Source organism: Lepidochelys olivacea (genome assembly GCF_965140295.1).
Source record: "Lepidochelys olivacea isolate rLepOli2 genome assembly, chromosome: 7".
NCBI lineage: Eukaryota > Metazoa > Chordata > Testudines > Cheloniidae > Lepidochelys > Lepidochelys olivacea.
In genome coordinates this window covers 54,236,773-54,289,490 of record NC_140417.1, presented here as the reverse complement: position 1 = coordinate 54,289,490, position 52,718 = coordinate 54,236,773, and the positions used below count along the sequence as shown (strand labels likewise).

The 52,718-nt window shown below is 48.9% G+C and overlaps 1 protein-coding gene across 2 annotated transcripts; it reads right to left on the bottom strand.

The window, feature by feature from the left end:
- Positions 1–19,303: 19,303 nt before the first annotated feature.
- Positions 19,304–51,340, bottom strand: LOC311523991 (neurotrypsin-like). 2 transcript variants are annotated; one of them, XM_084634650.1, is made up of 16 exons: positions 51,241–51,340; positions 49,148–49,470; positions 46,812–46,857; positions 45,157–45,393; positions 38,706–38,829; positions 36,749–36,924; positions 36,025–36,172; positions 34,919–35,097; positions 34,379–34,520; positions 33,187–33,389; positions 31,842–31,983; positions 31,092–31,297; positions 29,195–29,273; positions 24,605–24,727; positions 22,954–23,234; positions 19,304–22,324 (listed from the first exon to the last, which is right to left on the bottom strand). In XM_084634650.1, exons 2-16 carry the CDS (start codon positions 49,217–49,219, stop codon positions 22,017–22,019), a joined length of 2,466 nt encoding a protein of 821 aa, XP_084490776.1. In that variant the 5' UTR covers positions 49,220–49,470; positions 51,241–51,340; the 3' UTR covers positions 19,304–22,016. The 2 variants fall into 2 exon arrangements, with proteins under 2 accessions (XP_084490776.1, XP_084490777.1); XM_084634651.1 differs by lacking the exon at positions 51,241–51,340 and having other exon boundaries at positions 22,954–23,012; positions 49,148–49,576.
- Positions 51,341–52,718: the final 1,378 nt, after the last annotated feature.

Sequence of the window (52,718 nt, the reverse complement as noted above, 5' to 3'; positions counted from 1 at the left end):
AAGAAGTATGGGCTGGATGAATGCACTATAAGGTGGGTAGAAAGTTGGCTATATTGTCAGGCTCAGTGGGTAGTGATCAATGGCTCCATGTCTAGTTGGCAGCCGGTGTCAAGTGGAGTGCCCCAGGGGTCGGTCCTGGGGCCAGTTTTGTTCAATATCTTCATTAATGATCTGGAAGATGGTGTGGATGAGGTTCAAGAAGGATAAGTGCAGGGTCCTGCACTTAGGACGGAAGAACCCAATGCACAGCTACAGACTAGGGACCAAATGGCTAGGCAGCAGTTCTGCAGAAAAGGACCTAGGGGTGACAGTGGATGAGAAGCTGGATATGAGTCAGCAGTGTGCCCTTGTTGCCAAGAAGGCTAATGGCATTTTGGGATGTATAAGTAGGGGCATAGCGAGCAGATCGAGGGACGTGATCGTTCCCCTCTATTTGACATTGGTGAGGCCTCATCTGGAGTACTGTGTCCAGTTTTGGGCCCCACACTACAAGAAGGATGTGGATAAATTGGAGAGCGTCCAGCGAAGGGCAACAAAAATGATTAGGAGTCTGGAACACATGAGTTATGAGGAGAGGCTGAGGGAACTGGGATTGTTTAGTCTGCAGAAGAGAAGAATGAGGGGGGATTTGATAGCTGCTTTCAACTACCTGAGAGGTGGTTCCAGAGAGGATGGTTCTAGACTATTCTCAGTGGTAGAAGAGGACAGGACAAGGAGTAATGGTCTCAAGTTGCAGTGGGGGAGGTTTAGGTTGGATATTAGGAAAAACTTTTTCACTAAGAGGGCGGTGAAACACTGGAATGCGTTACCTAGGGAGGTGGTAGAATCTCCTTCCTTAGAAGTTTTTAAGGTCAGGCTTGACAAAGCCCTGGCTGGGATGATTTAATTGGGGATTGGTCCTGCTTTGAGCAGGGGGTTGGACTAGATGACCTCCTGAGGTCCCTTCCAACTCTGATATTCTATGATTCTATGATCTCTTTTCAGTGGATTATATGCCGAGATATTTGCATGTTTCCACAATTAGAGAAAAACATATTTTCTCTGTCTTAAGAAAGAAAAGGTGAATAACATTGTTGGTATTCCACATAGAGAATCTTTTGACAGGTTTCAGAGTAACAGCCGTGTTAGTCTGTATTCGCAAAAAGAAAAGGAGGACTTGTGGCACCTTAGAGACTAACCAATTTATTAGAGCATAAGCTTTCGTGAGCTACAGCTCACTTCCTCAGATGCATAAAGCTTATGCTCTAATAAATTGGTTAGTCTCTAAGGTGCCACAAGTCCTCCTTTTCTTTATAGAGAATCTTGATCACTGCAAAAGAGATGAGGTGAGGAAACGGCATTTTGTTTAATGTCTGTATAGAAATAATTTTGTTTAATGTCTGTATAGAAATAATTGTCTAAATAGACTCTTTGGTATAGTATTGCTTCCTAGTGTGCAATGCTGCTACTTAGAGTAACACCTTTTACAAGGAGACTGCATTATCAATCTGTTCCCAATGGAATAATTAAATGAAGTTTCTAAACTGCAGCAGTTTTCTCACACACAAGCTATATTACAATTGTAGAACCCAGTTACAATTAACAGGAAAAAAGATGAACTGAAGTGCTGCTTCAGGGGGCTCTTTAACATACCTTCATTATGGAACTGCTACTCATGCCTCCGTAACATCCTGCTGAGGGCAAAGCAAGCAGACTGGTTAATAAACAACCACTATTAAAGACACACCAAACATCCAGTCATTACAGTTACCACAAAACCAGTAGTAAACTCTTAGTGGTTCTTGGCTAATTAGCAGTGATGAAAAACTAGCAAGGTAGCAGATAGCCCTCTCTATGCCCTCATTATATGTCTAGGAGAGGGAGCTTTAAGTGCTATGAAATTTGCTTACTGTTTAAATAAAATCGGCCATAGCAAAATTTGCATTATGGCCTTGATTCAGCAAAGTACTTAAGCACTGAATTGGGCCCTATGTCATTCAAATGTTTTTAAACTGGACTGATGAGGAACCTGAGTTTACCCTATTTTAGCACTTAGTCAGCTGTAAGGACTTCAACAGAGGGATATCAGGACAGTACAGGAAAGGAAAGGCTACTGTGAATATTCAGGCATGGATCTATACAAAAATGATCAATAGTATTTTGAACAGGCTCTCCTAATTAGTACAGGCTATAGCTCATAAGTGTAGGCTGCTCTCAGTTAGAGACTTCAAAGTTTAGGGTCATTATACAAACACAGAAGATGTTATCTCCAACAATTAATGAAGCTCCATATAAGCCATGTGACTAATCATAAAGTAATTAGTGTTTACAAATAGTGTTATTTCAAACTCATGTGAGCATTCAATTTAACAATATGTGCCTTCCCACAGTTTTTCCTGCTTTTAAGATTCAGAGATTTCAGTTCTTAAATAAAAGTTTTTGTTTAAACATGGCAGGGCTGCTGGGTATATCTCGGACATCTTTCTTTCACTGTATAATGGGACAAAAACTAGTTCTCATTTTTGTTTGTTCCATGCCCGAGTAAGTAGGATCTCATTCATGGTAGTCTTGTAGCCTGTTTTTAAAATTATGTGGGTAATTGGAGATCAGTCTTGTTTGCTAAATTCTCTTTCACCTGTAAATCTAGTAGCTATGATCCATTCAAGAAAAAGGCTCATTGAATGGGAAGGAGAGGGTTCCTCTCCTTCAGGGAGATTCAGGGGTCCTAGATTTAAGTAATCAGTTTCTATTTTCAATATTTACATCTCTCTCTAAATAGGCGGACTGTCTTCAGGAATTGAAGACAGGTGTTTGTAATTTGAGCTGACTCAGTTGCTGCTAGCTGATTAGGAAATAAATCTCTCTTCTCAGTGAGTTGGGCTAAGAAGGAATGTAGTGACTTAAATTTCTGAGAACCTACCATCAATTACTATGGCTAAACTTAAAGTAACATCTTGCGTGCTTTTGGTAGGGTGAAGATCACTGGGTTCTGCAGAGAGAATGACTCCACCATTATCACAGTCTTCATGTTTTCCTCCCAGGTTTAGGTGGATGGGGGTGTGCTTTGGGGGAAGGGGTGGAATGGGGGCGGGGCCTGGGGCAGAGCTGGGAGTCGAGCACCAACCGGCATATTGGAAAGTCAGTGCCTGTGCCAGGAGGCGTCCCACAATGCCCATTGTGACCGCTCTGGTCAGCAGTTTGAACTCCACTGCCCTGCAGCCAGGTAAACAACCTCTCCCCCGAGAAGTCCCAGGAATTTTTGAAATTCCATTTCCTGTTTGCTCGGCATAGAGAGGTCTCATCACATCTTCCCAGGTGACCATAGCAGGTTATCGCACCAAATGCTCTCCTGCTTGGACCACGGTGGAGCTGCTGGATCTGCTCAGTATTTGGGGAGAGGAGGCTGTACAGTCATAGAATATCAGGGTTGGAAGGGACCTCAGGAGGTCATCTAGTCCAACCCCCTGCTCAAAGCAGGACCTAATCCCCAACTAAATCATCCCAGCCAGGGCTTTATCAAGCCTGACCTTAAAAACCTCTATGGAAGGAGATTCCACCACCTCCCTAGGTAACACATTCCAGTGCTTCACCACCTTCCTAGTGAAAAAGTTTTTCCTAATATCCAACCTAAACCTCCCCCACTGCAACTTGAGACCATTACTCCTTGTTCTATTATCTGGTACCACTGAGAACAGTCTAGATCCATCCTCTGTGGAACCCCTTTTGAGGTAGTTGAAAGCAACTATCAAATCCCCCCTCATTCTTCTCTTCTGCATACTAAATAATCTCAGTTCCCTCAGCCTCTCCTCATAGTCATGTGCTCCAGCCCCCTGATCATTTCTGTTGCCCTCCACTGGACTCTTTCCACTTTTTCCACATCCTTAGAATCATAGAATCATAGAATCATAGAATATCAGGGTTGGAAGGGACCCCAGAAGGTCATCTAGTCCAACCCCCTGCTCAAAGCAGGACCAATTCCCAGTTAAATCATCCCAGCCAGGGCTTTGTCAAGCCTGACCTTAAAAACCTCTAAGGAAGGAGATTCTACCACCTCCCTAGGTAACGCATTCCAGTGTTTCACCACCCTCTTAGTGAAAAAGTTTTTCCTAATATCCAATCTAAACCTCCCCCACTGCAACTTGAGACCATTACTCCTCGTTCTGTCATCTGCTACCATTGAGAACAGTCTAGAGCCATCCTCTTTGGAACCCCCTTTCAGGTAGTTGAAAGCAGCTATCAAATCCCCCCTCATTCTTCTCTTCTGCAGGATAAACAATCCCAGCTCCCTCAGCCTCTCCTCATAACTCATGTGTTCCAGTCCCCTAATCATTTTTGTTGCCCTTCGCTGGACTCTCTCCAATTTATCCACATCCTTCTTGTAGTGTGGGGCCCAAAACTGGACACAGTACTCCAGATGAGGCCTCACCAATGTCCTTCTTGTAGTGTGGGGCCCAAAACTGGACACAGTAATCCAGACACCCAATAGAGGGGAAGGATCACGTCCCTCGATCAGCTGGCAATGTTCCTACTTTTACAGCCCCAAATTCCATTAGCCTTCTTGGCAACAAGGGCACACTGTTGACTCATATCCAGCTTCTCGTCCACCGTAACCCCTAGGTCTTTTTCTGCAGAACTGCTGCCTAGCCACTCGGTCCCTAGTCTGTAACAGTGCATGGGATTCTTCCGTCCTAAGTTCAGGACTCTGCTCTTGTCCTTGTTGAACCTCATCAGATTTCTTTTGGCCCAATCCTCTAATTTGTCTAGGTCCCAATGTATCCTATCCCTACCCTCCAGTGTATCTACCACCCCTCCCAGTTTAGTGTCATCTGCAAACTTGCTGAGGGTGCAATCCACACCATCCTCCAGATCGTTAATGAAGATATTGAACAAAACCAGCCCCAGGACTGATCCTTGGGGCACTCCGCTTGATACAGGCTGCCAACTAGACATGGAGCCATTGACCCGTTAAGCCTGATGACCTAGCCAGATTTCTATCCACCTTATAGTCCATTCATCCAGCCCATACTTCTTTAACTTGCTGGCAAGAATACTGTGGGAGACCGTGTCAAAAGCTTTGCTAAAGTCAAGGAATAACACGTCCACTGCTTTCCCTTCATCCACAGAGCCAGTTATCTCATCATAGAAGGCAATTAGGTTAGTCAGGCATGACTTGCCCTTGATGAATCCATGCTGGCTGTTCCTGATCATTTTCCTCTCCTTTAAGTGCTTGAAAATTGATTCTTTGAGGACTTGCTCCATGATTTTTCCAGGGACTGAGGTGAGGTGGACTGGCCTGTAGTCGCTTGATCCTCCTTCTTCCCTTTTTTAAAGATGGGCACTACATTAGCCTTTTTCCAGTCATCCAGGACCTTGCCCGATCGCCATGTATTTTCAAAGATAATGGCCAATGGCTCTGCAATCACATTCGCCAACTCCTTTAGAACCCTCAGATGCAGCACATCTGGCTCCATGGACTTGGGCTCGTCCAGCTTTTCTAAATAGTCCTGAACCACTTCTTTCACCTCCTCCCCATACTGTGATGCCCAGTGCAGTAGTCTGGGAGCTGACCTTGTTCATGAAGACAGAGGCGAAAAAAGCATTGAGTACATTAGCTTTTTTCACATCCTCTGTCACTAGGTTGCCTCCCCCATTCTGTAAGGGGCCCACACTTTCCCTGACTACCTTCTTGTTGTTAACATACCTGTAGAAACCCTTCTTGTTACTCTTAACATCCCTTGCTAGCTGCAACTTCAGCTGTGATTTGACCTTCCTGATTTCACTCCTGCATGCCTGAGCAATATTTTTAGATTCCTCCCTGGTCATTTGTCCAATCTTCCACTTCTTATAAGCTTTTTTTTGTGTTTAAGATCACCAAGGATTTCACGGTTAAGCCAATCTGGTCGCCTGCCATATTTACTATTCTCAGTCCCAGCTGCGCTTGAGACGTAGGTAGATACCTACAAGCACATTTCTTGAGGCTTGTGCAAAAAGGGCTATGATCGGAACATGCTGCAGTGCAGAGCAAAGATAAAGGAGCTGAGGCAGGCGTACCATAAGGCGAGGCAGGCGAACCATCACTCTGGTGTTTCACCTAAGACCTGCCAGTTCTATAAGGAGCTAGACGCCATCCTTGTGGCGACCCCACCTCCTCCACCAAGAGCCCCGTGGATACTTCAGCAGGCCTGGAGGTGGTGGAAAGAGGACCTAACCCAGAGAATGAAAGAAAAGGAGTACTAGTGGCACCTTAGAGACTAACCAATTTATTTGAGCATAAGCTTTTGTGAGCTACAGCTCACTTCGTCTGATGCGTTCAGTGGAAAATACAGTGAGGAGATTTATATACACACAGAACATGAAAAAATGGGTGTTATCATACACACTGTAAGGAGAGTGATCACTTAAGATGAGCTATTACCAGCAGGAGAGCGGGGGGGGAGACAACCTTTCGTAGTGATAATCAAGGTCGGCCATTTCTAGCAGTTAACAGGAACGTCTGAGGAGCAGTGGGGGGTGGGGGAAATAAACATGGGGAAATAGTTTTACTTTGTGTAATGACACATCCACTCCCAGTCTCTATTCAAGCCTAAATTAATTGTATCCAGTTTGCAAATTAATTCCAATTCAGCAGTTTCTCGTTGGAGTCTGTTTGTTTTTGAAGTCTTTTTGTCTAATATTGTGACCTTTAGGTCTGAAATCGAGTGACCAGAGAGATTGAAGTGTTCTCCGACTGGTTTATGAATGTTATAATTCTTATTCCTTCACTCTCCCACTTCCCTGGTCCTTCTCGCATGAACAGAGAGCAAGAATACCCGAAGTCCGAAGGTGCAAACAATTCGATGTTTATTGGGGTGAACTTCCAGCAAGCTTAAATACAAGTTCCTTTTTCCTTATTTTCGAATCCCAACTTACTTCCTGTTTGCCTCTAATTTATATAGTAATATTCTTAGCTATACCTTAACCAATCATTCTACTGAAATTTAACTAACCAATCCTAACATATTGTAACATGATTAGCTAACCAATTATATCCCACCACAATAATTAAGATTACACCCAGCAAAATTAATTATACAGCAGACAGAAACAATCACAGAACCAGACAGAGATTATACAGACAAACAATAGCAAAGTGGGAACTATAATGACAAAACAATACAGAAGTGAAGATTTCACATCCCAGCTATTGATAAGTGAGTTCTTGCCAGACAGGATGCTATCAAACTAAGTTTCCTTTTACATTTTCTAGGCACTTCCCTTTCTCTGGAGGTGATAGGAATACAATCCTGTCCTGATAGTGCCTGACAGCCCAACAGCACCTTATTTCAATGTGACTAGTTTGGAATGTGAGGATGTGACTGTTCGCTTCCTAGCTTATGGCTGCCTCTGCTGCTTAGCGAAAGGCATTAGCCTAAGAACAGGGCCTCAGACTGTCACAGTAAGATAAGGACCTTACACTGGCAGACAGTGATTTTGATTCTTTCTTTTATACCTCTAACTAGCCAAGTGATAAGAATACACGTAAATTCTTAAAGTACAGGCCTTTACAGACAGGCCTGAATATCTATATCCTAACAATCTGATTTGTGTCCATTTATTCTTTTGTGTAGAGACTGTCCAGTTTGACCAATGTACATGGCAGAGGGGCATTGCTGGCACATGATGGCATATATCACATTGGTAGATGTGCAGGTGAACAAGCCTCTGATAGTGTGGCTGATGTGATTATACAACCGCATTTGCTCTAACCCCTCAGACAGAGACAAACACTTACAAGATCTCTATCAAGCATTCTTATAACTACAATACCCACCTGCTGAAGTGAAGAAACAAATTGACAGAGCCAGAAGAGTACCCAGAAGTCACCTACTACAGGACAGGCCCAACAAAGATAATAACAGAATGCCACTAGGCATCACCTTCAGCCCCCAACTAAAACCTCTCCAACGCATCATCAAGGATCTACAACCTATCCTGAAGGACGACCCATCACTCTCACAGATCTTGGGAGACAGGCCAGTCCTTGCGACACAGGCCAGTCCTTGCCTACAGACAGCCCCCCAACCTGAAGCAAATACTCACCAGTAACCACACACCACACAACAGAACCACTAACCCAGGAACCTATCCTTGCAACAAAGCCCGTTGCCAACTGTGCCCACATATCTATTCAGGGGACACCATCACAGGGCCTAATCACATCAGCCGCACTGTCAGAGGCTCGTTCACTTGGAGGTACTCGGCAACCCTCTTCCGAAGGTTCCATAGCAGAGCTGCTTTGTTCCTTTCCCGTGCCATTCAGCCATCACTTGTGCAGGGACCAAAGCGACACACAGGCGAGCAGCACAGGGAACAGGGCAGAAGCCACAAGCATGGAGTAGATGTACCCTCGCTTCCCTGCTTACCCTCAGCAGTGAGATGTCTGCTAGAATGAATTCCGCATGTGGAAAAGTGTGGGAGAATTTTAAAATTTTTTTCCCTAGTCTGCTGCAGCACGACCCTTGCAGAGTGTGCACTCTTTTTCCCCGTGTGGAGCACCCCCCCTATGCCCACCAACACTCACCATGCTTTGGGTGTTTGCAGAGATGTGTGCTTGCCACGGGTCAGTGAGAAAGTGATTGTTATGTTGCAAAAGGTGTATTTTACTGAAATGTTTCAATGCTGTGTGTGAATTTAATAATCCAACTTCTGTGCATTGTCCCCTGTACTTTGGCAGATGTGTCCTCCAGGAACACCCCACACACCTTGGCTGAGCGTTTCTGCCAGGTAAGAAAGAGCCCAAGATGCAGCAAAGAAGACATCTTCTGGGAGGTACTGCACTGCTCCAGTGCAGAGAAAAGGGAACACAAGGAGTGCTGGGAAGCCAAACGGCAGAACAGAAAAAAGAATCACGCGTTTGTTAAGGACGCAATTAAGCAGATGATTAAAGTAATGGAGAAGCAAATGCAGATGCTGAAGTCCTTAATAATGCTACAGACAGAATTCATGCCCGCCCTCCCCTAAAGTACATTCAAAACTCTTTTCCATGCCCCCGCAAACTCTGCCTGCACAGTCCTTTCCACTTTCCAGGACTTCTCGGTTTCCCCTTCACTCTACCCCCTCGGACAACTTTCACAATGATAGCTGGACCTACACACAGCTGTGAAAGTCTGCCCTTCCCTGGTTCCTCCTTTCCCACCAAGCATCTTTGTGTGCACTGTTTCTTGCGCAATAAAAGCGAAGTTTTCAAATGGTAACTCGTCTTTATTTGTTTCCTACAAATTGAGATAGCAGGCACTACCAATACATGCACAGGCATTTTAATCATTTGCTTACTAGAATGTAAGGCCCCAAATGTCACCATTGCTTTCTAGGAAAACTCTGTGTAATGTAACATTGCAGCACCAATCAAAGAGATATACATGACTGGTTCTCATTTTCAAAGTGAAAACGAGTACTTGTGGCACCTTAGAGACTAACCAATTTATTTGAGCATAAGCTTTCATGAGCTACAGCTCACTTCATCAGATGCATACTGTGGAAACTGCAGAAGACATTATATACACAGAGACCATGAAACAATACCTCCACCCACCCCACTCTCCTGCTGGTAATAGCTTATCTAAAGTGATCACTCTCTTTACAATGTGTATGATAATCAAGTTGGGCCATTTCCAGCACAAATCCCAGGTTTTCTCCCCCCTCCCCCCCCAAAACACACACAAACTCACTCTCCTGCTGGTAATAGCTTATCCAAAGTGACCACGCTCACTTTCCCAGAAGTCACCTACTACAGGACAGGCCTAACAAAGAAAATAACAGAACGCCACTAGCCATCACCTTCAGCCCCCAACTAAAACCCCTCCAACGCGTTATTAAGGATCTGAAACCTATCCTGAAGGATGACCCAACACTCTCACAAATCTTGGGAGACAGGCCAGTCCTTGCCTACAGACAGCCCCCCAACCTGAAGCAAATACTCACCAACAACCACATACCACACAATAGAACCACTAACCCAGGAACCTATCCTTGCAACAAAGCCTGTTGCCAATTGTGCCCACATATCTATTCAGGGGACACCATCACAGGGCCTAATAACATCAGCCACACTATCAGAGGCTCATTCACCTGCACATCCACCAATGTGATATATGCCATCATGTGCCAGGAATGCCCCTCTGCCATGTACATTGGTCAAACTGGACAGTCTCTACGAAAAAGAATAAATGGTCACAACTCAGATGTCAAGAATTATAACATTCATAAACCAGTCGGAGAACACTTCAATCTCTCTGGTCACGCAATTACAGACATGAAGGTCGCTATCTTACAACAAAAAAACTTCAAATCCAGACTCCAGCGAGAAACTGCTGAATTGGAATTCATTTGCAAATTGGATACTATTAATTTAGGCTTAAATAGAGACTGGGAGTGGCTAAGTCATTATGCAAGGTAGCCTATTTCCCCTTGTTTTTTCCTACCCCCCCCCCCGCAGACGTTCTGGTTAAACTTGGATTTATGCTGGAAATGGCCCACCTTGATTATCATACACATTGTAAGGAGTGTGGTCAGTTTGGATGAGCTATTACCAGCAGGAGAGTGAGTTTGTGTGTGTGTGGGGGGGGGGGGGGGGGGTTGGGTGATAAAACCTGGATTTGTGCTGGAAATGGCCCACCTTGATTATCATGCACATTGTAGGGAGAGTGGTCACTTTGGATGAGCTATTACCAGCAGGAGCGTGAGTTTGTGTGTGGGGGGGAGAGGGGATTTGGGTGAGAAAACCTGGATTTGTGCTGGAAATGGCCCACCTTGATTATCATGCACATTGTAGGGATAGTGGTCACTTTGGATAAGCTATTACCAGCAGGAGAGTGAGTTTGTGTGCGTGTGTTTGGTGGGGGGGGAGGGAGTGAGAAAACCTGGATTTGTTCTGGAAATGGTCCACCTTGATTTTCATACACATTGTAAGGAGAGTGGTCACTTTGGATAAGCTATTACCAGCAGGAGAATGAGTTTGTGTGTGTGGTTTTTGGAAAAAAAGGGGGGGGGGGTGAGAAAACCTTGATTTGTGCTGGAAATGGCCCAACTTGATTATCATACACATTGTAAAGAGGGTGGTCCCTTTGGATGGGCTATTACCAGCAGGAGAGTGAGTTTGTGGGGGGGGGGGGGGGGGGAGAAAACCTGGATTTGTTCTGGAAATGGCCCAACTTGATTATCATACACATTGTAAGGAGAGTGATCACTTTAGATAAGCTATTACCAGCAGGAGAGTGGGGTGGGAGGAGGTATTGTTTCATGGTCTCTGTGTATATAATGTCTTCTGCAGTTTCCACAGTATGCATCCGATGAAGTGAGCTGTAGCTCACGAAAGCTTATGCTCAAATAAATTGGTTAGTCTCTAAGGTGCCACAAGTACTCCTTTTCTTTTTGCGAATACAGACTAACACGGCTGTTACTCTGAAACCTGTCATTTTCAAACTGTTGCCTCAAATCCTCCCTCACTTGAGTTGGGCCCCTCTGGGCTCCCCCACTGTAATCTTCTGGTTTGGAAAGAAAGTCCCCACTTGTAACTTTCTATACAGGCCGGTGTACCTGAAGATGTGTGCGTCATGCACTTTCCTGGACCACACTGTGCTGATGTCAGTGAAACACCCACGGTGATCCACAAGTGCCTGCAACACCAGGGAGAAGTACCCCTTCCTGTTGATGTACTCCGTGGCAAGGTGGTCTAGTGCCAAAATAGGAATATGTGTGTGCCATCTATCGTCCCTCCACAGTTAGGGAATCCCATTTCTGCAAAGCCATCCACTATTTCATACACAATTCCAAGAGTCATGGTCCTTCATAGCCAAATGTGATTAATTGCCCTTAACACTTGCATTAACGCAGCCCCATTGGTCAACTTCCCCACTCCAAATTGCTGCCGACTGGTAGCAGTCTGGAGCCGCCAGCTTCCACACAGCAATTGCCACATGCTTCTCTATCGATAGGGCAGTTCTCATTCTGGGGTCTTTGTGCCGCACCTGGAGCACACTCTGCACACAGTTGCAGCAATGTGGCTTTCCACATCCGAAAATTCTGTAGCCACTGCTCATCATCCCACACCTGCATGTGGATATGATCCCACCATTCTGGGCTTGTTTTCTGAGCACAGAAGTGACCATCTACCCTTTGCAGCTGTTCTGTGAATGCCAAAAGCAATCTAAAGTTGCTCCTACCCAGATCACACAGAATGTCAGGCACCTGGGAGTCTTCTTCAGTCAGGAATTTCATGAATAACTGCACAGCCATCCGTGATGTCCTCATGAGAGATAACAGAGCACAGGAGAGCAGTGCAGGATCCATCCCTTCTCACAAAGATGCCAGAGTGCACAACAAACAAGGGCTGTTGCAAAAATGCCATGAAAGAAAGCCCATGGAATGCTGGGACAGAAAGCAATGCATCATGGGACCTTGAGCCTGGTCCCAAGGTCAGCCACGATCCGCTTCGCCTTCCCACAACACCTAGCGACAGAAGGTGTTGAACTGGACTGTGGGATAGGTACTGTGACAGGGTTGGGCCAGATGGCTATAGGAGAGTAATAGAAGGCAGATATATTAGCCCCAGGCTAAGTAGGTCCCTTTTCCCTTGGTAAGTAACAGGGAAGGTTCCAGAGCAATCAGGAACCTTCTGGAGATAATTAAGACAGGCTGATTAGAACACCTGCAGCCAATCAAGAAGCTGCTAGAATCAATTAAGGCAGGCTAATCAGGGCACCTGGGTTTTAAAAAGGAGCTCACTTCAGTTTGTGGTATGCATGTGAGGAGCCATGGGGAAGTAGCCCAGAGAGTTGTAGCTGTCACACAGCTGTTCCAGCAGGCACTCTAGACAGCTGCATTCCACAGGGGCCTGGGCTGGAACCCAGAGTAGAGGGTGGGCCCAGGTTCCCCCCAAATGCTCCCAACTCCTGGTCAGACACAGGAGGAGTTGACCTGGACTGTGGGTTCACAAAAACGGCCAAGCTGAGGGCTGCTGTGAAGCTCTAAGGTGAGCAAATCCGCCAATAAGTGCAAGACCCACCAAGGTAGAGCAGGAACTTTGTCACAGTACCCACTGTGCATTACTCACACTGTCGATGATAGTGCCCCCACTGTGGGCATGCTCTGCCAACAAAGGGAGTGAGTGTGAACATGACATTCTGATTTTTATTATGTCGATTTGAGTGTCAACATTACTTTTGTTGACAAAACTTTGTTATGTAGTCAAGGCCTTAGCAATCGGAAAAGGATCTTCAGAGTTTAGAAAACTATTTGTGGTTTAACTGCTTGGGAAGCTAAAGGGACTCAGCTGACAGCTCACAGAAACTATTCAATAGCTGGCAGCACACAAGACCTTCCCTTGTCTGGCTGGAGGAAATGGGAAGCTCTCAGCTATTGAAAGCATTGAGTCTTTAATTAGTCTCCATATAGATGTTAAGGTCAGAAAGGACCATCGTGATAATCTAGTCTGACCACCTGCGCATTGCAGGCCACAGAACCTCACCCATCCACTCCTGTCATAGACCCCTAACCTCTGGCTGAGTTACTGAAGTCCTCAAACCATGATTTAAAGACTTTAAGTTATAGAGAATCCACTATTTACAGTAGATGAGTTAAAGTAAGTTTGAATACACCCTGAGATCCATTTTTAAAGTCTCTGTGTGGAAATTGTGGCTCCTTTAGAATGTTTGGTAGTGGACACAAAGTGCTTCAGGGATTTTCTGAAAGGCTTAGTTCTATCGAGGTAGAATGCTAGTGCAGGTCTAACATCCAGGATATGTAATACTGAGGTCTGTGTACTCTTGAGAACTTTGGGAAAGAATACAGGAAGGTGTTGTCTGGACTGGTGATCCGCTAGGTCACTCCTATCCTTGACTCTGGGAGTCAGTCTTACCCTGCTCTGCGAGCCCCCACTTCTGGGCTGTTCACACACAGCCTCTGGCATGTAAGCTGCTCCCAACTACTTGCAACTGAATGACACTAGCCAATATCTCCAGTCCCAGACACAACCCTAGGAACCTCTGTCTTGCAGTGTTCAGTTACGCCCACTGGATGTTGCAAACTTGTACAAGTTCATCAGTTTAACAAAGAAATTGATATGTACCAGGCTTGTTATCCCAAGGGGAGTCTGACACATTTTAAACCAAACACACGGCTTCAGGTAGAACAAACAAATTTATTAACTGTAAAGATAGATTTTAAGTGAGTAAAAGTCATAACATAACAAGTCAGATTTGGTCAAATAAAATAAAAGCAAAATGCATTCTAAGCTGATCTTAACACTTTCAATGCCCTTACAAATTTAGATGCTTCTGACCACAGGCTGGCTGGCAGCTCTTCAGCCGGGCTCTCCCCTTTGATCAGCGCTTCAGTCACTTGGTGTGTTGGGGTCTGTAGATGTAGGTAGAAGAGAGAGGAAGAGCATGGAAAACATCTCTTCCTTTTATCATCTCTGTAATGCTGCGAGACTCACCCCTGTGGCGCCTCCTGCTTGTCTCTCAGGGAATTAGCTCTTCTAGCCTCCAGAGCACCCTCTGCAGGCCAGTGTCTCGCTGCCGCTGGCCCTTGTGTTCCTCCTGGACCCTGGTGCCCCTTTCCCTGGGGTGCTGCCCCCTGGCAGTGCCCCCACAGATCTGGGTCTGCCCCTCCCAGGGGAACCCCCAACCCCCTATCCCCACCTTGCCTCAGGAGATGGCTACTGCCCAGTCACCATCTAGTCCTGGGTCACTGGGGCAGACTGCAGTATATAAGACACTTATCACAGGCAAGGGGGGTTTGGACCTGCTGCCTCTGTCTACTCGTGGGCTGCCCCCTGCAACTCCAGTACCCTTTTTGGCCTTACTCTAGGCCTGCAGTCTGTGGGAGTTTCCAGGCTAGACCTCCCCAGCTCTTCTGGCCTTCCCCCAGCCCTGCTTCATCTGAGGTACACTCCCCAGCAGCCAGACCCTGCTCCCTCTAAAGGCAGAGAGAGAGTCTGTCTGCTCCTGGCCCACTGCCCTCTTTAAGGGCCAGCTGAGCCCTGATTGGGGCGTGGCTACAGCTGAGCCTGCTTCCCTCAATCAGCCTGGGAACTGCTTGATCCCAGCCACAGCCCTCTCCCAGGGCTGATTTCAAGCCCTTCAGGACAGGAGAGGGTGACCATCCTGCTACAATGTCCTTTCCTCCCTCTTGGCTTTGCCCCCCCCTTCAGAGTCAGGTGGATCAAACTGTGAGTGTCTGTCCAACACTGATATGGCATCTCAACATGCCATCAGCGCTTAAAGCCTGATGAACCAGGCATAACTGAAAAGACACCAGTTCACTCCAAGGATGATCTTAGCTAGTCTCTGAAAAAGAAAAGGTGTTTTGTTTTTTTGTAACTAGGAAAGAAAATGGGGAAAAGGGTAAGTAATCGAACTGATAAGTTAAAACTATGCTAAGTCAACTATTTTAATGCTAAACGAGCTAACTTCATGACACTCCTGGGAGCTCCATCTCAGGCAGAGGATGGTTGAGAAGGAACTGAGGGGATCAAGTCACAGGCGTGCTAGATGAGGCACCAACGGCTCCGTGAGACAGGGACTGTACACGTGTGACCTGGATGGGCACTGGTTTGGAAATTCTCTGATCAAATGCACAGGGACGCACCAACCCCTGAAATGCAGCACCCACGGGGACATCACTAGAAGAAGAAATGTAGCTCTCTGCAGATGACTCCAGCAGGCCAATCCAGTCATCTAAAGATCCATATTGGTGGCTGTTTTTACCTTCTTGCCACCACCCTAATCAGGGCAAGCTGATATTGCAAATCTCTTTGCAGTGCTTGTTACCTTACCCAGCAAAGGGAGGAATGCCCAACATCCAGCATGATATCTGATGCACATAAATACAGAGGAGCTGCTGTATGACCTTTATACAGCAAAGCACTTGCCAGCTACCTGCTGGCTCCTGACCCCTCCTGGGCTTGCAGGGGTTTGGAGTTCCAATGTGTTCAGTAGGGATCCTTGTTTTTAAAAAAACCCAAAATTCTCCAATAAAAAGACATAAAAATCCATGTTTTTCCATGATTAAAATGAAATGCTGAACTTTAGTTTCCCTAGCCACAATATATATAGGTATCAGTTGAATGCAATGTTTGATATATTTACAATTTTTAAGCAAGTTTGAAGACTGCCAGTGCTATCAATCATTATAATACAATTAATAGAACTGCATATGCCACATACTTCTGTGTCTGTCAGCCCCAGGTGGGAGCCCGGCTGCCCGGGACTGAGAGCCCGAGCTCTACTGCATGAGGCTTGGGCAGTCAGCCCTGGTTCGCTTAATATGGAGAGCTGGATAATGAAGGCTCAGATAAACTGGGTTCTACTCTGTATGTTTTTATTTTTTCACAAAATGTAAAAACTAAAGATTCTCTGTAAAAACACAAATTCTGTATTTTTCCACAGCAAACAGGTTTCTAGGATCCCTGGTGTTCAGCAAGGGCTTTGCAGCAGGCTTAATTTGTTGCAGTTTTAATTCTTGCCAGCTGGTTCCCCCGGCCTGCTCCTTAATCTGAGTGCAGGCCTGAGTGACACCTTCCTTCCAGCTCAGCTATTTGAGCCAAAGCCACCCTGATGCCTGTACCAGAGCACTGGCAGCTATGGACAGTAAAAGAAATAATCAGTCCTTACGCTTGGTTCACACTTTATGGTAATATAGCTTCCCTTTTGGTAAAGCTGGCAAACAGCAGCTGTTTGTTCTTCATGTCAGAAGACAGGCTACAGTCTTGCAAGGATAAAGAGGGGCCCCTTTCTCATGCTCCCTGCACACAACAGGTGGGTTTTCAAGAGGGGAGGGAGGCCAGGGAAAAGACTACACTTGTTTGGGTTTTGTCTCCCCACGCCCAGCAACTCTGAAGGCCACACACGTTTTACCAACTACTAGGATACTGAGAGGCACAACCCCATTGACCGGATGCTCTGACACCAGTATAAAGTTGCTTATACCAGTATGTCTTCTTTCTACACAGGAAGGAGAATAAGCTAGTCTGCTATGACACCTTTACCTCAGTATAACTGTGTCCATTATAGGGGTTGGGCTGGTATTTTCTAACGGGAATAGCTATACTGCTACAAAAGCTGGAGAGTCAGTGCTCCTGTTCTGCTGACTCAGGATTTGGTTTCAACATCCACATTGAACATTCTACCAGCCATCTGCTTTGGCACTAAGCCCTGTCATAAATATAAAGGGAAGGGTAATCACCTTTCTGTATACAGTGCTATAAAATCCCTCCTGGCCAGAGGCAAAATCTTTTCACCTGTAAAGGGTTAAGAAGCTAAGGTAACCTTGCTGGCACCTGACCCAAAATGACCAATGAGGGAACAAGATACTTTCAAATCTGGAGGGGGGGGGGGAAAGGCTTTTGTCTGTCTGTGTGATACCTTTGCCGGCAACAGATCAAGGATGCAAGCCCTCCAACTCCTGTAAAGTTAGTAAGTAATCTAGCTAGAAAATGCATAAGGTTTTCTTTGTTTTGGCTTGTAAATTCACTGTGCTGGAGGGAATGTGTATTCCTGTTTTTGTGTCTTTTTGTAATTTAAGGTTTTGCCTAGAAGGATTCTCTATGTTTTGAATCTGATTACCCTGTAAAGTATTTACCATCCTGATTTTACAGAGGTGATTCTTTTACCTTTTCTTTAAATAAAATTCTTCTTTTAAGAACTTGATTGATTTTTCATTTCATCCAACCAGTGGGAGCCACGATCGGCCGAACCTGCGGACGCGGCAGGTAAACAAATCGGTCCAGCCCGCCAGGGGTTTCCCTGAACAAGCGGTGGACTGGCTTTGAGAACCACTGGTATAGAGAAAACAAGCACTCCTATTTACACTAATAAGTAAGAACACAAGAACAGGAGCCATGCAATGAAACTGAAAGGTATACATTTTAAACTAATACAAGGAAATTACGTATTGTGTAGCATCAAAATTAATACGTGGAATGCATTGCCAGCAGAGGCCAAGAGCTTAGCTGAATTAAATAAAGTATTAGACATTTCTGTGGGAAGTGGGGAAAGTCACCTTAGCCAGGAGTCAAAAAAAAGTTATGACCCCTCAACCACCTTCAGGCATAAACTACCCACTAACTGGGTACAAGAATCAGTCACAAGCTTCCCTAAGGAGAGGTTATTCAACTAATTGCCCAGCACAGAGTTTCTTGCACCTTCCTCTGAAGCATCTGGTACTGGCCACTCCTGGACATAGGAGACTGGACTAGACCACGGGTCTGATTCAACCAGGCCATTCCATTACTCCCCTGTGACAAGGAACCTTAAGTCAAAGTGGAATTATAGGCCAAATTAACTAGCAAGAGAGCTGTTCTGAAACAGGCAAGTCAGGAGAATTAAGAACAGTATTTATAGACTTGACTTGTCTCTGGGTACTGGTAAGGAGCGTGGAAAATGAATGAGATGATGTACAAGTGATACCCCCTCATTCATTCTGCTTTACGTAGCATACAGGGACTTATTGAAAGCTTCTCACAACTTCAATGGTGACTGTGAAGAACAGGAGAAAGACCAGTGTGAACATGGTAGGCTCAAAGAGGCGATGCCGGCCTGTGTCTGCTAAATGGTAACTTTTTACTTGGGTCACCTGCATCAGCCCTGCCTTCTAGCTGGACAAGTCCATGGAGCTAAATACAGAGACTTTTGTTCCCTTCACAAGAAAAACTCTGCCTGGTGGGATTCTGGGCCTAGATGGTCAGCAAGGCTGCGAAGTAGAGGTGTCAGCAGCTGGAGAAGCAGAAACTCCACGTGAGCTGAGAACAGTGTCTTTCGTCAGCCCTAAGTAAAAGCCAAGCCAAAATGTGTGCCCCAGTCAGTTACTGTCACTGCTGCTGTGGAAATCAGTGGCAGAATTCACTCCACTGTAAACACCAGAATTCTAGGAAATATTCACCCCCCCATTCCCTAGGGCCTCCCCTCCCCCCAGCATGTCATTTAAATTGAGGGAGGAAGCAAGTGGATCTGTCTGATGGGGATTTTCTGCCAGCAGTTGCGGGACAGCAAACCCACAAGGAGCCACACACCCCGTTCTACACAGGTCAGGCCTGGTGGTGCAGGTCACATGGTTACAATACTGTAGATGCTCTTCATATATATGGCACTGCAGACACTCAGCCCTTAACAGGGGCACTGACAAATCAGATCTGACTCAAAGTCAAGTTCTGTACAAAGTCCCATCCCCCAACCAACAGACACAGTTTAACAATCCCAGCAGAAACTTGTTTGAAACATTCTGCTGCTACAGAGCAACAGCCGTGTTAGTCTGTATTCGCAAAAAGAAAAGGAGTACTTGTGGCACCTTAGAGACTAACCAATTTATTTGAGCATGAGCTTTCGTGAGCTACAGCTCACTTCATCGGATGCATACCGTGGAAACTGCAGAAGACATTATATACACACAGAGACCATGAAACAATACCTCCTTCCACCCCACTGTCCTGCTGGTAATAGCTTATCTAAAGTAATCATCAAGTTGGGCCATTTCCAACACAAATCCAGGTTTTCTCACCCTCCGTCCCCCCCACACACAAACTCACTCTCCTGCTGGTAATAGCCCATCCAAAGTGACAACTCTCTTCACAATGTGTATGATAATCGAGGTGGGCCATTTCCTGTACAAATCCAGGTTCTCTCACTCCCTCACCCCCCTCCAAAAACCACACACACAAACTCACTCTCCTGCTGCTACAGCATTCACAACCCAACCACCATGCAAACCCGGGAGAGAGTGAGAGAGAACTCACAGGTGGGGAAATCTGCTAGATTTTTAACCTGGTAGGTTCCCTTTACACTAAGGTCTCTCGGTGGAGCTAAGGCAAATGTGGTGTACGGTTGCTGCCTATCAAAGCTAAAACGTGTCTGGAACCCCACCACCATGTGCCTTGAGGGTTACTATTGTAACACAGCGTTCATGCACTGTGACACTAGCAACGTTTGTCTTGTTAATTCACCCACTAAGTGCATAACCCCTGTGTCAGTCACCTATTCTTGCACTGAGGTGTGAAAATATGGACACTGCTATTGTACAACTGATAGTATATTTACATGCAACCTGTGCAGACACCCTCCCAGGCATGATGGCAGCAGGTACGTGCATGTGACCCCCGTAAATGCATACCCTCCAATGTGACACTGAACCCAAAGCACACGCAGCTGGTACAAGAACCACAGGTCCCATCCTCTAGCCTTATGCTGAAGGCATGGATATACGGCACCATCTTCAACTCCTTGGTCAGGTATTATTGCTTATCATCTGTGGCTCTAACTTGTTCTCTAGCGCCTGGCTCTGCTGTGTGCAGCCTCAACTACGGGTACACTGAGCCCTCCTGTCGGTCTTCATTTGCTTCCACCTACTCAAAAAGCGTAAGTTGACTCCAGTAAAGAAATGAAGTCCTAGGATTTTCTTACATTCGTCACCCGCCCCAGGGTGGGAGAAACAGAAAACAAGGAAGACTTTGGTGAGTATCACAACCCCTCTTGTCTCATAAGATCACATTAATTCTGTTCATAATGAGACCACAGGGCCAGATCCTTAGTGTGTAGCTACAGCAATACAGCTACATCAGTTTATACCAGTTTATACCAGCTGGACTTCTGATTCCTGAGGGGCATGAAAAGGGTCATGCTACAAAGGCAAGTAGAGCTGGTCCAGTGGGTAAGGTACTAGGTGGAGCTGCAGGAGACCTCAGTTCAAGGCCCTGGTCTGCTACAGATTTCCTGTCTCACTTCCCCCCCATAGGGATAACAGGCTTTCCCTACCTCTCAGGGGTAAATACACCAAAGGTATTGCCAAAACATGACCCAAACATTTGAGAGTGGCTTTAACAAAAGATAGGGTGGGAAGTTGTTTACCTTCTGGGTTTTCAGCCTTTGGTGGTCACATTTTCAAGTTTCTCTTTGCAACCATGATGGCTAGATACTTTGGGGTTTTTTTAAACGAGGAAGGATTCTCATGTGATCATCTGACTCCAAGAGCTGGAGCTTTAAGAAAAAACACTGAATATTGCCAGCTCTTACAATTTTATCACGAGTCTCACAACACTGAGAAAATTTGGAACATATGTGGTCAGGGGAGCACATGTGGAAGGCTTTGAGTTTCCTAGCAGGGATAGAAGTGTTCCCAGGGACAATATGGGAGTGGAGTTCATATTCAGAGAGAGCAAGTCCCTCATGGGGATATGGAAAGGGAGAAAAAAACCTCTTGGGGGTGGGAGAGGAGAGGAAAACATGTGCAGCCTCCTCGTCCTGCTCCTCCCAACCCAGTCCTGCTGCCCAAGAGGTAGGGTCTGGGAAGTGGCTACAAGCAATCCACTCCAAAGATCCCTGCAGCAAAGACTGGTGGCATTTCTCGTGGATCTCATCTTCTATTGCAGTGCCATCAAAGGACTGGTCTACACTAGAACATTAGATCGACCCAGCTACGTTGCTCAGGACTGTGAAAAATACACATCTGAGTGATGTAGTTAAGCCGACCTATGTTCCCATGTAGACAGCACTATCGCCTCTCGAGGAGGTGGATTCCTATGGCAATGGGAGAACCCCTCCCGTCGGCGTATGTAGTGTCTACACAGAAGTGGTGCAACGGTGCCGCTATAGCATTCCAAGTGCAGACAAGCCCAAAGTGTGTGAGCATGCAAAAGTTGTAGGTGATATTGACAGAGCCATCCCCCCAATCCAGGAGCAGAGGGACAAGTATGATTTTTCTACAGGATTTTGATAGCTACAGGAGCAAAGCTATCTGTCTTGCCAGCTCATGTCCACTTCCCTGCTTCAGAGATTAGGGCCAACGGTGAGAGGAAATACTTCCAAGAGACAGGCATAATTATTTTCCGCGGTGGTTAAGTCTCTTCTCAGTGTTCAAGGTCAAAACAAGTCTCTCTCAGGTACACACAGAAGCAGCAGCCCCCCGCGGAGGTAGAAGGAAGCTACATTTCCCAAGTGTGGGCCAAAGTTTTAATTCTGTAGGGGCAAGAGGGATTAAATGCTGAAGATCTCAATGCTCAGGGACTTGAATTATAGCTTGGTCACTTTCTTGATCCAGGGCACAAATTTGCTGACCTTAGTGTAAACTCCAGGGGAGTCCTTCCGGCCACACCCATAACCCCAGGAAATGATCCCCAGAATGACCCAGCGTCCAGTTGATCTCTGACACATGAGCGGCCCACCGCTGTCACCCTGGCAGCTGTCCACCCGCTTATCTTCAGAGAGGTTTCCAGCACAGATCATGCGGTTAGTAAACTTGCCCCTGTAACGAGCCTCACAATCTTCTCTTGGGAGAAGGGGCACTGCCCCCTGAAGCAATGTTCTTGAATAGGACTTCCCTGAAACAGAATAGAACAGCACAACTCACCACTTGGGCTATGTCTACACAACAGACCTTACAACAGCACAGCTGTACCGCTGCAGCTGCGCCACTGTAAGGTCTCCCATGTAGCCGCTCCATGCCAGCGGGAGAAAGCTCTCCTGCCGGCATAATTAAACCACCCCTAACGAGCAGCGGTAGCTCTCCCGCTGACGTAGTATCTCTTGCCGACAGTGCTGTCCTCACCAGTGCTTCTGTCAGTGAAACTTACGTTGGTCTCTGTGGCACACAGCTCCAAAGGAGGCATTCCAGCTGAGGCCCTGAGAGACCCCAGAAGAGGAGAATACAAAATGGCACTGGGCACAGAAAGAGAGTAAGAGAATCAGGGACACTGCCTTGAATTGCATCTAGAAATGAATTAGTAGCCAGACTACTGAGTACAGGTGTGCTGGGTGAGCACGCTGCCTCCATCTCAGCGCATCCATTCTGTTCGGGTTCTTATACCACACCATGGTATCCGCCCATCCCTTCAACTGCAGTATTGTCTGGGCTCCTCCCTCACAAGTCCTTTCACCTGGGAATATCCCAACATTTGAGCCCCCACTCCCTTGAGGCTGCTCCCATGAGCATCATCTACCTCTGACTCACCTGTGTCTCCCCAGCCGGAGATAATGCAGGCCTGACTGTTAATGGCAGCCTTCTCCTTCCTGTCAGGGAGGCAGATGGGCAGGACATGGTGATTGAAGGAGAGGCAGTGGCTACCCCTGCCCCGCATCCTGACCAGGGCAATATCATTGTCATTGCTGCTGGACCGGTAGTTCCTGTGAAGGACGATCCTCTCGATGGGCATCTCCCTCTCAAACGCCTCCCTCACGCCTGTGTGGTAATCGCCTACCCGCAGCCGGTAGCGGCACACATCAGTGCCAAACCTGGCCAGGCAACAAAGAGCCACCTGAGTGCTCATGTGGTGACCGCCTGGGGCGTGAGCACTGCGCTGCTGGATCCAGGGCCATGCCACCGGCAGAAAGGTCTCAGTACCACTACAATGCCCACAAGCACACCAGGTGAGAGCATTGCTGTCTGGCCACTTCACAAGCTGCCTCAGAGCCAGCTCTTCCCAGTCCCCAGCAAGTCAGTGCTAAGCAGGGGACTGGTGGTTCCCATTAGCAGGGAAGGGAACATCTGCTCATGCCGCCACCAAGCACCCCAACTCTCTGACATAAACCAGGCTATGAATGGTCTTCCGGACCCTCTAGATCAGCAGTCCCCAAACTTTTGAGGGTCGTGACCCCCCTTACCCCTGTACATGCCCTTCTGCCCCACCTGCCCCCTTCACACCAAGCTAGGGCCGAGAGTGGGGCTGTGGCTCTGGGGGTGGGGGGTGGGGTGCAGGCAGTGGCCAGGGGGCCAAGGTTGGGGCCACATCTAGGGGTGGGTCTGGGTCTAGGAGCAGGGCCGCGGCTTGGGGCAGAGGCTGATGGTGGGAACAGAGACGCAGCTGGGCTGCAGTGCGGGCCGGCAGCCAGGCCCATGGCTAGGTGCAGCTCTGCTCCCGGCCTTGACCCCAGCCTTGGCTCTGAGCCGGGAACAGAGCAGTGGCCAGGAGCCAAGGCTGGGGGCTTGCATGGGGCCGGGAGCAGAGCTGTGCCGAGGCTGGGGCTGGGGTCAGGCGTGGGGCTGGGGGATGTGGCTGGGGGCGGGACCGGAGTAGAGCTGTGGGTGGGGAGGGGCTGGGTGGTGCTCCCTCCCTGCCCCTGTGGGGGCTATCCCGGACCTGCTGCAGCCCCCTGAATGTTCCTCCACACCCCCCTAGGGGTGCACACCCCACACTTTGGGGACCTTTGCTCTAGACTGAGGCAGCAGGAACATGTGACTGGACCAGAGCCACTCCAGGCTCCTGACCACCCCAGTTTACTGTTCCTCAAACTATAGGCAGGGTGCTAAAGAGCTGGTTTATTCCACATTATAGCACTTGGAAGTTACAGGCTGAGCATGAATGAACGCCAAGGGATAACGCAAAGCTGTCCTGGGGCTATCCCCTCACGTGCCCCATACAAATAGCCCAGTAACCCCTGGGTCATGGCTTTGCTCTCAGCTGGCCTCTCTAGCAGCAGCAGTGCTGGGAGCGCACAGAGCTCATGGCTCCTGCAGCTGTTTCCAGGAATCCCGCTCCTCAGAGATCTCATCCTCTTTGGATGGAACTGCTGCTATAGGTGGGGGCAGGGCAGTGATAAGCACGGGATTATCTTCCCTGTCCCTTGCTCATGCCTCCCTCAACCAAAACTCCCCCCCCCATTACCTTTTGAAGCAGTGCGCTGCAGTCAGGACCCAGCAGCTGTGGATCAGTGTGGCTCCACACAGCAGACGAGTGTCTCTGTGAAACCCCTGTAGCCGCAGTGAGGCCTGCCATGGCCAACCACCTCTGAAAGAGAAACAGAGGAATGATGGGCAGCACGTACACAACGGCATGCTGCTGTCCTCTCTTGCCCCACCCACACTGCCCCATCTCTCCTCAGCCACTTCTCATCTTCCCTTAGTGCAGCTCTTCAGTCAAGGTAACGTCAGGAATCACCACTGGAGGGAGGTAGTTAGTGAAGCTGTACTCACCACTGGGAGCACAATGAAAATCAAGGAGCAATTCCAGCAGTATCGCCTCCAGCTTCCGCAGCATTGACAGCCACTGCTTTGGGGCAGACAGGAAACAGGCCTAGGATCCCTGTCCTCAGCTTTGAAAGCAGAAACCAGCATTCCAAGTGACTTGGTGGGGACAGGTAACGAGGACTGGAGTCCGTGATGGACTGTCCCACAGGCACTTTGGAATACACACAAGTTGCAAAATGCATAAAATAAAAACCAGTATTGCAATGCCTTTCAGCTCGCAGCTAGAGTCTGGGCATCACTGTTGCTTTAACACACATAATGTGGTGGTGGGACTGAGCATGAAGAATCTTGGACTTCAGAGAAAGTCTCCAGGAGCCCTTAGGGAAAGGGGTAATAGAACAATTGCAGCCCAAAGCTGGCAAGGAAGGACAATTGCTAGTATTTTCCAGGTTGCTTGTAGATGGAACAAAAGAACTGCCATACCAGATCTGACTAATGGTTCAACTAGTCTGGTATCCTGACTCCAAGAGAGGCAGGCACCTGATTTGTCTGAGAAAGGTGTAAGATTCCAACCATGAACAATAGGCAATTATATATCCATGGCTGGATGTGGGCTTAAGTGTGGTTGCTGGAAAGAAGCAAGTCTAGGTACTACTCAGTTCAACAGTTTATGTAGAGTTAAAGATCAGTGGGCGTATTCTTATATACAGATAGTTTATCTCTGTTCCCCACATATGAAGGTGTATCCCTTGGTAACAGCATTCCTGCTGATTTGTAGCAATTATTCCTTAATTCAACTGAACATTAGAATACAGTAATATATTATTATTGCCCCTGTCCTTGTGACAGATGGCGCTTAGGCTAACTTCTTATATAATCCCACATAACTAACAATGATCCACTCTTGACAACTGTGATGCATGGCCAGAAAGGGTTAAACATCCTGCAAAATAAATAACCCTCAAAAAACCTGTGGAGGGATAATGTTTGTGTATTTACATATGTATGAGTAGGGTCAATGATATAATCAACAGTCCCTGTCTATGCTGTATTCTGATAATTCAGAGATCAAAAGAACATTCTAGCATTTAAATGAATTGTAAACATGGGATATCTCTGTATTCATCTCTCTTTGAGATGTATAGCAACTAACCTCTGAATGGTGGAGGAACAAGCAACTTGCCTTATGTTAATTCTATAGCTAAGTACCGGTGATGGACCTCCTTCAAAGTCATACTCATTACCTTTTGAACTCCAACTTGTCAAAAAGGACATGAAATTTGATAAAAGATCCTCGGGTTCTGATTCTGTCATCTCAGATCTGCTTAGGCTTCATCACGGGAAGTTTGAGTTGCAAGACTGAGTTCCCAGTTATGCTGGTACACCCTGAATATGATATTTGGACATAGGACTATAACCTATGAACTATTTCTGAAAGAACTCTTTTTGCAACTACAAAGCTATAGTATGAATCTGAATCGCAATGAATTGAAATACCGGGAGGAAGCACAGGCAGGAATGTCTGTGAGGGGAGGGCTCCTGCCTCATACTGAGAATGAGGGGCAATCAGCAGGTTATCTCAAGTGCTTATACACAAATGCACAAAGCCTTGGAAACAAGCAGGGAGAACTGGAGGCCCTGGTGATGTCAAGGAATTATGACGTGATTGGAATAACAGAGACTTGGTGGGATAACTCACATGACTGGAGTACTGTCATGGATGGTTATAAACTGTTCAGGAAGGACAGGCAGGGCAGAAATGACTGGAAAAAGGCTAATGTAGTGCCAATCTTTAAAAAAGGGAAGAAGGAGGATCCTGGGAACTACAGGCCAGTCAGCCTCACCTCAGTCCCCGGAAAAATCATGGAGCAGGTCCTCAAAGAATCAATCCTGAAGCACTTACATGAGAGGAAAGTGATCACGAACAGTCAGCATGGATTCACCAAGGGAAGATCATGCCTGACTAATCTAATCGCCTTCTATGATGAGATTACTGGTTCTGTGGATGAAGGGAAAGAAGTGGATGTATTGTTTCTTGACTTTAGCAAAGCTTTTGACACGGTCTCCCATAGTATTCTTGTCAGCAAGTTAAGGAAGTATGGGCTGGATGAATGCACTATAAGGTGGGTAGAAAGCTGGCTAGATTGTCGGGCTCAACGGGTAGTGATCAATGGCTCCATGTCTAGTTGGCAGCCGGTGTGAAGTGGAGTGCCCCAGGGGTCGGTCCTGGGGCCGGTTTTGTTCAATATCTTCATAAATGATCTGGAGGATGGTGTGAATTGCACTCTCAGCAAATTTGCGGATGATACTAAACTGGGAGGAGTGGTAGATACGCTGGAGGGCAGGGATAGGATACAGAGGGACCTAGACAAATTGGAGGATTGGGCCAAAAGAAATCTGATGAGGTTCAAGAAGGATAAGTGCAGGGTCCTGCACTTAGGACGGAAGAACGCAATGCACAGCTACAGACTAGGGACCGAATGGCTAGGCAGCAGTTCTGCGGAAAAGGACCTAGGGGTGACAGTGGATGAGAAGCTGGATATGAGTCAGCAGTGTGCCCTTGTTGCCAAGAAGGCCAATGGCATTTTGGGATGTATAAGTAGGGGCATAACAAGCAGATCGAGGGACGTGATCGTCCCCCTCTATTCGACATTGGTGAGGCCTCATCTGGAGTACTGTGTCCAGTTTTGGGGCCCACACTACAAGAAGGATGTGGAGAAATTGGAAAGAGTCCAGAGAAGGGCAACAAAAATGATTAGGGGTCTGGAACACATGACTTATGAGGATAGGCTGTGGGAACTGGGATTGTTTAGTCTGCGGAAGAGAAGAATGAGGGGGGATTTGATAGCTGCTTTCAACTACCTGAGAGGTGGTTCCAGAGAGGATGGTTCTAGACTATTCTCAGTGGTGGAAGAGGACAGGACAAGGAGTAATGGTCTCAAGTTGCAGTGGGGGAGGTTTAGGTTGGATATTAGGAAAAACTTTTTCACTAGGAGGGTGGTGAAACACTGGAATGCGTTGCCTAGGGAGGTGGTGGAATCTCCTTCCTTAGAAGTTTTTAAGGTCAGGCTTGACAAAGCCCTGGCTGGGATGATTTAATTGGGGATGGGTCCTGCTTTTGAGCAGGGGGTTGGACTAGATAACCTCCTGAGGTCCCTTCCAACCCTGATATTCTATGATTCCATGAACTCATGTCTGTATGTATATTGATCTTTTAACCATACTCTCTCTCTGTTGTTTTTTAATACATTTTCGTTTAATTATTAATGGCTGTAGCATGTATTTGGGTAAGATCTGAAACATTCATTAACCTGGGAGATAATGTGTCCCATCCTTTGGGATTGGTGGAACATTTTCTGTATATGATGAAATAAAATTTACAGAAATTTTCATCATATTTGACATGGGTACTGGATAGAAGCCTGAGGTAGGATCACTTTAAGGGAACTGTGTTGTTTAGACTTCTGAGTAATCAATAAAGTAATAAAGAAGCTGTTTTAGGCTGGCTTGGTAAATCTAAGTATTGGACTATCCACCAGCTTTATGGGGATTGTCTGCCTCATTCTTTGAGGTTCACCCTAATTGAGTGACCAGAGCTAGCCCCCACTGGGACCCTGGGCACAACAACATCCCCTTACTTTTACAGCTAGATACTGCATTGCGGGATAAGGGAGATTATTCGCCTGGTAATTTGTACCAACTAATTGGGCGCTGATGGCAGCTTAAACATATATCAATAACACACCTTGCTCCAAGCTGCTTTCTGTTAGAAGTTGGCTGTGAGAGGCATCAGTTAAAATCTGGGCCAGATCATCAGAGACCCAGAGTCATCCTAGGTGTTTCTGGGTGGTCTGTGTATAATGAGTTAGCCCAGTGGCTCTGTTCCCAGGCAGAAAGCATCCCCGTCACTGAGAGCATTATCACAACTGGCATTAATTGCCCCCCATGATAGCCTCAGCAGAGGGGCCTCAGACTGAATTGGCCATGGAGACTGAACCACTCGTACCCAGGTAGCAGGGGGAAAGCTTGCACGGCTGCAGCCCCTATCCTGTGGGTACACAGAGTTCAGTCTCCAGGGCTGTTGGGCCAGCAGCACAGAACAGAAAATAGCAGCTTCCCCATTCTGGCCCCCTATGGTATGTGGCTGTCCTAGGGAAACCTGCATTCTGTGGGAAGAAAATAGGGTTCTCCAAAGCACCATTGCCTCTGGCATGGCCTGACACATCCCTGCCTCCTTGCAGGCAAGTTGGTGCCAGCTCGGTTCTCCCCAGCCATCAGAGGACAGTACCTGAGGGACTTGTCTCCACCAATTATCCTTTTCTTGCGACGGTAAAGCAAGCGCCTCCCACACGTGCCAGATGCTGAACCTGCATAGCAAAACCAGAGCGGTTAGGCAGCCCCCCCTTTGCTTAACTGACAAACATCAAGCCACCCCCTGCCCCTTCTCCCTGGGATCCCTCATCCTCCAGGAAGTGGACTGGTCTGATTAAGAACTTTGCTGTGAAAGCCATATGTGCAGCACGCTTGTTTCTGTGGGGATGGTGAGAATGGTATTTGACCAGTTTACCAAGTTTACAGTGGTGCCAGGCCCATGCTCAGAAGGGGCCCCAGCCCACTCCGCTTGTGCTGCACTCTGGCTCTGCTGTTCCTCCTTGGGGGGGAAGCGGAATAAGCCTCCACCTGCCCGCTGGCTCCCCTCCCCGCTGCCAGCCCGCCACGGCCCGCCGGCTGCAGTCTTCTCTTCACCCCTTGGGAGACCAACAAAGTAGGAGCCGGCGTGGGGCAGCGGATGCCAGAACCTGTGCACACTGGAGAGCAGCATCTCCTCCCAGAGCTGGGTGTGCAGGGGGCCCCTGGCCAGAGCTTCCATCCCCCAGTAAGGCCGGACGCTGAGCCCTGCTTACCCCAGCACCACTCGGGCTGGGGATGGGAGTTGGACTGTGAAAGGGCTTTTGGAATGCGAGCTGCTCTGGGTCCGCTAGCCCTGGGAGGAGACCAGGGGTGCAGGGCACGGGGGATTGGGTCTGTAGCGGGGTGCTGGGCTCTGTGATGGGGTGGAAGGTGCTGGGCAGTGGGGGAGATTTGTGTGTTTTGGGGTACTGGGTGGGTCTGTTGGGGGTGCTGGGTGATGGGGGAGGGTTGTGTGTTTTGGGGTTCTGGGCAGTGGGGGGGTCTGTGTAGAGTGCTGTGTAGTTGTGGTGGTGGGTCTGTGAGGAAGAACAGTGGGGGGTGGGGGAGATCTGTGAGTGTGTTGGGGCACTAGGCAGGGGGCGTTCTGTGTGGGATGCTTGGCAATTGTGATGGGGTTGTGTGGGGGTGCTGGGCAGTTGTGGGGCTGTGGGCAGGTGGGGGCGCTGCGCAGGGATGATGGTGTGCAAGGCACTGCATTTGTGGTAGGGAGTCTCTGGGGGGGGGTCTCTGGGCGGGGGGCACTGGGCATAGCAGATTGGGGGCACTGGACATAGTGATCTGGGGGGGTCTCTGGATGGGGGGCGCTGGGCATAGGGAGTTGGGGGCTGTTGGGCAGGTGGTGGGCTACGTGGCATGGCATGAGCCCGCCCCCGAGGGGAAAGGGCACACTGGCAGCACAGCGCTGGGTGGGGCAGTGTGCATCTGGCGGCTGCCGGTTTGTAAAGAGTGCCCACACATTGGCCTGAGCAGAGCGGGGCCACCCCCGCCATGCCCCATTGCCCCTGGCAGGCCCATAGCTCCAGGGACCTGACCTCTCCACACCATGCTCCATTGCCCCCATGGGGACCCACAAATATGTTTGGCGCCAGGCCCACAAAAGGTTAATCCGGCCCTGCAATTGACTGGAGGTGGTTACTCGCTGTGATTCTAGCTCCAGGCCTGGGGCAGGAGCCATTCAGCCCTTGCTGCAGAATCCACTTCCTCAGCCTGCTAGAGACCAAAGGGAGAGCACAGTTACTGCCACTCTGCATAGGAGGGTGCACTGCAAAATGGGGCAGAAACACTGGCTGCCTGGAGTTCCTGCAGGCTCAGAGGCACTATAAGGGGTGGAGCAGCAGTGCTGGCTGTGGGCAGCGCACAGTGACTTCAGGCCACATTTCTAACAGAAGACACTGAGACAAGGAGAATAGCTGCACTAGCTGCTGGGAAGCTCACATCTGCTCAGTCCCAGCTTCTCCCAACAGGAGACACTTCAGGGCAAGGGGCAGGAGCACCTGCGTGTCTGGTGTCTTGGGCCTTCTCTTCCATATAGTCGCAGATCACACCAGCATCTTCACTGTGCCAGCAGTTGTGAATCCCACTATGGGGTGTGGCGCATTCCCCCAGTGTGCGCTCTGTGCCACTGCACTCCACGTTGTCTAGATGGATCGGGCCATGCCCCTCCCCAAAATATGCCATCGTCCTGGCTTTTGCTGCGCCGCTGCAATGAGACAAGGGATGACCCATCTTCACAGAGGGTACATCTACGCTGCAGCAGGGAGGCGTGGTTCCTGCTCGGGTAGACAGACTCGCGCTAAAAATAGCTGTGTAGCTGGGGTAGCAGGAGCAGTGGCTCAGGCTAGAGGCTCAAGTATGGACCCAAAGGGTCCAGGCAACTCTGTACCCAGGTGACTAGCCCAAGCTGCTGCCCGTGCAAACCCTGGCTATGCGGTTATTTTTCACACACTAGCTTGAGCGGAGCTAGCCTGTGTCTGTCTAGTCAGGCTGGGAAGACCGGTCCCAGCTGCACTGTAGACATACCCTGAGTATGAAGCAAAAGACTCTTGTGGCAATAATATCGGTTTCTCTGCATAGTCGTACACTATTCCAATCCTACAGCCTGCCCAGCACCCCACAGCTGCAGGGTGTGTGTGAGAGTACAGTTCTCCTGTACACACAGCAATGCTCAAACATACAAAACAGCCCAAATCTCCATCCTGGTGAAATGACCCCTGCTTACAAGTTACACCTACTGATCCTCTTACCTGTAACCCAGCTGCCTGCAAACCACAGCTGCATCCCTGTCTGTCCAGCCATCGTCACAGACACTGCCCCACTGCCCATTCAGGAACACCTCTACCCGCCCCTCCTTGGTGCTCTCTCCATCCGCCAGCCGCACAGGGGGCCCTGCAAGAGAATAAGCCCAGTGATCATAACAAAGGGAAACGCATCGAGTGAGACTTGGGACCTGGACAGAAAGCTGAGATCCACAGAACTGACATCAGAAACCAGGAAACACCAATAGTTCAATTTATAAAGCAGCGTCCACCCCCTCCACCACATCCCTGCTAAATAGGTAGGGCACTGGGCATAAGAAATTAATTTACCATACATGGAATAACCATGAAGAGACTATGTTCTGAAAGCTGAATAAAGCGGGGAACATGAAAGGGCAGAGAAGGGGGGAAAGTTAATAAATATGGAGCCAACACTGGGCAAGTGCACGTGCACCTTGGAAATAGAATGATGAGCTTATTTCAAGTGGGGAGAGAGGCTTCCTCCCCCTGGGAAAGGCCAGAAATCCTGCTGTAAAGCCAAATGACAAAATCCAGCTGAAGAGTCAGGGTATGCCTGCTGTAGGGAAGACTATGGGGAATCAAGCCTTGGGTACATGAGGAAATTGAACCAACTTAACTAAATCCATTTACATACCAATTTCATTAAATGGGTGTAACCCCCTTGCATGGACTCTGATTTCAACTTAACAGCCCCTGATATCCATTTAACCTAAGTCCATTTTTCTTTGCAAGCCCTAATTTACTAAGCAGTTTCTAAACTGGTTTAGTTAAAGGGTACAATGTTCCTCTGTAAACAAGGTCTAAGCGTCCCGCTACTGAGCAATGGGATTCTGGGCAGCAGTTGTGGCTCCCAGGGTTTCATTTCTGTTTATAAGGTGGAGTCACTGCCAGAAGAATTCACATGGATTTGCAAAAGAAAACTGCACATAGGGAAGGGGGAGCTAGGCCAGCACAGTGGGGAGGAGAGGTGTCAGGGTGGGATCAAGGGATTGGTGGGGACATGAGAAGAACAGGCCAATGGCCATGCGGAACATGCGTTAGAAAATGTAACCTCTTAGCGTCAGCAGGAAATGGTCGCACAGTGCATCACGTTTAGCATGTGGAACCATCAACTCAGTGGGATAACTGGGACTCTTCACAGCAGGTGCATAATCATAGCAGGAAGGCCACAGGAATCCCTTCCCCATAAGCAACCCCATCCATGGAGCAGTCCACAGACTAGGAGTGCTCTTGCCCCTGCCTTAATCTCCAGAAGGGATGGAACAGTAAGCCATTCCCCGCACCCTCCACTGGAAGAGGCAGAGCAAGGTACCAGCAGTGCCTTCAATGATCTTGTTGGTTTCAGGGGAGCATCGGACCCCCACATCCTCGGCATGCGAGCAGTCATGCTGCCCCCAGTTGCTGTGTGGACAGTCCAGGAGAGAGAACTCTGTGCCTGTACAAGCCATGTCGTCCAGAAGGATAAAGCCTTGGCCAAGTGTGTACTCCCCCTCAGATGCCAGGCTGGCAGGGCCACTAGGAGAAGGAAATGGAAAAGCACGTCAAACACACCACTCCCCAGAACCCTGCACTCTGACCCAACTCCCAGATCTAGCTGGAGCCCTGTTTCCTCAAGAACCCACACAGCCAAGGAGACCAACATGGAGAAAAACTCAATGGTAAAAGAGACAAACCTTCGTAACCCACTCCATTGACTGACAGTCAGTGACATGGGAGAGAGTGAGGGAGGAGCTGGGACATCTCCATAGGCTCAGCTTCCCGGGGGACCTGATAAAACCAGTCCACTGCTTGGTGTCCATCGGTCATACAATCACACTTGCATGTGCTCTGCAATTCTCACTAGGGGTTGCTAGACTATTTTAGTTCTAAATCTCATCCAAAAGGCAGCACCTCCTCACACCCCTTTGGGGCATCAGTTCAGTACTGGCTTAAAGGGAAGCACCATCTCCACAATCACAAACACCACTGCAATTTTCCTTGCAGGTCTCCCATTCAAGTACTGAGCCAGCTGAACCCATCTGAACTGAGAGCTGATGAGCCCACACAGTCCAAGGTTATACAGCTGGAAGCGTAAGGAGTATCCTTTAGAAGCACAGACCTTTCTTTCTTTAATGGGAGGAATCCATGAAGGTGGCAACAGGCATGGACACTCTAAGTGGGCCAGGGACTAGGGTGACCAGACAGCAAGTGTGAAAAATCAGGGCAGGGGATGGGGGATAATAGGAGCCTGGTCACCCTATCAGGGGCAGAGATGCTCATGCTTAGCATTGCCTGGGAATGGGCACTGGCACTTGCCCAGCTCTCTAACCCGGAAGGTGCCCGAGAAAGGATTCACCATTTCCTGGGAAGGCTGGTAGCAGGGAGATCAGCTCTCTAACAAAGCACGGGCAGGAGATGCTAAGGCCCAGCTTTCCCAGTGAGGGGACATGGCGCTTAAACCTTGCCAATAGGGAACTTAGTCACCTGTAAAACCAGTTCCTCTCTAAATACCATCATTACAGTACCTGAAGCCCAGCTGCCTGCAGACCACCTGGGCATTGAGAGCCGTCCAGCCGTCATCACACACCGTGCCCCAGTCTCCCCTGTAATAAACCTCCACCCTCCCTTCGCTGGGGGTGCGGCCTCCTGCCAGCCTGACTGTGCCCTCTGGAGAGGATGGGACAGGAAAAGGCAAGCAATTAGTAAAGGAGAAAGGAACCCTCCTCTGCTGACGGCTGTGTGCAGTCTGAGAGCGGGAAGAGAGAGAGAGTGTGTGTTAGACTCAGCAGAGGAACACCCCATTACTTTGCACAAAGGCCTTGCAGATGTGCTCGCCCACAAGGCACAGGCTAGTACTCCCCTCGGCCTCTGCTGCACCCATGCAAGACAGTGGGAAGGCTACATTGTCTGGCTCTGAGTTGCTCCTGCCTCTGCCCCACTGTGCACCCAGGCCCAGCAGGAAGGAGGTGCCTGCTCTGGAGGGGGGACAGACTATACCTGTTGAAAGGATTGTGGAATACAAGAGTGGGACAGGATGCACAGGGAGAGGTGAGGTGGATCTGTACCTGTGAAGGGGTCACAGGACACTCCTGCATCCTCAATGTGATCACAGTTTTGCTGTCCCCAGTTATTCTTCTTGCACTGGTCCAGTGACAACTCGTTCCCTGAGCACTCCACTTCATCCAGCAGGATTGGGCCGGATCCCTGCCCATAGTGAGCCCACGAGAAGGCCTTTGGAGTCCCACTACAGAGGACACAGACACACACAGAGGGAGGGAAGATACACCCTCCCCCCACTCTAGCCTATGTGGGACACAAAGTCTTGTGCATAGGGATGCTACTTTGGTTGGGGCCCTAGCTACAGCACAGGGGCTGGGAGTCCGGGATCCTCTAGCTCATTCCACAGCTTATCTGCATTTCAGTCACAGTGACCTGCCCATTCACTAGCCCAATGTGAAACCTCAGTATCTCAAAGATGAGTTTGCAATTGGTACATGACAGTAAATAAGTAAAATCCATTTATTCATGTCTGAACAGTGGTGACATGATTACATCATATCCTGGCAATTTTCTGGCAACGTGGATGATCCAGAAACATGGCAGGTCAAGGATGACATTTCAACATCAGGGATGGGCAAAACTCCAAAGGTTTGATGGTTCTATCAATATTACGCCTCAAACTCCCAGGGCCAAGATTTTCAAAAATCAAATCTACAGTTAGGCTCTGAAGTCCCTATTTAGGCACCTCTATGAGTGACCTGAGTTTCAGGGGTGCTGAGCACCAAGCAGCTCCCATACAAAGCACTGAAAAGTCTAGAGGAAGGTGAATAGGAGCTGCCTCTACCTCTCGTGTGGCACAAGGACAAAGGGACAGTCAGTGAAACTGAAAGGCAATCCAATTAAAACTGATCAAAGACAATATGCACCATTCACATGTGGCAGGTGAAGTGCATTGCTGAAAGGTATTACTGAGGCTAAGTGACTGGAAGGATTCATCAAAGGACTAGACATTTACATGGATGACAAGAACATCTTCCCTCTGACACAGCTGCTGTTGGCCACTGTGGGAGATGGGATCCTGAGCTGGATGGACCATGGGTCTGATTTACTCTGGCAATTCTTACGTCCCGAAGTCTCCCCGAACTCCATCACCAGCCAGAAGGGGACTTACCTGAACCCCAGTTGCCTGCAAACCACCTCGGCATCCCGGTCGTCCCATTGGTCATCACAGATGGTGCCCCACTTGCCGTCGTGGTAGACCTCCACTCGCCCCGCGAAGCTCTCCTTTCCCCCAGCCAGCCGCAGCGGGGCACCAGCACCTGCTCTTCAGAAAAGGGAGCAAGCAGAAGAGAGAGAGTGCATCTGATGACTGGGGATGCAGACCCATTACAGGGCTTCAGGATGAACCAGCCTCTGCCCTGGCCTCTCCCAGCCACCTCTGACCACTAGTGACCGTGCTGTTAGCCCTCCCCTAGTGGTGGTGGTGGGGCTGTTTGCCAAGAGATGGCTCACCACAGACATTCAAGGGACGTCGATGAGCAGGGGCTATGCTCCCTGGGGCAGAGGCCTGGCTCAGGGAACCCCTACCGAGGGTGAGCTGCTCACTGCTGACTTTTTTCATTGTTTAGGAACAGATTGTGGGAGAAGTGGGGCAGCTTCCTTCTCCCCCCACATGCCTCCCCTCTGCGTGCTCAGGGCTGGGAGGGCGTGGTTGATCCTCAGCTGGAAACTGGAGTCCATTTTTACTGCAGTAAGTAGACCAAGCCAAGCCTGCGCCATCTTATCCATCCCCGCAACTTTGCCAGCTGAGATTTTATATCCTGGTGGCAACACTGTGAATTGGGACACTTGGCACTGAGGGATGGGGGTCCCAGCTCCTTTCCCTGGGGATTTACCTGCAGGAGGAACGCACTCCGCTGCTGCGATTCCCTGGTTACAGGCTCCGGACGCAGCCTCCTGGTAGCCACACTGCAGCAGGGCCTTCTCATCCCCATGGCAGTTTGCTGACTGCAGACGGAGGGGAACCGGCCCCCAGGCAGCAAGGAAGTTCTTCCTAGCTGTGCCTATCTCACTGAGCACAGAGAGGAGAGCACAAGGATAATACTAACATCTCTGGCACTATCTGAGTCACCATCCCCCCTCTCTGTCACTCCCACATTTTCACATGGTGCCTGTGACCTGAACCTACATTGGACCCCGGCCACAATGTACTGTATATGCACCAAGCCCAAAGAGGCGGGCATGCACCCAAGGCTGCCATCTGAAACCAAGTGGCAAGCCACCAACAGGCACAGAAGCCTTCCCTATTCCCAGCAGCTGTTGTGGAAGACATAAGGAAGTCACACAGAAAGGATCACGTCTCAAAGGCAGAAAGTAGTGAGAGCAGGTGGGTCTAAAGGACAGATATGCTCGTCATGCCAGCGATAAAGAACGAGGCACAGAAACAAACAGCAGGGAGAGAAGCAGGGCTGATTCTCTGCAACATGGGTTCGCAAGGAGGCACATGAGGACCCATCCTCCCCCTTTGGAGAAGATGAGTCCTGAAACTTCTACTATTTGTAAAGTGGGGCCTCGGCTGGAAGAGGATTCAAATCACTGCTCTTAGGGAAGGCTTGGCAAGCAGCTTCTCCAGGGGACACTGGCAGCTCTGTAGGACAGTGTTACAGGATCCTGACTGGTTTTGCTCTTTGTGGAGCTTGTCAGCTGTAGGCAATGTCTTAAAGTGCAGCTGCACTCATTTCCACTGGCCTCAGTTATCATAAACGCAAGGCTGGGGGTAAGTAATTAGCCAGTCATGGGCCTTCCTTTTATTTTCATGGTCACATGGATGTTAGTGGCTCCTGATTGACCCTCTTTTTTCCTTCCTTCTTTCAGGTAGAAGCCCTGCCCGCAGCTCAGGTAGACTCATACATCACCAGGGAGTGGGGCCAGCTGCTTGAAGGGAGGGCAGCAACCTCTGAGACGGGGCAAGTTCAGGAGGAGACAAGAGCATATTTCTCCTCCCCCTGGAGAATCTGGGGCAGTGCTGAAACACCACCCCGAAGGAGGCAGATCGGCGGGCATAGTGACCTTGACCTCCAAGAATCCAGGAGAGCCCCCTTCGTAGGGGGAGAACCTCCCCACTTCCAAAGCAGGGGGCAGCTCAGCAGACTGACTGTTGAGACCTCAGAGCTAAGCATGAGCTCCTGGCTCTTCCCACAGAACTGGTGGCACTGTGTCAGCACTCCCCTTCTGGGGGCCCTTTGAGCTTTTCACTGGGTCCTCCAATGTGATGAAAGCTGCTTTGCCAGGTCACTAGCCAGCACCACTCCCAGGGGATACAAAATTCAGTAGAAACCTTCCAGCCCAAGGCCAAAACCATCCTGCCACACAGGCAACCTTTGTGCCAGGTTGCTCCTTTCTCAGAAAGGCTGCAGGTTCCAGAGGGAGGGGCCAGGCCTCCCTGGCAGGAAGAGGAGCCAGTCTCTCACCTGCTGTGGGAGCAGAGCCAATGGGATTTTCACCGTTATTTCATGTTGTAAGGCAGGTGGGGGTGCCAGTGTGAATTAGCAAAGCCTCTTCCTTCTCTCCAGACTCTACCCCCTCCCTGTTCCGGTGGGAGGGGAAAGGGATGGGGCTTGGGAGGGAATCTCTCAGAGAAAGTCACTGAGGTTTGGTAGTCTAGACTCTCTTCTTGCAGTGGTGACTGAGGGTCTGGACAGGGGATGGGCCATGGCCACAGAAGGAAAACAGCAGTGTACATTCAGCACTGCTCACTGGGAGACCAGGGGACAGAGCAAATTCAGATACCAAGGAGGCAGAGACTGTTCTCCTTTGTGGGTGATCCCTGGAATCTGCCTCTAAAGTTCCTACCTGACTCCCAGCTGCCTGCAGACCACGCTGGCATCCCAGTCTGTCCAATGGTCAGCACAGATGGTACCCCAGAGTCCGCTGAAGTACAGCTCCACTCTGCCACCTTCAGACAGCCGCACAGCACCTTCCGAAAGAAAGACTCTGATGCCAAAGTGCTCCCTGCTGCACTCTCAGCAGGCACTGTGCAAGATGGCTCTGGAAACGGACTGGACACCCTGATTTCCCATGCTGCGGTTGAGCTGCAGCCAGCCTCTCTCACCCCCATTTTCCAGGGCTATTCCTCAGGCAATGCTGTATGGAGAAGCACCACACCGGCACCTTCCCCACGTGGGTGACAGCTGTTTGGGAGGCTGGCCTTTGCCACCTTCTTTTGAGAGCCAGGGCTGTACAATGGATAGAGCAGGAGACTGAGGAGCCAGGAGGCCTGGGATCTGCCTTTAGCACCATGCCTCAGTTTCCCCATCTGTGAAATAGGGATAACTCCACTTATTCATCTTTGTAATGAGCTGTGAGGTATAGACTGTAAAGGGCGTTAGGTATTATCAATCTCTGAAACTCCTACACTGAGACACTTGATTGTGTAACCAATCAGGAATTTTGAATGTGCACTAGACTGCCCCCAAGGTCAATGGCCCCACAGGAAGCGGTATGACTAGAGGGCCAGTAACAATGGGCTGTTCCTCTGCAATTGCACCAGGAAAAGGAGGAGGCAGGAATTCACTCCCTTTAAAGTGCTACAATAGAACAGATCTCCATCAACACCTGGAAACCTCCTCACGCCACTGAGAGTTACTGGGAAGGGCCTTCCCCACACCTCCACCCATGCTTTGAGCACTGGAACAGAAACACACAGCTATACTCTGCTGGCCTCAAATAGAAATGGCTTTGAGGAAAAAGAAAGTGACGCAGGAGGGACGGGCAGGCACACAGGCCCCACCCATAGGAGGCACCTCTCATCTGGAGGAAGCCATATTTGAAAGTGTTTGTGCCAGTGCGGGGAGGTGGAACCTAGTTTTGTTGAAATGGTGTTTTTAAAAAGGGGTTGAAATACCGTTTCCTAACACATTGCAAATAAGGCTGTGAGGCCAAATGTTCAAGGGATCGGCACCCACAACTGGGGCCAGATTTTCTAAAGGGCTCAGCTCTCACTTAGGCACTGAAATAAGGGGCAGATTGTAAAACAACAGTCACTTCCCTTGCGACACTAATAGCCAGATTTTCACAGAAGGCCAGCTTCTACATATTTCTTCTATACACTGCTATAGTTACACCAGTATAATTATAAACTGCTATAGTTATACTGGTATAGCTCCCATGTGGCCACTCAGCCCTGGTCTACATTACGAGTTTAGGTCGAATTTAGCAGCATTAGGTCAATTTAACCCTGCACCCGTCCACATGACCAAGCCTGTTTTGTCGACTTAAAGGGCTCTTAAAATTGATTTCTGTACTCCTCCCTGGCAAGGGGAGTAACGCTAAAATCGACTGGGTCAAATTTGGGGTACTGTGGATGCAATTCGATGGTATTGGCCTCTGGGAGCTATCCCAGAGTGCTCCATTATGACTGCTCTGGACAGCACTCTCAACTCAGATGCACTGGCCAGGTAGACAGGAAAAGCCCCGGGAACTTTTGAATTTCATTTCCTGTTTGACCAGCATGGCGAGCTGATCAGCACAGATGACCATGGAGTCCCAGAATCACAAAAGAGCTCCAGCATGGACCGAACGGGAGGTACTGGATCTGATCGCTGCATGGGGAGATGAATCCGTGCAGGCAGAACTCCGTTCCAAAAGACGAAATGCCAATATATATGCCTAAATCTCCAAGGGCATGATGGATAGAGGCTACAACAGGGACACACAGCAGTGCCACATGAAAGTTAAGGAGCTGAGGCAAGCCTACCAAAAAACAAAGGATGCAAACGGTCGCTCCGGGTCAGAGCCCCATACATGGCATTTCTATGATGAGCGGCATGCAATTCTAGGGAGCATCCCTACCACTACCCCAACACTGTCCATGGATACCTGCAAGGGGGGAGCCCCACGCAACAGGGATGAGGATTTTGTGGATGAGGAAGATGATGATGATGAGGAGGTTTAGTATAGCGCACAGCAGGCAAGCAAAGAATCCCTTTTCCCCGGCAGCCAGGAACTGTTCATCACCCTGGAGCCAATAACCTCCCAACCCTCCCAAGGTGGATTCCCAGACCATGAAGCAGGAGAAGGCACCTCTGGTGAGTGTACCTTTGTAAATATAATACAGGATTTAAAAGCAAGCATGTTTAATGATTAATTTGCCCTGAAGACTTGGGATGCATTCACGGCTAGTATAGTTACTGGAAAAGTCTGTTAACGTGTCTGGGGATGAAGCGAAAATCCTCCAGGGACATCTTCATGAAGCTCTCCTGGAGGTACTCCCAAAGCCTTTGCAAAAGGTTTCTGGGGAGGGCGGCCTTAGTCCATCCTCCATAGTAGGACACTTTTACCACGCCAAACCAGTAGCAAGTAGTCTGGAATCATTGCAGAACAAAGCATTGCAGCGAATGGGCCTGGCCCTTGGTGGCATTCAAGCAACATCCGTTCTTTATCTCTTTGTTAGCCTCAGGAGAGTGATAGCGTTCACGGCCACCTGGTTCAAATACAGGAAATTTGTTTAAGGGGACATTCAGAGGTGCCCGTTCCTGCTGGGCTGTTTGCCTTTGGCTGAAAAGAAATCATCCACGCTGTTAGCCACACGGTGGGGGGAGACCTGTTCATGCTGAGCTGTTCACCTTTGGCTGACAGGGATATTTCCTGATACTATGCAGTTGTGGGTGTGTGTGTGTGAAGCGATCATCCCAGAGAACTGGGGGGGCTGGGGTTGGGTTGTGCTGCACATTCACCCCAAAACCACAGCCCCTCCTTTTAAATGGCCAACCCAACAGGCTTTGCTTGGTATGGGAAAGGAGGGCGCTGCTGTTTGAAACCGTTCCCACGTTTTGAAGGTTGAAGAAACCTTCACCCAGCCACTCCACCCCAGAGGATTGCCCAAGCAACAGAAGGTTGGCATTCAATAAGTTTTGAACTGTAGTGTGGCCTGGTCCTTCCCTCCTCCCCTCATCCACCACCCCACACCGTGCTTCCCTTCTCACTCACCCCTCCCGGGCTATTTTGCAAGTTTTCCCCCTATTTGTGTGAAGAATTAATAAAGAATGCATGATTTTGATACAATAATGACTTTATTGCCTCTAGAAAAGGAGTACTTGTGGCACCTTAGAGACTAATAAATTGGTTAGTCTCTAAGGTGCCACAAGTACTCCTTTTCTTTTTGCGAATACAGACTAACACGGCTGCTACTCTGAAACCTGTCTTTATTGCCTCTGAAAGTGGTGATCAAAGGAGGGGTCGATCGGTTGGCTTACAGGGAAGTAGAGTCAACCAAGGGGGCGGGTTTTCATCAAGGAGAAACAAACAGAACAGTCATACCGTAACCTGGCCAGTCATGAAACTGGTTTTCAAAGCTTCTCTGATGCGCAGGGCACCCAGCTGTGCTCTTCTAATGGCCCTGGTGTCTGTCTGCGCGTAATTGGCCACCAGGCGATTTGCCTCAACCTCCCACCCCGCCATAAACATCTCCCCCTTACTCTCACAGAGATTGAGGAGCACACAGCAAGCAGCAATTAACAGTGGGAATATTTGTTTCGCTGAGGTCTAAGCGAGTCAGTAAACTGCTCCAGCGCGCTTTTAAACATCCAAATGCACATTCTACCACCATTCTGCACTTGCTCAGCCTATAGTTGAACTGCTCCTGACTACAGTCCAGGGTGCCTGTGTATGGCTTCATAAGCCATAGCATTAAGGGGTAGGCTGGGTCACCAAGGATAACTATAGGCATTTCAACATCCCCAACAGTTATTTTCTGGTCTGGGAAGTATGTTCCTTCCTGCAGCTGTTCAAACAGATCAGAGTTCCTGAAGATGCGAGCGTCATGCACCTTTCCCGACCATCTCATGTTGATGTTGGTGAAACGCCCCTTGTGATCCACCAATGCTTGCAGCACCATTGAAAAGTACCCCTTGCGATTTACATACTGGCTGCCAAGGTGGTCCAGTCCCAAGATAGGGATATGCATTCCGTCTATCGACCCACCACAGTTAGGGAACCCCATTGCAGCAAAGCCATCCACTATAACCTGCACATTTCCCAGAGTCACTACCCTTGATAGCAGCAGCTCAGTGATTGCGTTGGCTACTTTGATCACAGCATCCCCCACAATAGATTTATCCACTCCAAATTGATTCCCAACTGACCGGTAGCTGTCTGGCGTTGCAAGCTTCCAGAGGGCTATCGCCACTCTCTTCTCAACTGTGAGGGCTGCTCTCATCTTGGCATTCTGGCGCCTCAGGGCAGGGGAAAGCAGGTCAAAAAGTTCCATGAAAAAGTGCCCTTACGCATGCGAAAGCCACTGGGAATCATCCCAGACCTGCAACACTATGTGGTCCCACCAGTCTGTGCTTGTTTCCCGGGCCCAGAATCGGAGTTCTACAGCCTGAACCTGCCCCATTACCACCATGATGTCCAAATCGCCAGGGCCCATGCTTTGAGAGAAGTGTGTGTCCATGTCCTCATCACTCTCGTGATCGCACTATTGTCGCCTCCTCGCCTGCTTTTGCAGGGTCTGCACACACTGCAGGATAATGCGCGAGGTGTTTGCAATGCTCACAACAGCAGCGGTGAGCTGAGCTTGCCGGAGTGTGGCATCTGCAGAAGAGCAGAGTTGCAGCGGAAGCGATGGATGATGATGGTTGCCACGAGAACAGATATTTATACAGAACAACAAGAAGACCTGCGAGATGGATTCATGGCACCAGGAGAGCTGAGTTGCAGCGGAAGTGGTGGAGGACGACTGTTAGCACCACGCACATTTCCCGAGGAAGAACACAAGTACCCGGGAGCACATGACAGACAACATGGAGAAATTTGCTATTGAGACAAGAGCAGCAGAGCAGAGTTGCAGCGGAAGCGGTGGATGATGACAACGGTTAGCAGTCCTACTGCACCGTCTGCTGACAGCAGTATGGCGTCTGCACAGAAAAAAGGCGTGAAATGATTGTCTGCTGTTGCTTTCACAGAGGGAGGGACGACTGACGATATGTACCCAAAACTACCGCAATAATGTTTTTGCCCCATCAAGCATTGGGAGCTCAACCCAGAATTCCAATGGGCAGTGGAGACTGCAGGAACTGTGGGATAGCTACCCACAGTGCAATGCTCCAAAAGTCGATGCTAGCCACGGTACTGTGGACGCACTCCGCCAACTTAATGCACTTAGTGTGGACATACGCAATCGACGGTATAAAATCGATTTCTAAAAATCGACTTCTATAACATCGACCTAATTTCGTAGTGCAGACATACCCTCAGTCTTCATCTACACTGGTACTTTTGTTGGTATGGGGTGTGAAAAAACACACCCCTGACTGACATAAGTTTCACCGACAAAAGTGCAGGTGTGGATAGCGCTGTGTCGGCAGGAGAGGCTCTCCTGCCGACATAGCTAATGCTGCTTGTTGCGGGTGGTTTAATTATGCCAGCAGAAGAGTTCTCTCCCAGGGGTGCTGGAACAATTTGTATAGTGGAGGTACTGAGAGTCATAAAACCAAACTGTAAACCCTGGATATGATGGGAACCACTTCAAGCCAGGGGATGCAGCAGCACCCCTAGTTCCAGTGCCTATGCTTTCTTCTGCTGGTGAAGAGTGGCTACAGGGGAGCTGGTACAGCTGTGCCATTGTAAGGTTCATAGTGTAGACATAGCCTCAGACTCCAGAACAAGGGCTTGTCTATACTTAAAATGCTGCACCACCACCACTGTAGAGCTTCAGTGAAGATGTTACTTACACCAACAGGAGAGGTTTTCCCATCGGTATCGGTAATCCACCTCCCCAAGAGGCCATAGCTAGGTTAATGAGGGAATTCTCCCATCGACCTAGCGCTGTCTACACCAGGGTATAGGTCAGTTCAACTGCGTTGTTCAAGGGGGTGGATTTTTCACACCCCTAAGCAACATATTTATAGCGATCTAACTTCCTAGTGTGGACCAGGCCTACGAGTGGCTTCTTTTGACTTTAGCTTATATCTCTTTGGAAGCAGTTTAAGATAAGCCGAGAAAGATGCTTTTATACTGGCATAAGAGTGTCCACACTGGGGTTATAAATTCACACCTTACCTTATACCAGTATAATTTTCTCATCGAGACAAGTCCTTGGTTAGTGGCCTAAACAGAAGCCAAACTTTTCTGAAAATTCTGACCAACTATTGTGCTGTACTCATTGCTCTGGGTCCAACACCAAGCTGTATGCATCTTGGCACCTCCACCTACCCTCTCCCCCCACGCCCCCACCCGCCCATGGATAAGGTCTGAGAGCATGCAGCCAAGACCCCCAAGCCAAGCGATGCTGAGGGGTACTTACCCTGATTACAGTCACAGCTGGCCCAGCCAATCACTCCAGAAGCAAGCCGGTAGAAGCACCAAGGCGTGGCTCCCCCGTCTGGATTTCTGCAGTAGTTGTGGTTCCCTAAGCCCCTGTCTGGGTACTGCTGGACATAATCAGGGAACTCTGCCCAGTTCAAACACTCCGACCCAGACTCAGTGACAGCCAATGAGCCATTGTAATACCCGAGGGGCCCAATGCCACACAAGCCGGACCCTGGAGACAGAAAGGAAGCTTTCAGGATGGCTTGCTGCCAAGAAGGGCTTGGATAAAGCCAGTATGTGTCACATAACAGCCCTCTTCTGCTGGCTCCTTCCATTTCTGCAACATTGAACCTTCATTTTCTTTTACAAATCAAGACTCTCTGCCCTGGGGTTGTGAAGAAAGCCTTGTAAATGTGATCTAATCAAATGTTTCCTGAAAAATAATAGCACTGAGAGTTGTGAACTCCCCTATCATCTGAAATGAGTGTTAACTCTGGACCCTAATGAAGACACCCAGCTATTTTGGGATGGTAGGCAGAATGCAAGCTCCACTAATACTACTTCTCACCCCACCCACTCTGACTCCTGAATAAGATACCCCTACATTTGGACATAAGCCTACTTGAAAGCCACACTTTATCTTTGAGATGAGCCAGACCCAGGCCCCTGTGAAATCAGATTCTGCAAAGGAGGGGGTGAATTTATAGTCCCCCCATGTGGAGACTCTTATTCCAGCATGCACTACATGTTCTTTATTTACATGAGTACATCAGCTTGTCTATTTGAAAGCAGTGGGTTTACGGGGAGTACAGCAAACCCATTCTAAGCAGGCACAAAAATCCAGACCAGTGTTTATCCAAAATTCCTGCCTGTGAAAAAAATGTCAGTAAATTAAATATGTAGTTTTTGTGACAGATTGAAATCCTCCTTCATTCATCTGGAATAAGAGAGGGAAAAACACAATTGGCTTTCTATACCAGATAGGTCTCTCCAAGTGCAACATGTGGGAGAAGACCCTGGAATGAATTTCAGTATAATAGCTCTATTCATTTAATAAACAAACAGAAGCCAATACCCTTAGCAAACCCTTCTGCAACAGCAAGGATAAATATGTCCTGTACGACAAAGAGCTGATGTGTACAGAAGAATTACACTGTGCCATTGACCTTGAAAACAACAGAGAGGTTTGCAAGCCCAGCTGGAATGGGCTGTGGTGCCATGTATATCATCAGGTACAGATACACTGTGAAGAAAGCAACATAAATGTCTAGAGAGAGTCACTTGGAAGACGATCTGTAGCCTGACTTGGATTCACTGACAAAGCCATGATGAGGGGTCGGTAAGACCTCAATATTTATTAAAATGGATTAAAGAAGGAGATAATGTGAAAGAGACAAAGAGAGAGGAAAGGGAAAGAAAATGTGGGATGAAGAGAAAACTGCAGCAGTATTCGAGATGAAGAAAAAATGAGGCTGGAAATGTAAAGGAGGGAGAGAAACAGAAACCCAAGCGTGCAACAGAGCAGAAAATGGCACGATGATGGGACAAGACAGAGGATGAGAGCAAGCCAACAGTTTCCATTCTGCTCATGGTCTCAGGGCACAGTGAGGCATCTGACTGGCGACTGAATTAATAACTTCTTGTTCTTACCTGCACTCTGCAAATGGTTTTGGCTGGGCTGCGATCCCAGGAGAGCCTGGGAAAGAAACACAAAGCAAAAGCAGAGAGATGATTATCCTGTGAAATAAACATGGGCAAGTCATGAAAGCTGCTCAGCCTCTGGCTGCTCTGGGGAAACACACCCTAGTAACCGCCTCTTCCCTGATTCCCCTATTACTCCTCTTAGAGCCCAATCACAGCTCTGCCCACGAATAACAAAATGAATAATTTGTAGGCTGCAGAGGCTTACCCTTCCTACAACAACCATGCCGCTAAAGGGCTGCTGCGTATCATTTCCAGGCTTTTATCCAAGCGCTCTGAGAGGCATGGGGAGCTGGAGCAAGCAGGAGAGGAAGGGAGAAACAGGGGCCTGACCAAGATGTAGGGGGCAAAAGGGGAGACTGAAAGAAATAGTCATGCCCTCTAAAAATGTATTAGTAGTCCCTCCCTCTCTCCCTGCACAAACCATGGAAGTGGCTTCCTATGGCTGTGACAGTGAACAGGTCTGAAGATAGAGCATCTACCTGATGCGGTGGTGCCCTCAGGAGTCAGTGTTCACACTCAGAGAGCGCACCCACACACAAAACAATGAGTGTCTGTAAGAGGGAACTCAACAGGAACTTTAAGATTTTGCCTTTAATACAGTTCAGGGCTTGAAGAAGTGTAATGATACCTCACACCACACCACACCACACCAAACAGGGCTTGACATATTAGGAACAAGCACCAGGGATATGAAACAAAGCTCTGAGGTTTCTGGGGCTGCTGCCTAGCTCCAGCTGCATACCGTAGCATGAGCAGAAGCTTTCTGATGGTATCCACACCATTGCTGGCTGGGGGAGGGCGAACTCCACTCTGACATGACCTCGTGCTTTCACAGGATTTGCAGGCAGGTGTAAGCTCTTCCCAGACCAGTGGCAACAGCCTGAGGCAAAGAGTCTGAAGTATATTTCCTAGCTCCTCACACTTGAGTTTACTTTTAAATAACCAGCAGCTTTTTACATGTGCAAGGATCACTAATTTACAGAGTGGGGGCATCTATATCTTTAGAAGTCTAGCCATCGGAAGCTGTTCTCACTCTCTCTTTTTACTGGAGCTGCCATGGTTTTGTCTCTCTCAGCTTCACCTCTTGTTCTGTAAAGGGGGGAGAGAACAATTTGGGATTGAAGCTAATTCTTTTCCTGTATTAAAGACTGTGGGCCACATCCATCTCTGGAGTAAATTCAATTCCCACTGGTTTCAACAGGGGTCAGACCTGCTTATGCCAGAACTGAATCTGATCAGCAGGTGCTGTCGACAATGGGACAGCACCAAGATCACCCCAGAAAAGCCAGACCTGAAATTCTAGATCAGAAATGTATCAATGACATTTCTGGAAATGCCAGATTAGCTGGGATGAGGAGGGGCCTGTGTTTGGGGCGGGGGAAAGGGGGTACATGTGTGTATGTGTGTGTAAACAGCAGTTAGATTTTTACACTCCATTGAGCAGGGAGCCCCTCTCTGTGTGTGTATCATACAGCACTGAGCCTACACAATGGAGAGTAAACCAACAATTCTTTGTACTTTTATAGCCACAGTCATCTGAAGATCTCAAAGCACTTTACAGAGACGGGAATGCCTCTCCCCTTTCAGAACCGGGCAAGCTGAGCCACAGGAGTCCTGTGCTTGCCCAAGCTCCCACAGCAAGACAGGTGACAGAACCAGAATCCATGTCTCCCAACTCCCCGCTCCCACAGGATGTGCATGCCCAGGCCAGTCTGCATGTGATAGGCTGGATTAATAATGGACTGCATGGAGAATGGATCCACCACAACTTGGAGACTGATCGTGAAGGAAGGGACTGCAGTCCAGACCCATGGAGCAATGTGCTCCTTCCAAAGCCCTCTCACCAAAGATTGGTCCCCTTAGCCCCCTCACATTTTAGCACGAGTGCAAACAGCCTGTCCTACATCCTTGGCCCCAGGTCCATGTAGCTATAAATTATCAGTCCACAACAGTAATAGGGGAGATTAATCTATCGGCAATAGGCAGAGACAAAGAGACCCTCCTGCTTTGGTCACTGCAGTGCTTGAGAAAACATGAGCCAAAGCAGCTGCACCCCATGCACCCTGCTCAGCTTCCTGTGGGTTGTATTTTCTGATTATGCTTTTTCATAGGCAAAAGAAGATACATAGCCCTCCTCCCAGCATAAACCCCCTGGTCCAGGGACAGAAGATAGCAGGGTGCTTCAGAGAGCATATTTGCTAAGTGCAATGTCCCCTTGCACATGATATTAAAAAGCCATGTTACATTACAAGGGAGATATATTTTAAAAAAAAATCTCCTACCTCCACACATCTGAGGCAGGGTAACAAACTCAGCAGCAGGGTCAGGCACTTGAGAGCTTTGGGAATCTCCATCCTTCTTCCTGAGCAAAGTGGCCAGAAGCTTCTTCAGGCTTCACATTCTCGCTGCTGCTGGGTTTAGCTGCCTCCTCCTCTCCCTCCTTCCCCTGTTCTATTTCCCAGGGAGCAGGTCTGGAGCGGCGCAGCACTGGAAGGATCTGCACAGCACAACTCTGTCGTTTCAGTGCAGAGAAGGGAAGGAAGGGGATAAAAGCTCACAGCAGCAGCTTGTGATTTTGCTTTCTTCTCTCTTCTATTTCCTTGTTCTGGAGTGAGGGGAAGAGAATGTGCCCCGAGAATTTCTGACCCACCTTCAAAACCAACAGGAGGCAAGTGCAGACGGGCAGGGTACAGCCTTCAGCCTTCCAGGCTGCTTCCTCACCTCATCTCTCTCTGCCTCCTACCCTGGCTCTCTCCCCTCCCTCTTGCTTGCTGTCCCAGCCTCTTTTTTTGCTCTAGGTTTGTATCTCTCTCTAGTGCAAGCCTCCTCCTCTTCCCCTGCCTACCTTGCTGCCTAGCCCAGCAGTTCTCTCTTCTCTTAAGTTGACACTTCCCTCCTTTCCCCAACTGATTCTTCTCTCTTCCTATCCCTCTCCTGCCTGCAAGGGACTGGTGGACCTGGGAGGTGTTGATTTGTAACTCCCAACTAGAAAAGCTGCAGTAATAAAACTGAAGGTGTGGGGGAAAATCCTTTGTGTGTTTGCAAGACATTATGTCTCCAAGGAACTGGACTTTATCCTCCAACCTCTGTCTTCTTGCTCAACCACCTGCAGCTCCCTGAGAACCTCTTTTCTGGTCTCTGAACCCAGGAGAATAAGAGATGGAGCATTTCAGGTTAAGATGTCTCCTAAGAGAACAGAGTAGGTGATAGGGCACTCTCAGTGGATACCCCCCCACACCCCAACTCGAGGGTGTTCCCATTGCTGGTCTGCCAGATCCTGATCGCCTCCAAGGTTCATCTTTTCAGCCAAGCATTTCTTTAACCTTGGGCTAAGGCTGGAAAGTTTTTTCCACTTGGTGGGTTGGGATGCTTGGTAAGGGATAAGACCCAAAGAGCATCCCCTAAACCAGAAGTGTCAGCTGGCCTGACCAGCTCAATGTTCCCCAACTTGCTACTGTTATCATCTGCATCTATAGGGTGTCATGTAATATGTCATTGGACATCTAACAGCTCACTGACGATTAATCTTCGTGTGTGATGTATGTACGGTCAACTCACAAATAATTACACAGAGCTGCTGGAATTATGATTAAAATGTGTTTAAACCAGGCATGTCGGGGGAGTTAATAAAGAGGGTTTTTCCAGACACAGGAATGCAGTTGTGCATGGGTCTCCCATGTAAATGGAGCAAGGTGTGACCAAAGACAATGAAAAGCACATTGGCATGCCAAACTCACTTAAAAACTCTCTGATTATGTAAATTTGTTTTACTTTTTATCTAAACCAGCCCAGTACTCTGACTGACTTGAAGAGATTATTAACTCCAGCCAAGCTCACAAGATGGTGTTTCTGGCTCTTTAAAGGAGCAGCAAACTAAATAACTTTGTTGAGCATTCCAGGAGAGGGCTGGACACTGCTGGAGCCAGTTTTAGGGAAATCTAGGACTGCAGGAGGTGTTGGGGGTCACTCTGCAAGCAGTAACTTGGCAGGGGAAGCCAGGGTAGGACCTGCATGTTTATCTGCTGGCTGTTGGAGTCTGCAGCAGCACAGCATTGAAGGTATCCAGAGTCGCAGGGCAGGCAGTGACCAACCCCTCACTGGTCTGGGTGGAACCCCAAATTGTCACAGGAGATTGGCTGTTATTGCTGTCTACTATGAGCAGTGCTAGTTGATTTATTTATACACCCCTTAATGTTTATCATTAATAAATATATGCAACGGGCCTGCCTCCCTGTCCACTTCCTGGTTTCTGTTGAGTGGATGCATTTGACACAGTTCAGGAATTTTAAGGATCTTTACACCTTCTCCATGCTGCTCTCAGCCCAATTCAATGGACATTCCATATAGCTGTACTTTTTTATTCCTGGGGAATTACCTCTTTTGGGATTTTGCAGCATGGAAATGTGGAATTCGCCTTGGAAAAGAGGTCATCTTGCATCTCTGAAAGGGAAAGTCCACTAGTCCACTAGGTAAGATTTCCAGGAGACCTTCAACACAAAAACATGGAACAGACTGTTGAAGTCCTTCTTGACTGGATGCAAGGCCCATTTCTCTCTCCCGGCTTATTACCAGCAATCACTGATTCCAGTCTTGCTGGTTTGTCTCATCCACAATCGCTTATCAAATGCAATTCAATGCTGTTAGAAGATGGGAGGAGGGAGCAGTTGTTATTGGGTGGATCCTACTGCAGTGTGCACTGGGCATTGCTTGTCTGGCCAAGAATTGCAATCATTTAATTAGGAACAAATCTCTGAACTGACAGCACTAAGCAAGCAGACAGGGAGGCAGAAGGGCAGACAAGAAGAGAGGCTAAAAACAGAGCCTCACCCCAGTGGCCTCTGCCTCTAGCAAGGCCCTATCACAGAAAGCAGCAGTGGCAGGGAGGGGAAGAGAAGAAAGGGATTTCAGCATGGGCGGCTGGTGAACCAGCCGTTGGGGGCGGCTAACCCCCAGCCCCTCCCCTTCTGCCTGAGGCCCTGCCTCTCTTCCTCCCCTTTTGCCCCTTCCTCCCCCACAGGAGCCCCGAGCACCCCCACCACAGCTGACAGTCTCCCCCACCCCACCCCAGCCCATGGCCATCCGAGCTCCCCCAGCCCTGGAGTGCCATGTGACTGGGCATAGGGTTGCCAACATTCTAATTGCACAAAACCAAACATGCCTGCTCCGCCCCTTCCCTGAGGCCACACCCCCTTCCTCATCCTTTCCCTGAGACCCCACCCTCCACTCACTACATTCCTTCTCCCTCGGTGGCTTGCTCTCCCCTACCCTCACTCACTTTCACTAGGCTGGAGCAGGGAGTTGGGGTGAGGGCTCTAACTGGGGATGTGGGCTCCGGGGTGGGACCAGAAATGAGGGCTTCAGGTGCAGAAGGGGGCTCCAGGCTGGGGCAGGGAGTTGGTGAGTGGGAGGGGGTGAGGGCTCTGGCTGGGGGTGCAGGCTCTGGGGTGGGGCTGGGGATGAGGGGTTTGGGTTACAGGAGGGGGCTCCAGGCTGTGAGGTGGGGCTGAGGGATTTGGAATGTGGGAGGGCGCCGTGGGTTGAGGCAGGGGATTGGGGCGTGGGAGGGGGTACGGGCAGTGATGAGCTGCCAGAAGCTGAAGATCCAGTTCCTTCAGTCGCTCCGGGTCTTCGGCGGCACTTCGGTGGCAGGTTCTTCACTTGCTCCGGGTCTTCGGCGGCACTGAAGGATCTGCCGCCGAAGTGCCGCCGAACACCCAGAACGAGTGAAGGGCCCGCCGCCGAAATGCCGCCAAAGGCGCACAGTGTCACCAGGTGACTACATATTCACAGCGGGAGCCGAGAGCTGGGGCGGGATGGGCAGGACAGGAGTTTGCCCACCCCTTTAACAACCGG

What these genes read in the sequence shown, in the direction of transcription:
- LOC311523991 (XM_084634650.1), bottom strand. Translation starts at nt 49,219, where the DNA reads ATGGAGATTCCCAAAGCTCTCAAGTGCCTGACCCTGCTGCTGAGTTTG. An exon ending in GTCCTGTGACCCCTTCACAG is followed by an intron (nt 34,521 to 34,918) that starts GTACAGATCCAC and finishes CATCCTCTCCAG; the next exon opens with AGGGCACAGTCAGGCTGGCA. An exon ending in GATCATTGAAGGCACTGCTG is followed by an intron (nt 31,984 to 33,186) that starts GTACCTTGCTCT and finishes ATTCTCTTGCAG; the next exon opens with GGCCCCCTGTGCGGCTGGCG.